Source organism: Drosophila willistoni (assembly GCF_018902025.1).
Source record: "Drosophila willistoni isolate 14030-0811.24 chromosome XR unlocalized genomic scaffold, UCI_dwil_1.1 Seg143, whole genome shotgun sequence".
Classification (NCBI taxonomy): Eukaryota; Metazoa; Arthropoda; class Insecta; order Diptera; family Drosophilidae; genus Drosophila; species Drosophila willistoni.
In genome coordinates this window covers 4,083,600-4,145,171 of record NW_025814056.1, presented here as the reverse complement: position 1 = coordinate 4,145,171, position 61,572 = coordinate 4,083,600, and the positions used below count along the sequence as shown (strand labels likewise).

At 39.3% G+C, this 61,572-nt stretch overlaps 11 protein-coding genes across 19 annotated transcripts; 6 read left to right on the top strand and 5 right to left on the bottom strand.

Annotated features, from left to right (window-relative positions):
- Positions 1-5,423: 5,423 nt before the first annotated feature.
- LOC6645347 lies at positions 5,424-9,881 on the top strand. The gene is made up of 2 exons (XM_002067959.2): positions 5,424-5,499; positions 7,841-9,881. The coding sequence occupies exons 1-2, from the start codon at positions 5,434-5,436 to the stop codon at positions 9,611-9,613; spliced, it is 1,839 nt and encodes a 612-aa protein (XP_002067995.1). The 5' UTR covers positions 5,424-5,433; the 3' UTR covers positions 9,614-9,881.
- A 740-nt stretch (positions 9,882-10,621) lies between these two features.
- Positions 10,622-11,732, bottom strand: LOC6645346 (adrenodoxin-like protein 2, mitochondrial). Its single transcript, XM_002067958.4, has 3 exons — positions 11,649-11,732; positions 11,334-11,579; positions 10,622-11,248 (listed from the first exon to the last, which is right to left on the bottom strand). Exons 2-3 carry the CDS (start codon positions 11,471-11,473, stop codon positions 10,909-10,911), a joined length of 480 nt encoding a protein of 159 aa, XP_002067994.1. The 5' UTR covers positions 11,474-11,579; positions 11,649-11,732; the 3' UTR covers positions 10,622-10,908.
- Positions 11,733-12,263: 531 nt separating this feature from the next.
- On the top strand, positions 12,264-12,818 carry LOC111518988. The gene is made up of 2 exons (XM_023177486.2): positions 12,264-12,494; positions 12,557-12,818. Exons 1-2 carry the CDS (start codon positions 12,323-12,325, stop codon positions 12,811-12,813), a joined length of 429 nt encoding a protein of 142 aa, XP_023033254.2. The 5' UTR covers positions 12,264-12,322; the 3' UTR covers positions 12,814-12,818.
- A 464-nt stretch (positions 12,819-13,282) lies between these two features.
- Positions 13,283-14,519, top strand: LOC111518980. Its single transcript, XM_023177470.2, has 3 exons — positions 13,283-13,504; positions 13,563-13,827; positions 13,888-14,519. Exons 1-3 carry the CDS (start codon positions 13,401-13,403, stop codon positions 14,419-14,421), a joined length of 903 nt encoding a protein of 300 aa, XP_023033238.1. The 5' UTR covers positions 13,283-13,400; the 3' UTR covers positions 14,422-14,519.
- A 620-nt stretch (positions 14,520-15,139) lies between these two features.
- Positions 15,140-16,337, top strand: LOC6645294. The gene is made up of 2 exons (XM_002067956.4): positions 15,140-15,268; positions 15,334-16,337. Exons 1-2 carry the CDS (start codon positions 15,175-15,177, stop codon positions 16,323-16,325), a joined length of 1,086 nt encoding a protein of 361 aa, XP_002067992.3. The 5' UTR covers positions 15,140-15,174; the 3' UTR covers positions 16,326-16,337.
- Positions 16,271-19,243, bottom strand: LOC6645293 (nibrin). Its single transcript, XM_002067955.4, has 4 exons — positions 19,160-19,243; positions 18,284-19,093; positions 16,658-18,207; positions 16,271-16,443 (listed from the first exon to the last, which is right to left on the bottom strand). Exons 1-4 carry the CDS (start codon positions 19,176-19,178, stop codon positions 16,363-16,365), a joined length of 2,460 nt encoding a protein of 819 aa, XP_002067991.2. The 5' UTR covers positions 19,179-19,243; the 3' UTR covers positions 16,271-16,362.
- A 59-nt stretch (positions 19,244-19,302) lies between these two features.
- On the top strand, positions 19,303-22,488 carry LOC6645292 (integrator complex subunit 7). Its single transcript, XM_002067954.3, has one exon. It carries the CDS (start codon positions 19,420-19,422, stop codon positions 22,417-22,419), a length of 3,000 nt encoding a protein of 999 aa, XP_002067990.1. The 5' UTR covers positions 19,303-19,419; the 3' UTR covers positions 22,420-22,488.
- Positions 22,489-23,510: 1,022 nt separating this feature from the next.
- LOC6645291 (N-alpha-acetyltransferase 60) lies at positions 23,511-26,391 on the bottom strand. 2 transcript variants are annotated; one of them, XM_002067953.4, is made up of 6 exons: positions 25,781-26,390; positions 24,773-24,896; positions 24,540-24,704; positions 24,256-24,476; positions 24,024-24,134; positions 23,511-23,925 (listed from the first exon to the last, which is right to left on the bottom strand). In XM_002067953.4, the coding sequence occupies exons 1-6, from the start codon at positions 25,795-25,797 to the stop codon at positions 23,793-23,795; spliced, it is 771 nt and encodes a 256-aa protein (XP_002067989.1). In that variant the 5' UTR covers positions 25,798-26,390; the 3' UTR covers positions 23,511-23,792. The 2 variants fall into 2 exon arrangements, with proteins under 2 accessions (XP_002067989.1, XP_015033275.1); XM_015177789.3 differs by having other exon boundaries at positions 24,256-24,704; positions 25,781-26,391.
- A 234-nt stretch (positions 26,392-26,625) lies between these two features.
- LOC6645290 (ATP synthase subunit b, mitochondrial) lies at positions 26,626-27,880 on the top strand. The gene is made up of 3 exons (XM_002067952.4): positions 26,626-26,731; positions 26,988-27,316; positions 27,386-27,880. Exons 1-3 carry the CDS (start codon positions 26,704-26,706, stop codon positions 27,758-27,760), a joined length of 732 nt encoding a protein of 243 aa, XP_002067988.1. The 5' UTR covers positions 26,626-26,703; the 3' UTR covers positions 27,761-27,880.
- A 215-nt stretch (positions 27,881-28,095) lies between these two features.
- LOC6645289 (insulin-like growth factor-binding protein complex acid labile subunit) lies at positions 28,096-31,236 on the bottom strand. The gene is made up of 3 exons (XM_023177452.2): positions 31,003-31,236; positions 30,529-30,938; positions 28,096-29,235 (listed from the first exon to the last, which is right to left on the bottom strand). Exons 1-3 carry the CDS (start codon positions 31,223-31,225, stop codon positions 28,201-28,203), a joined length of 1,668 nt encoding a protein of 555 aa, XP_023033220.1. The 5' UTR covers positions 31,226-31,236; the 3' UTR covers positions 28,096-28,200.
- Positions 31,237-32,323: 1,087 nt separating this feature from the next.
- Positions 32,324-61,074, bottom strand: LOC6645323 (pneumococcal serine-rich repeat protein). Of its 8 annotated transcripts, none has more exons than XM_047011969.1 (12): positions 60,994-61,073; positions 51,518-52,375; positions 48,606-48,855; positions 48,225-48,518; positions 47,811-48,033; positions 46,701-47,731; positions 45,658-46,639; positions 36,974-37,352; positions 36,551-36,718; positions 35,085-35,279; positions 34,893-34,930; positions 32,324-33,644 (listed from the first exon to the last, which is right to left on the bottom strand). In XM_047011969.1, exons 2-12 carry the CDS (start codon positions 52,160-52,162, stop codon positions 33,062-33,064), a joined length of 4,788 nt encoding a protein of 1,595 aa, XP_046867925.1. In that variant the 5' UTR covers positions 52,163-52,375; positions 60,994-61,073; the 3' UTR covers positions 32,324-33,061. The 8 variants fall into 8 exon arrangements, with proteins under 8 accessions (XP_046867925.1, XP_046867926.1, XP_046867927.1 ...); XM_047011970.1 differs by having other exon boundaries at positions 36,566-36,718; XM_047011971.1 differs by lacking the exons at positions 51,518-52,375; positions 60,994-61,073 and adding an exon at positions 49,198-50,156.
- Between the last annotated feature and the right edge of the window lie 498 nt (positions 61,075-61,572).

The following is a 61,572-nucleotide window of genomic DNA, read 5'->3' as shown; positions in this document are numbered from 1 at the left end:
AGTATCCGCTATGCATATGCAACAACAACAACAATAACATGGTGGTGACAAGTGCTTGAGACACTGCACAAGAAGCGGGTGCATTATATGGGGGCAAGTTTGTTGCCTAAGTCTTTTGTTTTGCTATACCAAAAAAAAAAAAAAAAAAACAAAAACAAGAAACACATGACACATTGTCACTTAAGCAAACATAAAAGAGTAATTAACTCAATCAGAAAAAGAATCTATCTATCATACACGCAGACACACACACACACACACACACAAACATGATGTTACCTAATAACCATAAAGCAAACAAAAGAAGTTACAACCAAAATGAAATGAAACGTAAATTGCCCCTTCACTTGTGGTCAACAGGCAAAACCTTGGTCGGCTTTTAACATTTCTTTCTTTTTTCTGATCTTATTTTTTACTTATTATTATTTGTGTTGTTGTTGTTTGCGTTTTCTTTTCGCTTGCTTCTCTCGTTTTTTTTTTTTAGAGTGCGAACAAATTTCACTTTCACAGCATCCGAACGATGATGATGATAATGATGATAGTGGAGTGGAATGGAGCTCGACTCGATCGAGTCGAGTCGATCGAGACATGTGTAGTTAATTACGCATGGTAAATGTTGGTTGGGGTGTGTATGGTGACGAGGAGAAGGCGACTAGGGGGAGGGACGGTGATGGGGAGTTTCTATGCCACAATGGCAAATAATATCGATCATTTGCAGGCAACAACCACAAAATGACATCAAATTGAGTGGAAACGGGCTGCTGCCTCTGAATTGTTGTTGGTGGTGTTGTCGTTGCTGTTGTATAGCACCGTTACATTTTCGAAACGATATTAAAAGCAGGCACCGCAACTTTATACACACAGATAGAAAGAGGGAGACAAAGAGAGACAGAGAGGGACAGCATCGTGCAATGTGCCAGTGAAACTTTTACTCACCAAGCAACAGCAGCAGCAGCAACAACAACAACACCAACAACGAATCGATCGACTGACAAACAAACAAACAAAAATTCCAACACCTTTAAAAAACAAAAAAAAAAAAAAACAAATGTCTAGTTCATTGTTTGCCTTTTTATGTGGCACGCCCCTCTTCATCTTAGACTTCATCTCCATTTGCATCTCTTTGCCCATTTACATTTCCATCTCTCAATCTTCCAATCTCTCAATCTATGTATGTCATACGCAAAAAAATTTTTGTCAGCTGCTCGATTAAATTTTTGTTTTTTTCTCTTTTTTTTTTTTGGGGTGGGGGCTGCAGCTGCTAAACAAATGTTTAGGCCATTGCCTGCTAGTTGGAAGGGGGAGGAGGAGGGGGAGGAGGAGGAGGGTGGGCAGACTGGTAAGGGGGGACTTCGGCATGGGTGGGGATTTGTGAAAGCGTTCAATTAAATTAATGGACTTAACCATGTTGATATTGATGTTGAAGTTGATGTTGATGCTGCTGTTTCTATTGGCCAAAACAAGCTAAACGCTTTAAAAACAATTAGTTAACTGCATTTCATTAACGGTCATTTGGCATTTCATTGACAGCTAAACCATGAATCAATCTACATATAAGTATGTATGTACATTTTACATAGTGATTAAAATTCTTTTAAAATAATCTCATCTTAAATCTAGAGAAATTTGTTTATGGATTTTAAATTATCATAAATATAGAGTATAAACATTTTGTTAATAATCTAAATTGATATAAAGTTGAACATTTTAAATTTATACATGATTTATAATTTCATATATAATATAGACAATGGGAAATAGTTAAAGTCTGGATTTTTTACACACATCATAAAACGAGCTTTGTTTCAACCTAATATACAGTTGATAACGGTGTAGAAACTATTTAGATCTAGAACAGATATTCAACCTGTTTTATACATATATGCTTTAGATTTTTTAATTGATGATATGAAAACATTTTTTCAGCTTACATTAAATGAAAATTGTACATTGAGAAGGCATAAAGTAAATGCATGTTTGTTGATTTGTTTGTTTGTTTTTTGATTGCCATGCAAATATCCTTTCGGTCTTGGTTATTAATTAAATCAAATAGAAACTCTACAATTGGTAACAATATCCGGCTCATCGGACTCCAAATTGCCATGCACTGTGTCCCAGATGAGGATGAAGATGATGAAGAAGTCAATAAAGTAGACACAAAAGTGAGGTCTGATCACAAATTATCAAGAATTAGAACAAATAAGAGAGCAAGTAGTTGGAGTTGAAGTTGGAGTGCAGTGGTTCACCTAGTTTCTGACCAGTTGGGGTCCCGTCCAATGTCACGTATCATTGTCATTTAATCATCAATTTGGTTGGCGGCTGTCAGCCAGCAAGCAAGCAAGCAAATAAACAAACAAACAAACAATCAACTTTTCATTACCTACATTTTCACTTACAACTTTTCCACATTATTCAACAAATCAAATGGCAAACCTTAGTAGGCCAAATTATTTATAAACTAATTATGCTGAAAACAAAAGTTGATGGCTAAACAAGTTTGCACCTTTTGTTTGCATTAAAAAAGAAATAATAAAAAAAAAACAAAACCAACACACACACACACACATGTATTTGCTTCTACTTCACACACACTTGTTGTGTCTTATAATTTGTGTTTTTTTTTCTCTCTCTTCTTTTTATCGTGTTAATTAAAAAAGAAAACAAAGCAAATATAATATACAAGACGACATCACAAATGCCCTTATATGCACAAGATCTCTAAGAGACGAGACGAACCTGTGAGTTTAACTCGCTGAGAAGAAGTTGAAAGAAAGAAAAATAACAACAACAAAAAAAAACCGAAAAACTTTCACTAGCCAAACAACAATAACAATTCCATTTGTCAGTTACACATAACAGCAGCAGCAGCAACAACAACAACAACTACTACTATATACATACATACTTACATACAACAACAGCAATAAACATTAAACAAGCTCCATCAGTTTCAGAAGATTTGTTCGTTGCCATCTTTGTTAGCGATTGAAGGCGCTTGATAAGAGAATTTTTCCACCTTTTTATTTCGGGGTGCCAACAATTAGAAATAAAATATAATTGCTTATATTCAATGAAATTGAATCGATCTTAGTAATACCCTATATTAGAGAGTAGAGTAAATACTTGCTCCAACTGAATCTATGTGAAAAGTAGTTTACTTCAAACTCCTCCTCCTTTTGGCGACTGGTTTATAGGTTTGCTTGGGCATATGTTTCCCCGAGTCAAGTGTTTCTTCTTTTGAAATAGAAAATTAAGTTAAATTCCTTTGAATATCTGAATATTATACGTATTGCTTGATGGTACACCCCTTTCACTTGTACTTGTTTATAGGGTATGTTTAAATTTCGCTGTCTTTTGTTAATTAGCAATTGCCGAAATGCGAGAAATTTGTTGGTCTATGCAAATTTTGATGATTCGGAAAAATATCTCTCAACAAAAGAGACCGTTAAATGGTCACCAACAACAGCAACCCACACAAAATGTGGAAAAAAAGTCCCAAATAAGAGAAAAAAAAACACACAAATATAATAAGTTTATCTCATTCATGGAAGTTCTTTAGGTTGCGTAATGCCGAGGTAGAGGCAACGGCTTTAGGGTCAAAACAGCATTGAAGCTTCTCGGTTGTGCTCCCCCCCTCTCACCCCTCTCTCTCTCACTCTCTCACACACACACACTCTCTCACTCTCTCTTTTTTTGTCTATCGTACATAGTGTTCTTCAGTATTCTCCCCCACCCATTTGACTCCCGATTTGGAAGCCAGTTTTGTGTCCGTTACTGTCTCAGTGGGTTAATGGTACACTTGCTCAACATTGGCTAAAGCCGGTTTTAGCTTCTCTTCACCGCAAAACGAATTTATGGCCAAGGCTTGTTAAAAACCCATTTACATGTGTCTCTTTTTACTGCTGCTATAGGAATAGGAGTCGCAGTCAAAGTCGCAGTGGCAGCAGTAGAGAAGGTCCCCACTGGCGTCTCTGCTCTCTGCTCTGTAAAAGTAAAACTACTAGCAACAACAACAACAACCAAAACCATTCACCAACAAAAAATTTAGCCGAAAAACCGCTCTTGAGCTGAGCTGAGCTGAGTTGAGTTGAGTTGAGTTGTGCTCTGCTGTGGCAAGTGAAATGCGTTCGTACGTTGTGTGGTACCACTTACTTTTCCAAAAGCCAGCACAGCAGCTTCAAATCCGAGACAGCGAGACCGAGCTCGAATCGGAATTGAAGTCAGAGTCGGAGACGGAGTCGGAGTCGGAGTCGAAGACAGAGTCATAGCCGGGGAGTCTTTGAGCTGTGTGAAAGCTGTCAGTCTCAGTCTCTATCGGCACGCAGACGCAGGCGCAACAAACGGGAAAACGCGAATATTAAACAAGCGCCTCGTCCATCCATCCATCTATTCATCCATCCATACATCCATTCATCCATACACTGTTAGGCGCTCTGTTAAGCAACTGTAAAAAAGTAAGATCCGACCGAACAAAAAAAAAGAAAAACAAAACTTAATGGTTTTGGTCATAAAGTGCAGCCACTGTATATGCATCTGTGTGTCTGTGTGTGTGGAAAAGCGTTGGCGTTAGATGCAATGTTGATCGGAATACTGTTATAGTGAAAATAGAAAGTGGTTCCTGTTTGCATTTCAAGATCGGGCGAGCTCTCAAGTTTTCCAAATGCTTGTGCCAGTGGGTGCCACAGTGTGTGTGTGTGTGTGTGTGTCTGTGTGGAGGGTCATTTTGATCATTCATTTATGATCATAAACAACTGGCAATTGGCAATTGCAGCTATTAATTATATTTTCTATTCGTTTTTTTCTGAATTTTTTTAGTGCAAAATCAAAGTGATGTTGAAATAAAAAATGCATTGGGTTTTTGTTTGTTTTTGGTGTTTATGACTTTTGCATAAGAGATGCTGAGCATCTTATATAATGAATAAAACGACATATACACATACATACGTAAATGATGAAATCCCGACAATTAAATATGATTTGAAAAGCGACTAAACAACAAAGTAAAATTGCATTGGAATTTTGCACAATGCGTCGTATGCGTAATATTTGGCTTGCTTTTATATGTTGCTTTTTTGCGGCCAACTAAATATGTTAAGCATTTAGCTATATTTAACCGCATTTAGCTACATTTAGCTGCATTGATTTTTTTGTTTGTTTTTTTTTTCTCGTTTTGTTTTTGTGAGCTGCTGCATCTTTAAGCATGCAAACATCTTGTTCTATTTTTTTTCTTAACGACCACAAATGTTTGCATTATTGTTTACCCTTGTTCCCTATTTTTTCTTTTCTTTCTTGCAGTTTCAGACGAACAAGAAAGAGAGAGAGAGAGAGAGAGAGAGGAAGGAAGAAGACGACTACGAACCATAAATATATATTTAATATTATATTTTTGGTTAAAAATTACCAAACACACAGATATCCAAATATATAACGAAAATGGGACACTTGAAGCCAAGCAGTTGCCTATTGGCCATAATTTTATGTTTGATATTCAATACAAAGGTAAGTTAAGCTAATGCTGATTCAATTAGATCAACGACAAAAATAACCAAAAAATAAAAGAAAAAAAAATAACGAAATTACAGTTAGTCTGTCTGAATTTGGCCCACTTTATAAGATTCCGGCAAAGATTCATTTGATTTCATATGCAAACCCCAAACTCCAAGCCCAAACCCAAGTCATAGCGGATCTGTTCACTTTCGACTCAATCGACTACCGTTTTATCAATATCAATTCGAATGCAAATCAGTGATCAGTTTTTTCACCCTCTCCGTCTCCGTCTCCCTGTCGCACCGTCTCTATTTCTCGCTCTGTATCTCTTTTATTTTGTTTTGAATAAATGTTCAATGGGTTGGTGGTGAATGCCAGATGAGATGACGAGATGAGGATGGATTGTATATAGCGGTATAGACTTACAAGATTCAATATACAAACAAACAAGATCTACACATAGACAGAAAAAGACAAAGATAGAAGCAGACAGAGACACAGAGAGAGAGAGAGCAAAAGAAGTGGCATTGAAACGGCACTTTGTTAATCATTGTAATTAGATATATACATAAAATAAGAAGCCCATGGATTGCCATGGATTGTCCGAAACGAAAGCTTAACATTTTTTCAAGTTATAAAACTTCAATAACTGTCAATCACAACCAAAAAAACCTACACAAATGGCCATAAATTTCGCTTGATTTTCCTAGCGCCTTTTGAGCACGCTTTCGATTGATAAGCATGGCTAAAAACACACACACACACACACACACACACAGAAAATGCATTTTGTGGGCTATTTAAAGCGCATCAATCAAACTGAGTCTACCTGATGGAAAAACTATCTACTATATCTATCTATATATGTGGTGTGTGTGCGTGTGTGTGTGTGTGTAAAAGATGCAATCAACTCAAAGAAAAACCTCAACTTAAACTGGCTAACTGGCATCATCATCATCTTGGCGTGTGTGTGTGTGTGTGTATGTTGTTTGCTGTCTGGCAAAGAAATTGCAGTTATGCTCTGATTTGTACCAGTTTTGACTTTCTTGTTTATATAGCACATTAATTCACAGAGATTGCTTTATTATTTATTTATTGCCAGTTTTTTTTCCCCCTCCCTCTCTTCTTTTCTTGTTTCTTCGTCTTTGAACGGCTTCAAGTGAAATGCCACATAGAGAAAGAGAAGATAAATTACCCCCAATGCTAAGCGATCGAAAATCAACTTAAATTGAGATCTCTATCAACAATATCGTATGGACAGAATCTGTCTCCAAAAAAAAAAAAGCACAAGCCGAGCCAAGTTGCGTTTGCTTTATTTGTTTTTGTTTTTGTTAATTTTGTTTTGGTCATTTCACTTTCAAAATCATCTCACGACAAAACAAAAAAAATTCCAGTGCGTAGACAAGAGTTTTCAAAAATAAACCACTAAAAGTCGTCATCATCTTTTAACTTTCGATTTTCGTTGGGTCTCTCCAACCCTGAGATACATCCGCTTCCCGTGTGCAGCCAAAAAACCATAAAATTATGAACCAAATGTGAAACGGGAATAAGCCAGAAAGAAAGATAGAGAGAGACAGCGAGAAATGAAATGAAAAGAAAGCTACCTACGCATGGCCCTCTCTATAGGTAGTCAGTTAATGGGATTTGCTTGGTGTGGGCGGGGGGGAGGAATCTGTTGGCTAAGTGGCGGGGGGTCTTATTGTTAGCTAGTCTTATGCAATCCGTAAGCTCTGTCATGCTTTCAATTTGTTTAAAACGTGCTTCTTCGCTCTGGCAACGATTTAATTTCAAAATCATTTTTATTTAGTTTTTATGCTGTCGTCTGCAAGCAATTTTCAACGCTTCGCGACGTTTCTTTCTCAAAAACAAAAACAGTCGACAACTAATTTTGATTACGATTATGCAATCCTATAATAAAACATATAACAAATTGAATGACAAAAAACAAAAAGGAGATATCAAAGAAGAAATCGGTAGTTAACCAACCAACCAATGCTTAAGCTTTCCGCAATCCAAAGAACTCAACCATAAACTGGGAATGTAATACAAAAAAAAAAGGGAAAAAATTTGGTAGACGACCAATTCGTAATTCGTTTTCAACTTTTTATACCTACATACATATGTGGTGAAATGGTACATTTAAGACGCCAAAATGTATGTAACAGGCAGAAAGAACCTTTTCCGAAAGAACTATATACATATGTATATTCTCGATCAGCGTCAACAGCCGAGTCGATTTAGTGAGACAACCTACTTCATTTTAAATTCCAAAAGACTTTAACACCAAAATCTTTGTTAATAGCAAATTGATTCATTGAATTTCAATTGATTTTGATTGATTTTGTTTTCGCAGCATCTTTCGGTACATGGCGATGCCTCACACATTGAGTCAGCTGCCTTGCCATTGGAACACAGAGCCGGCTATGGCCCACCGGCGCCCATTTATGGCGCTCCACAAGGACCTCTCAGCACTGGAGCCACCAACGATCTGTCCGAGGAGGCCTGGCCGCTGGCCACCACCAATGACAGTCCACAGATTAAGCATCTGCAGGTGCAATGCGAAAAGACACACATGAGAGTGAACATTGAGTTCGATCGTCCCTTCTATGGCATGATCTTCTCCAAGGGTTTCTATAGCGATCCCCATTGTGTGCACCTGAAACCGGGCACTGGTCATCTGAGTGCCACATTTGAGATATTCCTAAACAGTTGCGGCATGACCAGCTCGGCAAATCATAATGCAGCCGGCTATGGTGCACCAACTCCATCGGGTAGCTATGTTGAGAACACAATTATCATTCAGTATGATCCGTATGTGCAGGAGGTGTGGGATCAGGCACGCAAATTGCGTTGCACTTGGTACGATTTCTATGAGAAGGCTGTTACCTTTAGACCATTCCAAGTGGATATGTTGCATGCCGTGACGGCCAACTTCCTGGGTGATAATCTTCAGTGCTGGATGCAAATTCAAGTCGGCAAAGGACCATGGGCCTCTGAGGTGTCGGGCATTGTGAAAATTGGACAAACCATGACCATGGTGTTGGCCATCAAGGATGATGAGAATAAATTCGATATGCTGGTACGCAATTGTGTGGCCCATGATGGCAAACGTGCACCCATACAGCTGGTGGATCAGAACGGTTGTGTTGTACGTCCAAAGATTATGAGTAAATTCCAGAAGATCAAGAACTTCGGACCCTCCGCCTCGGTTGTCAGTTTTGCCTACTTCCAGGCCTTCAAGTTCCCCGATTCAATGAATGTGCACTTCCAATGCGTGATCCAGGTATGCCGCTACAATTGCCCCGAACCCAAGTGCGGTCCTGGTCTACCAGGCGGTGAATACGGTCTACCACAATTGGGCGGTAATGGCTTGTCCGAGGAATACGGCCCACCCGAAGCCTACGAACGCAACGATTTCGCCCTTGGTGGCGGCGGATTGCCCCCAGCAGCATATCCGGATCCACGTCATCCAGCATCCGATGCCACTGGAGCATATTCTGAAAATCAACCAGATGTTGTGCCCTCTCCCCAGGCTCAGACTTCGTCGGCAGTGCCCACAGCCGATTCAGCATCTGGAGCACCATCCGGACCGGCCAGCTCGCAGAGCCCCCAACAGGCACAGGGCAATAGCAATGAATTGGGCCTGCCACCACCACCACTACCAGGTCAACCTGGCCAATATAGCACCGTGAAGCGTAAGGATGATCTCAGTGCTGGCGGTAATCTTGTCTCTCTGGGTGGAAGACCACGTTCAGTTGAGGGTCTGGATGATTTGCGCGGCGTGCGCCGACGTCGTGACACCATCGACATTGTGGTGAAGCCGCAACGCATCTACAAACGCAATGCCCAGGAGATGACGGACGTGAACACCAGCCGCATCATTCAGGTGGTGGCGCCAGGCGATGTCAATTTTGCATTGAACAGCAATGCCAGCAATGAGACGGTGGTTATTCAATCGGCACGCTCCGCCGATGCCGAGACCATTTGTATGTCGGTGCCGAGCTTTGTTGGTGGCCTGGTGATGCTATTACTTGTCTTGGCTGTGGCCTCTCTAGTCGCCGCCTTCCTCTTTGTGCGTGTGCGTCACTTTGATCGCAAGGGAGCCGGCATGGCCTATGTCAACTAATTGATTGGTATCCACTATTGAATCATCATCATTATTTCAGCATCGACTGAGAAGGACAGCGACAACAAACACAACAAGAAAGGACGATAACGACTACACAAGGACGACAAGGACGACGTGGGACGATGACGACGAACGGCGTGAACAGAAAACCAAATCAGTTTTATGTGCACTTCATCCTCAACCATCCAGCACCTCACCAACCAAACACCAATTCTACCAGCACCTATCCCAATAAGCTTCTGCTTAACTATTTATTTATTTCTATTTGTCGGTTATTTATTGAACTTCTATTATCTAAATGTGTGTAGTATTTTTTTTGTTTTTTTTTTTTTTTTTTTTTGTTACTTCTGCTTATTGGAAAGTTGATTAGTATCAACTTTTTCTTTAGCGTCTAACGAAATCAACGGAATTGTGGCGTAATAATTTTTCCCCCATTGTCAGACTTGTTAAGTTTCAGTTATATACATACATATACATATATTCATAATCTAAAGCTTCTAAAAATATAAAAACAAAACTACAAAAATAAAAAAAAAAAACAAAACAAACCCAACAACAAAAAGGATAACATTTAATATAACAAGAATACACATTAAATGTTAAATGCAACAAAAATTGGAAAAGCAGAAAAATCGTTAACGATAAGTTAATATAGCAAATGTATATATTAAATTATTTATTTATTACTTTATTTGATAGCTGCGAAATAATAAAATCAAAAAAAAAAAAAAAAAAAACACAATCAGCAATTTACTTTTATCAATGATCAAGTGGTTCTTGATATGTATGTCGAAATTGTTTAAACAAAATGCGAAATTCATAATGGCCATGTGAAAGTATTAGAGATACCAGTGAACCTTTTGGCAGGATGATTCCTTTTGGGTGGATGCTTAAAGATTTTCATTATATAATAAAGCTAAGCGGTAGATCCGTCTGCCTGAAGCAACGCAATCATTTTATAGATGTAATAAAATGTAATTGTGGGAAAAATGCACAATACATAGCTACGAAAATATATGTAAATTTATTTAGGTACACATATTAACATATTTGAATGGATTTCTCTAGTTTTTTTTTGAGCTTAAAATGTTTAACAAATCGATCTATGTAAAAATCCACTTTGACCGTGTCGCCTGAGCTTGTTTTGCGTCCTCCAGTTGGACAAATACATTACAAACAGATTCCATTGAACAAAATAATCTATGCAATACGTTATCTACAATTTAAATTGAAATAGCACTCAAAAAAGCAACAAAATATAACAATTATGTGTGTGCGTACTGGGGCTCTCTCTACGCAGCGCGAGCATCATTGATGGTGGCCGGAACGTGCACTTCCAGTCCATCCATATCTTTGGATAGAGTTATTTGGCATCCCAGACGAGAGGTATCTGTTAATTCGTAGGCCAAATCCAACATATCCAGCTCCTCATCGCCTGGCTTATCGGGCAGTTTCTCGTAGTCGTTTGTCTTGAATATCAGATGGCAAGTCGAGCAGGTCAGTGTGCCTTCACAGGCACCGAATCCATCTAAATCCACATTGTTGTTCACAACCACATCCAGAAGAGAATCGCCCACCTTTCCGGATGCTTTGATTTTATCACCATTGGCGCGAACAAAGGTTACGCTAACTCTGTAAAATGTATGAAATACAATAAGTTTGGTTTTAGCCATCTAATTTCATCATAACAGGGGCGGGGCTAGCCATAGTTACTTACACATCTTGCTGTTGCCTTACCGCTATGCCTAGCGAGAAAGTGCGCGTAAGATTTGTTGGTGCTGATCGTTGCCACAGGTAGCCAGTTCCATTGCGAAGTGCTAGCCTTGCTGTATTCCTGATTGTGTTGGCGACTAGCATAATTTGTTTGACTGTTCCTTCTCTTCCTAACTTGGGTTGATTGCTATCTAATCAGTTGCCAGACTCACGCACACAAACACACGTTACTTGCCCCCCGGAAGAATTCCTGCAATAGTGTAGGTCAAATATATAATTGTTAGTAATAAACTTGTTGCGTCGGCACACGTCCGCTCACCTCGAAATCCAAAATAACACCGAAAAAAAAGTTAGGACAAAAAAATGTGCACTGAAAAAATAATGGTAATTATTTACTTTGACTACTCGTAATTTAAGTGTTGCGAAATCGTCAATTGTGAAATTGTTACGGTAACACTGTCAGTGTTGGCAAACGAAATATTTGCTTAATGTTGCTAGAGAAACGGTGCTGCCAGACTGTTTAAATTGAATTTTTTCTCAAAATCTGTTTGGCGGAATTTTTAAATTTTTATTTTTATAATTTGTGGTGAGTTGGGTTGATTACCATAGTTGTTTAAATTTAATTGTAAACGCCTAATATCCAGGTAATATTAACATGATAATTTCAAACTAAGGCATTATAATTCTGTATATTTAAGCTCTAAAACTTTAGCATATGCATAGTGCGTGCAAAAATAAACTTTATGGCTCAATTTGTTTTTATGCTATTAAAGTATCTTGACCGATTTTATAATACCCATTTACGCATAGAAACTTTCCTTCCTTTGTGGGCAGAGAAATTTCGTTCATTTGTGATAAGAGAGTGCTTATAAAAAGGCAACAGAATTGACGATTTCAATCAAAATCTATTTCGCCATGTTGCTGAAAACGTTGCTGCTACTTACCGCTTGTGTGGCTCTCACACAGGCTGCCGTAGTTCCTGAAGAGAAAGATATGGTTCCGGCCTATTCGTTGACATTCATTAGCCCTTCTGAGGCGGAGAAGTTCTTGAAGGAAAACCCAAATGCCATCCGATTGAATCGTGAAAATACAACCAAGACCGACGGTGTCAATCGTGCCCTAGATGCCTATCAGCTGAACTGGACTCTGGGAACTCGCATAACCAGTAATCATTATTGCAACGCATGCAACAAAATTTGAAAATTAATCAACTGATTTTGTTTATAGATGATGCTCTGCGTTATGAAACCGTTTCGGAACTGATGTACTTTGGAGCTCCTTCCGAGCCTAAGCTAGATGTCCAATATGCTAAAGAGGGAACGGCAGTGACCAATGTAGTCATTGCGGTTGTACAGTCGACTACGGATGCATCCTGCTACCTCACTTCGGGAGGTCTTGGAAAAAATAATATTGCTTTCACCATTATTGGCTATGATACCTGGTTCTGGAAATGGGATGTTAAAGTCTATGCTCTGACACTATAGGAAAACTTCTAAACAAAAAAAGAATTTTATAAATAAACTCATATTATTTGAGTGATGTTGTGTTTAATGAATTATTTAATTACTTATTTTAATTTACGCGTATTGTCACGATGTTTTTTTTGTATTTTTGGAAAAACTCATTACATATAGACTGTACCTAATCAAAGTAGATAACCGATAAAAGTTCAGTTAATGAATGACCATTACACACGATTGGACATAATTTTTATCGGTCATTTTGAAGTCAACAAACCTTTCGTCTAGACAAGACCCACCAAGAACAAAAAACTGGTAAATGTCATGCTCCGTAGACAAATTTTTATTCTTTAGTTACCGACACATTACTTACAATGCTAAGAAAAATAATTTATGCATATTTATTTAAATAACATTTGAAACTTAGAGCAGCAGTTCAAAGCTTGATCTGTCATTATTGATAAAAATATCGATATATTCGTTATCCACAATCGTTTCCTTCATTTCCGTCGGAACTTTTAGTATTGTAATATTAATTTTGTCAAATTTTCGCATCTCTATTCGAATTTATTTGTGCGTGAGACTAATATTAGAATTTATATGGCTTTAATATGAATTTGCAAAAGTGTCAAGAATCAAAAGAAGATGCAGACAACAAAGATAACATTGAAGAGATGCCCGAAGGTGGATACAAATTAGTTCTACACATACCGAGGTACATAAGTCAATTCCAGCAATAAAGTTACTAAAGATTACACCTCTTTCGTTTGTAGAACATTTACTAAACATTTGATTGGAAAAGGTCAAAAGACCATTAGACGAATCTGTGATGTAAGCAAAGCTTACATCCAAAAACCGCATGACAACGATACTAATAACAATTGGCTTATTAAAAGCAATTATCGTGATCATGTGAATGTCGCAGAAAGTGAGATACGTCAGGTTATTGGCCTTGTGCGTCGCATCTACAGGACCACACATATACTGGTGATTCCCCTAAACGAGGGTGAAGTGCGCCAAAGATACTTGGAGTTTAAAGTACACACAAAACAGTCATGCATCATGATTATCTGATCTAATCATTTATTCACTTTTTAGAAATGCGTTATGGGAGCCGAGCTAAATATTGCTGAATCATTATACCAATGGGATAACTTCTTACATATAACCTTATGTTCCTTTACCCTTACCGATGAGAACGACGAACAGCAAATGCTTGCGGAATTACAAAATTGCGAACAGTTTCTAAACGATTCGGCTTCACCCTTTGATATGCGAATCAAAGGCATAATCTTGCAACCAGGAGATCCGGAATGTACACGAAAAGTTTGGGCACATGTTGAGGCGCCTCGACTAGAGCAGTTTTCCAATAAATGCGTGTCGCATTTTAATGGCTTTAATCTGACCAATACGACGAATAGGAAATCCCTGCATTGCACTTTGATTAAAAATCGGTTCAACAAACAGCTTAAAACAAGAATGCCACGCAATTTCGATGCTAGTGAAATTTTAAATCGTTGGGGCGATTACGATTTTGGCAACGCCCAGTGCAACCAAGTTCATCTATGTCGCTTGGGTAACACAAATAAGAATGGAGACTTCTATGATATTATTGGTACTTTGAAAATTTAGACATTTTTTCTATACAAATTGATAATGTGCCTTATGATTAATGGCCGTCACTTGGAAACATTTAAGATTCTCAAATAAAAATCCAAAATTATAAAAAATTTCTTTATTTTTTTCATTTTGTCGTCTTTGCTTTGGTGAATATTTATTGCTGAAAGTCGGATATGTATAATAGCCATTAACTGCACCAAAGTTGTATAAAAAGCAATTTATTAATAAACTACTGATATTTCGTTGAAATTGGTTTAACTATCACGTATTATCTATAAAGGCTAATTAGAACCTAATTTGTAGCTGATAGGCGGTTATATTAAAGTCTATATCTATATATACAATGAAAGAAGTTTGCTTATCTTTTAATTAAATGCTCTGTTTTGCCGAGCAAAATCAAAGTGGCACCAGAAATACTATTTTCTTTCACAGGGGTTCGAAGTCTTCATTGAACAAATGGCTTTAATACTTAATTATGTTAGTTTTCAAAATTAACAGTTGTACTTCTGGCAACGCAGTAACAGGTGTGACCAACAATTCAGTGACAAGTCTGTAAACTTAAAAATAGTGCATTTTATAAAAAAAAATCGCTTATGGCAAATATAAACTGTAACTAAAATTAATTTTACTGAGTGTAACTTACAATAGACCTGAATTGGACCTGCTTTTCGATTTTACAGATTCACGACTGTCTATCGTAACACGGCCAAACAGCTGTGGCAGGTAAAGAAAATGCTTGCACATCACTAACATACGTTTTTAAGGATGGCATGTGAAAGCGGAAATTTAAGTTTTTGGAATGATTTTGAATTAAAGAAGCCACCGCTGGTAAACATACAGGTGACCGATACGAAATTTGGTAAGTCATGCAAAAAAAGGACTAGAAATAGTCTTTACAGTTCTCTCCTTTTTTCACCCTGGCAGCCAAGCACATCTTTGTGGCCATCAACAGGTACTTGCAACAGTTGACAGCGCCCGATGCAACAGAGTTTGCTGAGACGGCTGCCATGATTGGCCGGCTTATGGCGCGTCGAAAGAACTCGTTTCATAATATGCCCGGATTTCGGGATCTATGCAAACTGAATGCTTCCTTGTGCCGTCTACTGCGTTTGGACTTGCCCCGTGAGTTGGAACATTTTCGCAGTGCTCTACCTGACATATGTGATGACGAATTGGCAGGAGCTTTGCCCACACGCAGCAGTTTTGAGTATATTTTGGTACGGTTGTTAGCCTACTACCATCTGCAGGAGCGCATACGCGAATGCTGTTTGGGGGCTGCCAATTATTTTGCTCAAATGCTGCGAAACAATTTTTTTATGGAATTTCTTACACTGCTCATGGCAGCCGTGGCCAAGATCAACAAACTGAGCTCACTTCAGAGTAATAAATGTGTGACCCTTTATAACAAGTTGAGGCCACAAGTTTCGAACTTTCCCCTAGTGGAGAATCACAAGTTTCTGCCTAAGATGTATGAACTTCCAGCGCAATTAAGTGTGGTCAAGACAAAGCTGAAACAAGATGACCCAGCTAGTGCTATTCCTTCCTCGACTGTATTACTCAAACCTCCACCGTTGATCACGAAAGTGGAGAAGGCCAAGCAGGAAATTAAATCTGATGTGGGCACTGTGATTGAACGCAAGTCTGCGGTCCAGGCAAGAAAGCCCATTAACCAGGTAGAATTCGATGTCGATTCGTTAGTCACAATAGAGGATGTCAAGCAATTTATTGCTCGAGAATCAAAAGCGCGTAACAAGAGCCCAGTACCTGCCAGTTGTGTGACCAAGACCATACCCAAAAACGAATGGTTGACGGCTCGAACGCTTTTTCAAAACAAACTCCAAGCCAAAGAAAACAAAAAGGCTTTAACCATTTTTCGTAAGTTTATTAGCAGCAAAATAAAAAACATAAAACATTAAAGAAAAATGAAAAAAAAATTGTTGAAAATTATCCGTGTTAGACGGGAGCCACCATGCCGTCGGCCAATTGCAGTCGCTTCATTTCCAAAATACGCTTCTGTGGATGCAGATTGGTTTTCTACGGGGAAAAATAAATGATTCATGTGATTGCAATATTTAAAATTTGTTATAGGATTAACTGGTTATTGTACACGCTCCAAAAAAGGAAGGAAAATGAAGAACCTGGACCAAATGTAAGTTCATTTAATTTAAGTCCCCCTTAATTATTCAGCACCCGACGCCACCGTAGGATGCTGCTATCTCACTCGTTTTCAATAATTACTACTACTTACCCTAACAAATTTCTTAAAGTTTTTGCGGCCAGTGTACTTGTCGATTGTAGAAACTTCATTGGCAGTGGCATCCACCCCTTCAGGTAAACGTGAGCTGATATTTAAGCTACACATTTGCACCTGAATGCTATCCTTCATCGAGAGAACCCATGCCTCTGTAGTATCATCGATCATTTCTTCCTTTACACCCATTCCAATCTCGTGCTTTACTTTAAGTAAAGTATCTGGAAGTGATTTACCTTCAAGGCTTTGATTTGGTTCAAGCTTGAGCTTACCGTGTGGCCCGCCACACGATAACCAGCCACTGACATTGACTTCACGTGACTTTAGCTGTGGCTGGGGCACTACATACTTTGATTTCTTCACCTCGACTTTTGCATTGGGTAAAAATGGTTCGGTGCATATGGAATCCTGATCTCCTTGTTTATCATAGCTGCTCTGATCGGGTCTAGCTTTAGTTTGAAAATTAAAGAGCCCATCGTCATTGGAATCTTCTCCACTAACATTTAGCATTAAATTTCGCTTCTGTTTCTTGCTTTCACCAAAGTCAAATAAATTGTCTTCATTGCCACTGTCGCTTTCATTTAAGAGCTCTAAACGTAGGCGCTTGCGCGACTCTGATTGTGAAGCTGGTTGGGCCTGACGATGACGCTCAGAAGACTCGACGACCGAACGATTCTGAGACTTTTCCAAAAAGTTACGGACACTAATACGAGGTGGTGGTTGCTCGACGGGCTTTTCTTTTACAGCAGGAAAATTATTTGTTTTTGTGGTTTTAAATTGGAAAAGGTTCTCCTCATCACTATGACTTTCATTCGGCTCTTGTGCCGCTATTAAGTTAAGTTGTTTCTCCGGCTCCGTTGTTGTTGCCTTCACAGAACGAGGGGAACGTCTTGGCTGGGCAGGGGCAATCTTTCGTTTTTTCTCTGAATTCTCTGCTAGAGCTGGCTCATTTGCTTTAGTTTTTTGTGTCTTTTTAGGAGGTGGCACTGATTTCATCTTCCTTTCGTCATCAGTATCATCATTATCCGAAGAGGAATCAACAAACATAATATTATTTGATTTTTGCTTTTTAGGTTTGCTAACATTTTTATCCTCGTCAGGGGAATTCACCAAACTAGCACAGTTATCCGAGATCTTTCGTTTTCTCGTCATTTGTGACGTCTGTTTTTTGGGCTCATCTTCGTCGGATGAACTCACAAACTGTGATGGATTACGTTTGAGCACAGCCTTCTGTGTACTTGTGGCTGTGATTCTCTTAGGTCGTTTTGACTTTGATTCTGGATTGTTACCATCGTCATCCGAGTCCGAGATCACCACTTCGACTGTGGCTTTTTTTACGTTACATTTAGATCCCTGAGCCTGTTCGGTATTGGGTACAATAATCGATGAATTGGCTGCCAGAGATGAGGTCATGGATTCCGTTGTGGGCATGGAATCGAAAACAAGACTCTGAGCTGGATTGCAAAACTCCTTGGTTGAGCAATTTATCAGGGCCATGCCGATTTCGTATTCTTGGATTATACGTAAACCGGCCTGTTCCAAAATTTCTAGAAGTGTAAAAAAACCAATGACAATTACTTCTCAGATAAATAATAAAAAAAAAACAATATAAGCAGCATTTACCCTGGATACTGTTAATAGTCTCTGTGGCCTGTGATTGAGTCGATGGCACATATTGGATGACAATCACATCCTTTTTCGTTAAAAAAGTTTTGCGTACACCAGAGATGAGATCCTTGCAGGCACCGCCGGCCTTTTGCACCACTAAACCGTACATATCAAAGTGTTTGCGGTTCATAAAGACAAATGTTTTGCCTTCAAACAATTTGGTTCGTTCTGGACGCCACTTAACATCTAGATTGGTTGGCTGATAGTCCTGCGGTTGGGGCCATCCATCTGTGACATGAACGCGTCGAGCAGCTTCAAGCAGATCACGCCAAAACGAGCATGTGACAATTAGTGTATGATCTAGCAGAGCGTGCAGAAGCTTTAATGTGACTGAAGCGTCATTCATGGTCAAGTAATTGCATTGATCTGTCCAGTTTTGAACCACAGACCCGCCCAAAGGCATAAGCAATTGCTCAAGTTCTTGTATTTGGGAACGCGTTAGTGACGATGTGGCCGTTACCAGATTTAACTGGGTAACATTCCAGACACTGGACATGGCTCCGAACCGAACTGATGATCCCACTTTAACCGGCACTAGAACCTTGGCTTCCATTTTTTTGTTTTTGGCAATGTCAGCGTTTAGGAATGTCCCATATTTAGAGCCAAGATCCTCTATTCTTAGCTCCTGATCCGTCCCCGTTTGGGGTAGATGGAGCCGAACATGGGTGCGGCTTATACTAAGGTCGTCCTTGAGTACCAAATCAGTCGAAAGTCGTCCTACTGTGTAAAATTTCTTGACGGGTAACAACACAAATTTCTCTTCATCTGTAGGGAGTGCATTTAAATATTAAAAAAGGAGTATTTAACTAAATAAGACGGCCGTCAACCAACCTTTAACTAAAACAAACATAATACAATAATTCAAAATACAACAATTTCACAAGCATTCGACATTGAACTGCCCACTTGCCATTAACAACAATGAAAATGTCCAACTAATTCGATATTTTTTTTGCGCGCGCATACGGTCACACTGATTCTAAGCCGGTGTGATTTTTGTTTGTTTTTTTTTTGTTTACCGAATACTTTTGAAATATTGTAAAACCAGTAAAAAGAAAACCCAATAGTGAATAGTGAAGGATTCCAGAAAAATGTCACATTTAACTGGCACCCGCGTTAGCACCTTCAATGAGTCCTTCCTCAACGAAAATGAGCATGACTCTAATGCGGTGCTCATGGAGCTGGATAAAGGCCTACGGAGCGCCAAACAGGGTATTCAGTGTGAGGCAATTGTACGCTTCCCACGCCTCTTCGAGAAGTACCCATTTCCGATTCTAATCAACTCATCATTCATCAAGTTGGCCGAGTTTTTTGTCAGCGGTTCGAATCTGCTGCGCTTCTGGGTGCTCCGTGTGTGCCAGCAAAGCGAGAATCATTTGGACAAGATTCTCAACATTGATAACTTTGTGCGACGCATCTTTATGGTGATGCACTCGAATGATCCGGTGGCACGTGCACTGCTTCTACGCACCCTGGGCGCCGTGTCTCGCGTTATACCCGAAAAGCAACAGGTTCATCATGCCATTCGCCGAGCCCTGGATAGCCACGATACGGTCGAAGTGGAAGCGGCCATCTATGCCAGCAGTTGCTTTGCCGCCCAGTCGAGCTCCTTTGCCATTAGTATGTGTGCCAAGATCTCGGATATGATTGAGTCGCTTCAAGTACCGGTGCCCATGAAGCTACTGCTGATTCCTGTGTTGCGGCACATGCACCACAATGCCAATACGGCGGCACTGGTAAGCAAGCTGTGTCTGGATCTGCTGCCAAAATATCCGGCCCAGAGTTTTGTGGTTGCCATCATTGATACACTCACACAATTGTCAGCTCGCACTCTGGTGGGTGTACCTAGCCAACTGGATGTGCTTCTCAATTTTATGCAAGATCTGCGGACACCAGTGCGCATCCAGGTGCTTCGTTCGTTTAACGAGTTGGCCGGCAAACAGAGTGTCCACGCCTGGCCCAAGCCGGCTATTGGAGAGCTAATTGTCAAATTCGATGCCTGCACCAATGCCCAGGAACAGTTTCTGTTTCTCTCCATACTGCTGAAGCTTAGCGAGTGTCCACTCACATGCCAGCAATTACTCAGAGAGCATCGTGCTGCCTTGTTGCGAGTGTGTCTGGAGTGTATAAGCAAGTTGGATGATTATACGACCGCCACACAGGCCATGGCTGTGCTATCGGCCCTGGCGGCCTTCGGCTTGAAGCGTCGTGATAGTCAAATCAATGTGGACGATATTCTGCACATGGTAAATTTGCATATGGAAGGTCTGCTATTGTGCACGGCCCGACGAGCAGAATGCACCCGTGACCTGAGACGAGTGCTGGCGTATGGAATTAGAATAACACAAGCCAATGCGGAATTCGGATCAGATTTCATTGAGATGGTGACCAATACACTGGGTGATAATGTCCAATATCCGCCAGCCAATTCGGAACTTATTTGCGAGGCTCTCGTTGGACTCTGTGAGCATTTCCAGTTGCGTAAATATGCCTTCGCCACATCGGAGGGATTGAATGTACCAGAAGCTATGGACACAGATGAGCCTGCGCCGCCCAAAGTTAATCCTATGCTCTCGCGCCTGCCATTGATTCTCTGCAAGCTGAACAAACTGATCGATATGGAAACGGCCGGAGAGCAACAATTACGTACTGTGGAGATTCTCAGTGCCCTGGTCCTGCAGAGCACTATGGGTTGCTATCTGCCCCAAAAGGTGGTGAATTGCTTTGAAAAGTGCCTGGGACGTCTCAATTGCTGGACCTTGTACAGGATTGCACGAACTGCAAGTCGCTATGGCCACCACTATGTGGCTGCCCATATCTATACAAAGATCTCACAGATGGTGATCAGCGATCACATGCACTACTTCCTTGTGGCTCTGTCGCAAATATCTCAGGCCGAATGTGTACTCAATTATGGCCTGGAGTATAATCACATGAGGGATAACTATGCTCCTAAGGAGGCGCCACAGCCTTTGATTCCACTGATGCGGCGATTGGAGGCGGCAAGTAATCTTTACCAGCAGGCATTGGCCAGCATGCGGGCGTGCTCATCGCCCCAGCACCCTTGCACATTCCAGTTGGAATTTCTCAAGATTAGAGCGCAATATCTGCAGACGCTTCATTTGGCTGTGACCGTGAAAAATGCCCAAGTCATTGTGCCACCGCCGGCCATTGCTGGCAGTCTGGCTCAGAATTCTCGGGATTATTTACAAAAGTTCGGACATGTGACCAATCAGCTCCGAAAGCTGGTCAAGGCCGTGAAAGCCTGCGAAGAAACGTATGCTCGCCTGTATAGGTCATCCTTTGACGCTGATAACGTCACGTTGGAATTCCTTGAGGTTTCCGAGTTCCAGTGTGCTTTCTTTGCTCACATAATTGAGTCGATTTGCTATGCCACGCCCCCAGAACCGCCTGTCTTTCTTACCACTGGCAATCACCCGGAGACACGATATTTTGCTGCCAGTTGCCAGCGCATGGAGCAAATGCAAAAGAATCTACCCCAAGAGATGCCCAAAACAATTAGCAATCGCCATCTAGAAGTGATAATTGCCCAAATTGAGATAATCACCAAGACGCCATTATGTCTACCACGCTATTTCTTCCAAATCCTACAATCAACACAAATCAAACTATCGGTTAGTCCACAGCCACGCAGTTCCACTGAGCCGGTCAATGTGCAGTCGGGCAGCAATTTGGTTATTAAAGTGGAGGGCGTTCTTCAGCACTTTAGCAAGCAACAGAAGCATTTCCGTCGCGTTGACACTGTCCAACTAAGCCTCACGTCGCAGCTAATTACGCCTCCGCCGCGCTCAACTACAGCAGACATGAAGCCACCGACCAGCGATACCGTCACCCTTAATCAGATAGTTAAGCCACAGCGTGATTTTCTATCGGGCAGTTTTCTGCTGCCCATTTCTAGTGGCGGACACTTCCAAGTCACTTTGGAGACGTTCGTAATCGATGAGCATGGCATTACGTGGTGCACTGGTCCCAAATCTTCAATGATGGTGCGTGTCCTAGAGGATCCAACAAAACCAGCGACAACAGCGCCAAGTACTTCTCAGGCTGTTGGCCAAGCACGCCGCTTTTAAAAAAAAAGAAACTTTTGTTTTTTTATACTTAACAAAATAAAGTAAGAGCTTAAACGATAACAAGATAAATACTTATATAGTTTCTCTTTTTTCTTTTATTATCAACATTATGGAAAATGACTTTCCAATGCAAACCACCAAACCATATACTTTTTGGTGGTTGTCGTAAAATATTTACATTATTAAATTCTCAAATGCTTAAAATGTGAATCAATTTATCATCATCAATGAAAAATGGCCAAGTTTTGTCCTAGCTTTATTCACTGCAAGTGCAAAGTATCAGATACTTTCTCTCTTAGATATTTCATTCCAAATACAAGGAAAAGTTATTTATAACTTTACAAGTTGTTTTTTTTTTTATTTTAAAAAATATTACAATTTGCTAAATAAATTGTGTCTAAAATAGTATGAATTAGCTGCGAAACAATTATTGGTTTGTGTTTGTTTTCATTTATAAAATACTTTTACAAAATACTATAGAAATAGCAAACAGAGGTTTTCGTTCTTTTTTTTGTTTTAATCTTTATGCCTTTTGTTATACAAACACATATGTATATACATATATAGCAATACTATAGACATATGTGTTTGCTGTTTCTTGTTGATCTTTCAGTTGAGAGCTATTTGCGTGCATATAAATTAAGCATTAAAGCATGAGCATCTTATATATATTTCGTTTGTTTTTTGTATTTATTATTATTAATTTTTCTTTCTTGTGTTCTCTCTAAACTAACTAAATGACTTGTCTTGTGCGTAGAAATAATGAAATTTTAGGTAAACATACACACTATACATATAAATATATACATATATAGCTGGTATATAGGGAACATAAAAGAGAAGTCGTATCAAAATCACTGAAGAAGCCACAGCATTTAAAACAATACAACAAATAGCGAAGAAAAATATAACGTCGGACAATTATTTACAGCATTGAACGGAAAATATGTTTTTAAAACGTAATAATACAGGTATAAAATTGTTTTTTGTTTGTTATTTTCTTTTTACAACTTTCGACTTATGTTTGTTGTTGATTCGTTTCATTTTTTTCTTTTTAGCTTGTTGCTGTTTTTTTCTCTCTTTTTTATATATATATAAAAAAACGAAATGATTGTATGATTGGGTGGTCTAACATTTACAATGAGAGTGTGAGTTCTGTGTGTGTGGGTGTGTGTGTATGAGTGAGTGGGTGAGTCGAGCGGTGCGTGTATGGTCAACTGAATGATATAATGCACCTAACACTTATCATAAACATTTTGCATTATTCGGAAGGATGTTTCTTTTGCTGCATGTATGTGTGAGTGAGTGTGTGTGTGTGTGTTTGCTCTGTCGCCAATGCCATCTATTTTCCATCCTATATCCAGTTGGCTCAATCATTCAATAAAATTAAATCGCGTCAAGAGCTTGTGGTATAACCAACGAACCACCGACTGGACACGCGATGCCATCCATACGCAGAAGCTGCTGGTGTGTCCCACCTTGGAAGCATAGTGCTTGATGTGATCTGTGTGGCAGAGAGTTAAGAGGGCAACCAAAAGTACAAGGAAACCATAAAAAGAAAAATTAACAAAGCGAAACAGTAAAAGCATTTTGTAAAAGGATATAATAAGGTCCAAGGTGGATGGCCGCCATTTATATAGGTCACATAGGTGAAGCCGTCCTTGCCCTTGCCCCTTATGTTGTAGTAGTAGGGCAGGAACGAGTGTAGCGTAAATCTAAAACAAAAATGAAATTGATGTGATTGTTGGTTGGGTTTCGGTTTAAGGGAATTAATGGACTTTGGACACGCCAACCAAATGTTACAAAGGCCAATATTAAGGGGAATCTCACACTCACCTTTGTTTCTCGTAGAAAAATATGGCAGGTTGATTAGTGGTCAGTGTGTGTAGGAAGATGGCCTTCACCGAATGCCGTTCGACAGTCGTCAGGTGATTCATCAGGGCATCTAGCAAGAGCGAACCAATACCATTTCGTCGATGCGACCTATGCACGCCCAGTGACAGTATGTAGCCAACGTCCGCATGACGTCCCATCGAGTCGGGCAATATGCCTTTATCCTGCATGTGAAAACCGCTCAGCCTGGTGTACAATTCATCACTATCACTCATATTGGCTATTACCTCCTTATTAACATTTCGATACGGTTTGATTTCGGCAACAATTAAACCAATTATGGCCAGATTATATACAGCGGCTAAGGCAAAGAAGCGCGTACTTGAGGTAATATCCTCATACCATGATAGTGGATAATCGATGGGGAACCATTCCTGGCATAGCTGGCGGACCTGCGGACCATCAAATGAGCAAATATATATATTTTAAAAACTGAATTTATTGGTAAAAATATCCTTACCTCGGTCAAGTCATCGGGCACCAGAAATCTTAGCTGCACATCGTTAACGGAACACAGAGGCACATGTTCACAGTCCAATCGTTTGCTGTCGTTACTACTGGGCGGCGAACTGTGTTTATTGTAGCTAATTGGGCAAAACAAAGACGCGATGCGATGCGATGGAGAGGACAGTGCATGGACAATGCCATAGACACGACCAAGTCGCAGGCAGCAGGCACAGACAGAGGCAGGGCATCGGCGGAGGCGTTGGCAAGCAAACAAGCAAAGAGACCACAAAATAAATGTTAATTTTTGATTTTCATGATTTCTGCATTAGTGAGGAGTAGATACACGACAAATACCAAGAAATCCAATCCCAGTAGGAAAAGATCTCTTACATACGTCCGATAGTTTCTAACGATTTGTATTTATTTTTCATTGCAAATTGTGGGAACTATTGAAACCGATCAAGTTTCCCCTTGTTTCCATATATGGCTTGTCTTGTATTATGTACATACATACATACATAGGTATATATAGTTAATTTATGATATTGTTAGCTTTCGCTAACAAATTCAGGCATGCGTAACCCATGAATGGACTGACTAATAGGGGGATTTAATGAAACAAAAAATTCAATATATTTTATTCTAACAATTTCCTAATAACAATACATAAAATGCAATAATTACTAGAATGACAAATATTTTTTTCGAGGATCACTCTTCTTTTACGAGTTCAGGAGGGGGACGACAAGAAGTGAGTGATTAAGTTCCCCTCTGACTAAAAGAGTATTGAAGTCGGATACAAGAAGCGGACGTGCGACGATTTCACTTGCATAATATTACGCGCCGCCACCAACAATAGATAAACAAAAGCCTAAAGAGCTTAAGGGGGAATTTGATTCTTTGACCCTCTCCGCTGCCCCGCCCATTGGCCCACCTTCACGTAAATTGACCCAAATTTATGGACTACACCGCCCGTTTTCCCCTTAGGGTAGCTCTAATTTAGCTCTTTTTGCGTACTCACAGTGTAAATTGTGCCATCGTATTGTCATTGGGGGTGCTCCAGTGACCCCGCTGCTTGTGCTGCTGCCTGTCTTGCCAATCAGACCAATTATGCCTATGTCCATGGATTGGACCACAACAACCACCGCCAGCACCACCACAACCTCCAATCCCTCCACCACCACCGCCACCTTCGCTGGAACACGTTAGGCGCGGAATTTTGTCAAAAAAAAATTGTTTTCTTGGCGACTGCGTTAAGTTTTGCTTTTGTTTCTTAGTTGCTTTGGATCTGTGCGCTTAATTGAGTTTAATTGAACTTCACTAAACCACTTGTTTGCCTCTGGCTCTGACTCTGTCTCGCTTGGAACCACCTGAATCGGAATCTGAATGGGAACGGGAAGGCCTCCAAGTCATTTGGTTTCTTCTTTTGATTGGCATGCTATGGCTCCTGCTGTTTGCTACTGTTATTGGTTAGTGTCCAGTGCCCGCATCGCTAACTCTTCTCAAGCAGGTGTATCAGTTTTATTCGTTTAACAATTCATTTTTATATGATTTGTAGCAAAAATTTAGAAATTAAATTAACTTAATAAAATGATTGACTGGTGGAATCGTCGAAACCAAATTGAGGTGTGACCAAAGACAAAAAGGAAAAGACGTTGATCAAAATATACTAAAACTTATGCGATTTTAATTTTTTTTTATATTGTTCTTTTTTGCTTAAATATTATAATATCATACGATTTATTGTACTGTTTTAAACAATGTTTTAACTACAATTTTTAAAAATTTACTAATTTTAGTATTTTTTTACATTTTGGTATTCCCTGTTAGTAAGTGTAATTTTCTCTCAAAATCAGGGTCACACTGGCTTGAGCTGTCACTGTCGAATTCGGAGCGGAGCAATACTAATTGTAGCAAAACTTTGTCGCACCAGCAATAGAAAAGATGATATCCAGAGCTGCCCTACTCTCAGGTAAGTTTCCAAGATAGGAAAGACCACCCAAAGGTGTCCAACTGCATATATCTGTAATTCATCCTCATCAAGTGTATGCTGCAAAGTGTCCGTGAAAATTGTTACGGCACCGCCAATGTCAGCCATCGTGGTTTATGTAATCACCCACACTAACACAAATGCGAAACGTCAAAGTGTTTGCAAAGAAATTTTTGCACGAAGGATTTGGACTATTTGCTATTAAAATTTGGATACATATATATTTTTTTCATTGCAGTCCAGCGCCCTCTGAGCGTGGTCGCTTCACGCTCGGCTGCTGCCGCCGCTGCTCCCAGCGGTGCCGTTGAACGTCGCCAGCGTCCTGAACATCCCGGCAAGGTGCGCTTGGGTTTCATTCCAGAGGAATGGTTCCAGTTCTTCTACAACAAGACTGGTGTCACCGGTCCCTATACATTCGGTGTGGGTCTGATCACCTACTTGTGCTCCAAGGAAATCTATGTCATGGAACACGAATACTACAGCGGTCTGTCGCTCGGTATCATGGCCATCATTGCTGTTAAGAAGCTGGGACCTGTTGCCGCCCGCTGGGCTGATGGTGAAATCGATGTAAGTAACAAAAATGGCATAAAATTTAACCGTTGGGACTATAAAAAGTTGTATGTGATCCTGTGACAGAAAATCGAATCAGAATGGAAAGAGGGCCGTGAGGCTGAACTCAAAGTTCTCGCTGATGCCATCGAAGCTGAGAAAAAGGAGCAATGGCGTGCTGATGGTGCTTTGCTGCTGATGGATGCCAAGAAGGAGAACATCGCATTGCAATTGGAGGCTGCTTTCCGCGAGCGTGCCATGAATGTCTACACTGAAGTCAAGCGCCGCTTGGACTACCAGGTGGAATGCCGTCACGTTGAGCGTCGTCTTAGCCAGAAACACATGGTCAACTGGATTGTGTCCAATGTTCTGTCTAGCATCTCGCCCCAGCAGGAGAAGGAGACCCTTAACAAATGCATTGCCGATCTGAGCGCCTTGGCTCTGCGCGTTAAGTCCGCCTAAACGACTCGAGTTTTAGTTGTTAAATTGTAGATGAAAACCACTGTGAGACGCAAGATACGATAATTATGTCCTCAAGATGATAAAATCCAGCTAATATATTTCAACTCTGTGTCCGAGAAATATTTTTTTTTCAAATTTTATCAAGTTTACTTTAAAGAAATGCTATCAATTTGCCTACGATTTTGTGACTGTGTGTGTGTTTCGATCTTTAGCCTAACCTGAGGCTGACCAATGAGACGATAACTGTAGCATCTTTTAGGGGCACAACGTTTGGATTGACGGCCATCGAGTTGATTGGTTCTATTCACTATGAAAAACGATTTTGTTATGCAGTATAAATTAAAAAAAGAATATCTTTAATAATAATGAACCCAGAACTGCTTATCAGAAGAAGCCTCAAGGGCCATTAATGTATATAAACCACGAAATTGTTTCGTTTGTCAGTCTTCTTCGTCACTCAAATCTTCTCTGGGTAAGTGCGTCTGTTCCTGCTCTTCTTCAAAATCATGAATGATGCCCTGTTTTCGCACCGCCTGTAAATTCTGCACACAGTATTCCACAGCAGTAATGACGCACAGAGGCCTCTCGCCTTTGTAATAACCTGTATTCTCGCGTAAATATATTATCTGTCTTGCAGATAGCCAACGTTCCAGCTCAACGAAGCAGGCACATTGCCAGGGGTTACCCTCAATGGCTATCCGTTTAAGATTGGGAAATGTATCGTTGGCATTCGCCAAAAAGGTTAACTTATTATTGTCGATAAGCAGCTCCATTACATTGCTAAGACTTTCCAGAACATCAGGCCCAATTTCATCAAACAGATTGTGACCCAAATGCAGCTTTTGAAGATGTCGCATTGGCAAAAACATACGCACATCCAGCGAATGTAGCTCGTTGTGGCCCAGTGATAAGTATTCCAAAAAAGGCAGCGAGGAGAAAGCCAACGGATGCAAATACTTTATGCTGTTGGCATTCAGATTCAGTTTGCGTAATCGGGCCAAAGTATTGCCACCAAATTCATACTCATCAAAGTATTCCAGATCGTTGTGCGACAAGTCTAATGTATCCAGATTGGAGAGTCCCGCAAATGTTCCCGCTTTAATTTCCAGAATATCATTGGATTGCAGATACAACTTTCGTAGTGTTCCCAGACCAGTAAAATGTCCAGGACTTAGACTAGCTATGCTATTCTTGGATACGTCCAGCGTCTGCAAGCGAGGCAATACACGAAACTGATTCTCGAACAGCAGACGAATCCTGTTGCCTGATAAGTCTAAATGATGTAGATTTATTGCGAAATCCTGTGCAGCTCCAAAAACCTGAGGACGTAGTGCATCCAGGTAGTTGTGAGATAGATTCAACAGTCGCAGCTGTGTTAATGGTTTAAAAGTGTCTGAAGTAATGGTTGTCAATTGATTGTAGCTTAGATGCAGTTCCAAAAGCCCGTGTAGACCATGAAATGTGTTCACATCTAACTAGAAACATACAAAAATTACAAAATTGGAATCCGTTATCTTATAAATAATTATATTATAAATAATATAAAATTGTACCATTGACCGACTAGTGTTGAAAGCCCACAAACATATTGATAGTGTTGGTCAAAAGTTACCATAACAAGTGTTAATGTTACTGATAGTAAGAAAAAAATTTATGTTAACAATTTGTTAGTCAATTAATTCATTTCAGACAAAGTGATAAATGTTATGCAATCCAAAAGAATACAAATGGCAACACAGTTTTCGTTGTATTGGCGCCAACTCGTTATCGAGCCCTCAGCGCATGCGTAGATAAAAAAGCTGCAGGATCAGCTGTGACGTGGGTGTTCTAAAGTGAATTTCAATTACCGTCCTCTTTATAACTATTCTTGTTTGGAACGTTTACTAACCGATTTCGTAAATCAAGTCTAACGTAAACAAAATCTACTTACATATGTACAAATAATAAAGAGAAATCGACAAAATGCTTGGAATCAGTATAAACAAATTTCCACCTTAAAAGCAAACTTCCTGACCTCAAGCAAAACATATAAACAATAAGATTTACAGTATATTGACAAATTTACAGAATGATTGGAAGCAAAGTAAGGTAAACCTCAAAGTTCAGTCCATGTATTTTTCACTATTCTAATAATTTATTTACAGATCGGCTGGTTATAGTGGATCGGCACGTTCATACAGATTGAATAAGAAGCAGCGATTGAATGGATTCCATTTAGTGAGCAATATGGGTGAGCAAGCTTAAGTCAATATTGATATAATAGTGAGTTTCAATTTCAAACTATTACATATGTATATTGAGGTATTTTCAGTAAATTTTCAAAATATTAATCTTGTGACGATTCTAAAACTATTTGATATGTAGTAAAAGTGGTGAGTCGGTTATTATAAATAGTTTCAATACGTCAATTTTTACTAATGGTATTTTACTTTGAGACAAAAAAAAACCTATATCAACATTACTTAGTATATATTGGATCAAATGTCGATGGATTCTCTCTCTCTCTCTCTCTCCCGACTTAAAGCGTTATAGTTAAACAAATATAATTTGAATATATTCTATGGGTATGTACATAGGTAAAGATCGTTTCGGTTAACTGACAATTTGCTGCAGCATAACACTTTTACAAAGGGCTCGTTGCGGTTAACTAACCAAACACCGACAATTCAATGCCCCGACTAGAGACTGTTTACGATTAGATTGTTTAAGATTCTCGTTCTGTTTGTCTTAAGCTAAAGGTACTTTATATCTGCATCGGTAACACTCACCTGAGACATTCGATTATCGGTGAGCAAGAGCTGCTGCAAATGGGGGCACACACCGAAGCTCACATTAATCAGTTGATTGTGACTCAGGTCCAGACGGTAGAGCAACGGCATGTTTGACATTTCGAAAACTGTCAGGGAATTGTATGTGAAATTTGCATAAATCAATTTGTGCAAATTGCCAACGGCATCCTTTGTAAGAGTTGTCAGTCCATTGTGACTGGCATCGAGCATTTGTAGGGCCGAGTCCAGGCTAAAGTGGTTCCCCTGCAGGTTCTCTAATCCGCAATGGCTGATATTTAAATGTCGCAATTGGGGAAGACTTGAGAATCCTCCATCAAAGAGCTTCAATCGTGTCACTCGAGATAAATCCAAGTTGGTTAGACTAGCCAATCGCTGGTCAAACGAATAAGCTGCAGTTTGCAAAAGTGATAGCAACGAGTCATCCAAAAACAAGTCATCCTCTTTTGCACTCACCTGGACCAATAGCCAGTTCGGTTAGCTCATTTCGTATGCTCAGCGTATGCCAAGTTTCAGTGGACAAGCCTTCAGAATTTATTAAATCCTCTAGACTAGCCAATTCGCTGCATTCGTAGTTACGCCAGCCGCGGGGATTACAGACTTGAGCTGTGCACCGCGGGAAGCACCGACATACAAGCCATAAAGCCAACGGCCAAAACCACTGGAAATTCGACAACATTCCTGCTTAAACGTCCGATCACAACTGACGGGGGGATTCGCATGGTACCTGTGTGTTTGTGTGTGTGTGTGGGTATGGATATTTTCTGTTCTCCAGAGCCGGTTTAGAACGTCATTGATTGAATCTTCGCACAGCTGTGTGGGCCACAAAGTTATTCTCAGTCAGCTGTAAACAGAAGCTAGTCTGAGAGATTGAGAAAACTGCGGGCGCAACATGAAGGATCATCATTCCAAAATTGTTATCGTAGAATTATGTTGCTAAAATCTCTTTCCTCTCTCTCTCTCTCTCTCTCCCTCTTTGAACTACATATTTCATTGCATTCTTTCTAAACGTCTTTCTCTGTCATTTTAGCGAATTTTTATACCATGCACGCATAGAATGAAATGGTATATTAAAGTCGCCAAAATGTATGTAACAGACAGAAGGAAGCTTTTTCATCAAGTATATATATTATTGATCAGCATTAACAGCCGAGACGATCCATGTCCATCCGTTCGTATGAGCACCTACATCTCGAAAACTATAGGAGCTAAATTTGGTATGTAGATTCGCGTAGAATGTACGGTTATCGAGTTTATTTTTTTTTGCCACGCCCCCTCCGCATACGTAAATTTAATAAAATTGATTTTCTCGAAAACTAACAAAGCTAAAGTCACCAAATTTGGTACTTAGATTTGTTTAATATTCGCGTAGATTATGATTATTTAAAGTTTTTAGCCACGCCCACTTTCGCCTCCATAATTTAGAAAAAACTAACAAAATCGAATTCGGCACACTAGTTAGTCGTATTTCATATCTACTGATCTACCGATTTGATTAAAATCGGACTAAAAACACGCGATATATACATACGTATACAAGTGTTTTACTAGGCGGTTCAAAAGGACGGAGTTGGCCGTTGGCTACTGGCGGCGCTATAGTGCACGGGTGTCTGTAAGGGTGAGCGAGATAGCATATGCATTGTTTCACCTGGTGCATGGTATAACAAAGTCGGCGAGACGACTTACTTTATTTGTTTTAACTTTTATAACAATTTCTGCACTTCAACTTTAATATTTTGTTTGTTTATTTCCCATTTCCTAGAACAAACACATTTAGTTTACTGTTTATAACTTTTCTTTTTAATAGGCTTAGCGAATTTGTTTACGTACAATACAATAAGTATATATATATTAAATATTATATCGAATAATTATAATTAATTTATGTTTATTGTGCTATTGCATAATGGAATTTGCAATCAAATTAGATCCCAAAAAAAATCTACTTATACCGACGACAAAAAGACGAAGAAAAAAAAGCAAACAAAAAAAAAGTGTTAACTTAATCAAACATAATTAACAATGATAATTGCATATGTTGTTGGGGTTCTTTTTCGTTTTGTTTATTGTTCCCCCAAAGGAGTTAGTTTAATATTCCACTAATTTGTATATATATATATATTAATATAATTATAGATATTTATTAATTAATTTTGCCGCATATTGTACATAGAGAATATACTATAGTTATGTGTGTATATATTTTGGGAGGCTCTTGATGTTACACAGTTTCCTTTTCATTTTCAGTTTTGTGTTTCAGAATTGTCTTAAGAAATAGATATTGAGTATACGTAGACACGTTTATCCAAAGTGAAAGAGGGGGGGGGAAAAAAGAGCAATTATATCTAATAGAAATATGTGTATACTCGGTATCTACTATTTTCTATTTCTCCTACTTTAATTATTCATTTCGTTTTGAAGACTTGCGACGACAAACAAAAAAAAAAAAATTAATCCAAAAAATTGGATTTTTTTTTTGAGTGTGAGTGTGTGTTTGAAGAAACTGGTATCCAAATCAGACTATAGTTACGGTTGGGTTTGTCATCTTGTTGCTGTTATATAACGGCTGATAATGTGGAGATGGGCCATGCCCATTACTATTGCTCTTCACCTTAACACTCTGACAGCCATTTGTTGTGTAGCGCATTTTAACGCCATTTGGTTGTGGTAGCTGTGGATCACCGATCAATGTTATACGCACTGGCTTATATGCATTTGGATGATGCGGTATTGTAGGATTCTCTGTTGAAATAGAGTTGCTCGAGTTGCTAGAGTTGCTGGTGCTATTGCTGGTATCCCAGCCAATGGAAGCGCGTCGCGGTGTTCCGGGTAATGTGGCTGCCGCAGCCAATTGCTGATTGTAATTGGTCAACGTTGTAGAGATTATTGTGTGGCGACGTGTTTGACTTAAAGCCGGACACGTGTTGTTGCTGCCGTTGCTGCTGCCGTTGTTGCCGTTGCCGTTGCCGTTGCTGTGGCATCCCGTATGCTGTTGCTGATGGTGACGAATTATTGTTGTTGCTGCCACTGTGGAATCATTGCAGTGCAAATGGAGCATCGGAAAGTGTGTGGTATAACTGGTATATTCGGGCTTACTTCTGTGGATAAGAGAATGTTATATTAGTTGGATTTGTACCTACATTAGAATATAATGGGAAAGTAGAAGCTTTCTTTCAAATAGTTTGCATTAGATTTCTATTTAGTTAGTTCATGCCATGTTAATTAATAAATGTCTACATACACTGAGAAAAATATGTTAGCCAAATACCACTTGAACAACACTCAGTGGAAAGTTCAACTATTTTTACCATACCATAAAAAAAGAATTTCATGTTTTAGCTTAAATCATATTTTTCTCAATGAATTTGATAAGGTTTTAGTTTTGGTTTACCTTGGGAGTCTATTTAATTGCCGCATGCAATTAAAACAGTTGACAAACAGTGTTTAGTTTTTCAGTAACAATACTTAAAAGTTTCTTATTAATAATACTTATATACTAGATGTTAGTAGATAACTCTAATTGTGTATCGTATACAATTTAAAGCCGCATAGTTCGTATACACCACCATTATCTATTTGATCAATTTTAAATGTCATTTACGTGCAAGAATTACAATTCTCAATACAGTTGTAACTTAAGTGTAGTATACATAATAAATTAATGGCACAGAGCACAATGATGGCTAAAATGAAATCACAAAATAGTACCTGTTGCTCCCCAAATTGTAGTCTATATTGAATAGATTACAATAGATTAGTTTTTTAGTTAATATGGTTCACATGATGAGATGGTTAAAATGGCAGCATGTTTTTTTGGTAAGTGCAGGAAGAAGGAAAAAGATACATAGACAGATATTTAGAATTTGTTAATCATAGTGAGAGATACATATGTATGCTAAGTGGGCTAAACTCAGTCTATTGTTTTGCCCTACCCCATAACCCATTCCACCGCCCCTTCAAAGCAATTGCAAAATGAAAAGATTCGCCACAGATGCCGCCGCTGCTTTGTTGCTACTGCAGAACCCCGAAATGGGGGTCTAATTAGGCTGCTCCGATTGCAATTTGCGGCCATTAGCGTCAAGAAAAAGAAGTAAAAAGAAGCAAAATAACAAAAAGTGGCCAACTGATTTGCATGCCAACAACTCTCGAGAGCCAACAGAGCATGAAGCAGCAGCAGCTGTTGCTGTTTTGTATTAGTTTTGTTAATGCGGCTGCGGTTCAATGGAAAATATAACCTCCCTCAATCCCCCAATCCCCACCAATCTCCATTCATCACCTCAATACGAAAAAAAAGAAACATCCAAATTATATACAAAATTGAATCATGAAAGCTTTTGCTTGCCTACCTGGACAAACCCTCCGCACCAATGGCAAGTGGTCGTGTCTGTGAAAGTGGAATTGAAATTGTCGATAGATTTTGGTTAGTCAATGTTGTGCAACACACACACTCACACAAATATATGTATATAGATACAATATTCAACCAAATATCATATATTTTGGCACTATATATTTAAAGAGTGATAGACACAACATACCCGCTCCGTTTGGGTGGCCATACTGATGAGTTTAAGCTCCTTGTTGGCACTCAATGTATCGACATTGTCGCCATTTGACCCTTCTCCTGCGCCTCCTTGTTGTTGTTGTTGTTGATGTTGCCGCTTCTCGGCCTCCAGTTGCTCAATGAGATCTCGCTGCAAGCGAATGGTCCGATCACGATCATCGACTTGACCCTGCGATAGATACACATACACACACACAAAGACACACAGAAAAGTAAATGTCAATTAGCTGTTGTGCACCGTTCCATAAAGGTCACTAATACAATACAACATAAAAATAATAGCTAAGCCAGAGAGTGGTAAAAGCTAAAGATATTAAACATAACTATAAACTGTATAGATGTCTGAACATACATATAAACATTTGTATGTAAGATACCTGACTCTTGACTCAACACAAACTTAAGCCATGCCATGAGTTTGCCAAAAAAAAAACCTTTGGCATCACATTTCATTCATTTTGCATTGAAAATTAAACTCTAGACCAAGTCAGACCAAGTCTTCAATTCATAATGGCCATGAATTAAATGTCTTCCACCTGCTAAAACATCGCCAAAAAAAGGCAACTCAAAATTTGCTTAGTTTAAGCTTCTTTTAACAGTTTAGTCATTAAACTACAATTAGTTATCATTTATAATTAATAGTTGGCTTCATTTAATTAGACTGTAGACAATATCCTAGGGCATTGGTCTACTAGAAGATCCAAAAATGATTCATGATAATTAGCTTAAGATAAGAATCTTTTCTTCAACTAGAACGCGATCTATCATCACTTATAGTTCTTAGAAGGTTCTCTTCTTTCAAATCAATGTGGTTTTCAATCGCATTCATGATCAGATATTTAAGCTTGGTTTGACTTGTTTACTGGCTAATTTCAACGGAGTTTGGAATACTCAGAACATGGCTTATAAACAACATCTATTGACTGACATACCTAATTAGAACTCTATATGAAAAGTATATTTTGTATATATTTTTGTTTTCTTGTTTAATTTTGTTTGTGTTTTAAGTTTGTTTAGCAAGTCAAAGTGCATGTTTGTAGAATGGTTTGTGTATCGATATATCAAGTTTCACAAACTAAATACATTTATATATATATATATATATTTTACATGCTACATAAATGTTTGTTGATATAGTGAGCAGAGCAAGAGAAAGATAGAAAGATAGATCTATGTAATAAACATTAAAATTACAAAAATGTAGCAAAAAAAACAACAGCAATAGTTTTTGTTTTTTTTTGGGGATCAAATTGTTGTAGCAGGTACACGAGATTATGTTTATATATGTATAAATGTAGATATAGAGTATTCTTCTTGTCCTGCCTGGATTATTGATTGTATTGATCATTCGTATGTAGATTTATAGATTTTGTATGGTTTATCAATTAAATTTTCCATCGAGCTAATCGAGCAAACGAAATGCAAAAAACGTGCAAATACCTGAAGGTAAACCACCTGTCTACGTAGATCCGATAATTCCTGTAACGGATCCTCCGTGGTGGATGAGGTCAGGCTGGCCAAATCGATATCATTCAATTGTTTGCTATCCAGTCCACAAGCAGCAAATAGCTGAACGTTATCGTTTTCAAATGGATTCAAAGTTTCCGTCTGCAAAATAATAAAAGAGACATTTTTTTGGCAATTAGATTTGGCTGGAACCGAATCTAAGGAATAAATTGTGTAGAATCTAATGGCAAAAATGGAAACCTACCCGCTTCAAATCATAATCAGGCTCCTATGCAGTGTGTGGTGCAAGTGAAGTTTGGTGAAGTGAGGTGAAGTGGGGTGAAGTATGGTGTAAAACAGAAAATGCATGAAAATGAAATCATAAATTGTGTGCTAGAGATCCAAACCTACGCGTACCTCTTGTAGAATGCGTCGCAGTCGGAGCAGCTGCTTCTTAAACTGGAGTACATCCTGTATCATGGCATTCCTGAATGACTTGTCATACAACATGAGATCGTCCGATGAGCTATGCAGCTCTGCCCCGCTACCTTCTCGCCTTTTCTGCCCACTTATGGGCTGTCGTTGACGCTGACGCTGCAAACTGGATGTGGATGAGGCTGTCGAGGCCCGAGAATTGGCTGAGCTTCGTTTATGTGCAGCTGTTGCAGTTGCCGTTGCCGTTCCACTGCTATGCGTGGAACGTATACTATTGTCCGAATCGTTGCCGTGTTGCAGTTGCTGATCCTGAAGACGAGATCGATTCAGTAAGCGGGTGGCTCGTGCCGGCAATTGAGCGCTGCAAAGAGGAGGATAATATAAAAACATATCCATTAGATTCGGTTGTCATTTTAGGATTCAAGCACCACCTTAGATATGTATCATTCGCTTGTGGTGCACTACTACTGGCCACAAAGGGCAGATAGTGATGCAAATGCATATGATGATGGTGATGATGATGATGGTGCTGGTGGTTACAACTCAGTTGAAGCTGCTGGCCCTGGTTCTGCTGTTTAATGCCCATGGGTGAGGTAGTACGAGTACGTTGTGGTCTTGGTCTAGCCAGCTGGCCAAGTAGGAATCTATTCTCAGAGGTCTTTAGATCGGTGCGTACACGTCGTACACTAATTGGCGATGATTTGGACAACTCATTTGCACTCCCATTCCCCTCCGCCGTGGCCATCTTACTGATGATGACGATGACTGTTTTGACTAAAATCGAAGTACAAAAAAAATACCTCTATGACACAATCGGGACATGCGCAGACCAGCAACAGCTGAGTTGTCAGTGGAGACTTCTTCTGTAGACATTTCGTTTATCGTTTCCTAGTGGTGTGTGTGTGTGTGTGTGTGTGTATGGACTTCCCTCTTAACTTAATTATTTAGTTGGTATTTTACTATATATATATTAAACTCTTGTAGGTTTTTTTTGGAATGAAAGTGAAACGCGAAAAGCGCAATTGATTGGGACACCACCTCGACCTGGGTTGACTTGGCTTGGTTAGGTTTGTGGTGTGGCGAGGGAGGGGCTGGTTGTTTGTCAATGAGCGCAATTAAGAGATTCCTCCCAGCATGTCGGACCTGCTGGGAAGCTGCCTGCACGAACCACCAAAAAGCAGTTGGATAAATAAATCTATGCCGACTATGGAAATACATTTTCGACGGGATTGGTGAAAGTCAACTGTTGCGTGTTGCATTGCCACCAAATTCCCCCCTAACTCCCTCCACAGTGGTTGTTAGGGAGAGTGATGGAGTGAAATATAGGAGGTACTCTGGGCTCTAACATATGTGTGTGTGTGTGTGTGTGTGCTTGCTAATGTTTCAAATATTTCACGGCATAATTTATACAAACTGTTGAAAATCATTAATAGACAAAGCGAGCATCGAACTAACAACAAAACAAACTCTCAATTCGATTATATACGGATGATTAAAATCATCAACATAAAAATGAAAAAAAAAACCTAATGGATTTTTTTATTGTTTTGGTCTTAATTCACATTATTATAATAATACTACATATATATGTATATATATATGATAGTTGATCTACAATTTCATTCATTCCCTCACACACATTTGGTATTTGGCACATAAACAAAAAGAAACAAAAATTACTGCAACATTTTTTACACATTTTGCGACTTTCACAGCAATCCAATTAGTAAAGAGCAAAAGTGCTACGAAATTACCAAGCAATTTGAATATCTGGCGAAATTTAATGATATCTTGAGACTGTAATAAAAAGAATTTAATTATTCTGAAAGCGTTGAAAGTGCAAATCATACCAAGTTCTGCTCTTTCATAGTTTTGATTCAAAAAAGAGACCATAAAAATAAATAAACAACAAACAAAAATGATGTAGATAGATGATTAAGAGAAATTTTTCAAATGGGATTCTTATGTTTTTCAAATTACTCCACTAGATACATATATAACAGACTTTCATGGTTAACTACTGTGAATTGCTTTAAAGCCCTTTGAATTTCAAAAATTGTTGCTAAATTCAGGTTTATAATTAGAATAACTATTTATGGTAGCTTGAACATTTAAATTACTTCATAATTCGTTCAACTAAACTCAGTTGGTTGCACATTTCAATCAGCCCTTTAAAGTATTACTAAGTTTTTCATGCATTCAATTTGAAAAGTAACAACATTTTTGTAGGCCATAGTCCAAATCAATTCGTTAAGTTAATTTTACAGTAAAAATATATACATGTATCTGAAAGATCTGCAGATATACTGAGAAACCATAAAGAAGAAAAAATGAAGGTGACAGGAAAAGGTTCATTACAATTTGTTACACGATTTTCATTGAAATTTTCCCATTTCCTTTCTATTTAGTGTGTTTGCAAATTGAACGTTGATGACGACAAAAAATATTGCAAATGAAATGCAAAATATTCAAATGTATGCAACTGTTGCAAGTTGCAAGTTGTTGTTGCCAGTTTCATATAATTAAACAAAACGATTTCCATAGACAAGACACAATACACAATACAAATTTCCCGTCACAATTCACCTGTTGTTAAGGTTTTCTCTGTTCTTTGTTGGTTTAGTTTACATTTGCTTCGATTTTGGTTCGCACGCCATGTTTTAGAAATTCACAAATGTCGTCTAAGAAAGACTCGCCGAATATCAAGACAATACAACGTGGTACTTTGGACAATTTCAAATTTATATAATGTCCCCGCCCCGGATATTTTAGAGCAGTGCAAAACAAAATGCTTGTCATTGCAGAGCAGAGCAGAGAGTGCATCAAATGGAATTATGTATTACGGGGGCCTCGGAGCGTGATCTCTTCAGGCGACACATATAGTTAAGTTACAATTGAGTCTCATTTGTAATACAACACACACGAGCCAATGCCAGCGGCAACAACAACGTCAACATCAGCAGCAACTGTTGCTGGTTGTTAGTGTGTGTGTGTGTGTGTGTGTGTGTGGTTGCAACTGTTAAATTTAACTTAAACCGCCAACTGCCAACAATGACAAGCAATCACAATCACATTGCAATCATTTGGTTTAGAGGTAGAAGTAGAGACAAGAGACAAGAGACAGAGACCAGAGACATAGACAGAGGCGTTGACATGCTACTACTTGGAGTAGTCGAACTTCACCGCTAACGGTACTTATCAATTTGTATGGCAAAACGTCATTTGTCATAGGAAAACGTCATAGGAAATGGAAAATAAAAATGGAAAGGCATTATCATCATCATCATCATCATCATTATGAAGAGGCTTCATTAGAGAGACACCATGGAGTCGGAAAAGGCAAACAACTGGCGCGTAATGGTAATGGCCATAAAGAAAACTTAACATTTCTCACAAGCACACACACGCACACACACACACACACACACACACACACATGTACATAAACTGGCAAACGATTCTTCCCATCAAGACAAATCTGGTGAAAATCCGAATCCGGTGTATGTATCTTGCATGCCAGAACCAGAGTTTTGTATGCGAATGATGATCAACGATGGTTGCTGTGCGGTAAGAACAGTGTATAAACGTATGTCAGGTGCGGAATACCTTCACATGGGGGAATCTCTAACAAGTCCCGACATACAATTGGATGTACCTATCCTAGAATTTCAATTGACCCACAACGAGTCTATGCCTAGTGCGATAAACGTCTTTAATCGTTTAGATCTGGCAATTGTTTTGTTCTGGATTAAAGTCTACTATTAGAATCAACTAACTCTCTGTGTTCAAAAATAGATTGTTAATAAGTATTTTTCACTACATTGACAGATATGTACTTTCTGTCCATCATATTTGCGGCAATATAATCTGGATAATCCGGCCCTGAGCCCCCTGTTTAGGGAGTAGTTGGAGCCAGACAGGTAGATAGGTAGGTAGGTAGCAGCAGCAGCAGCAGCAGCCGCAGAGGCAGTTATCTGTATCTGTATTTGCACTCGATGGTATTTTTATAGTCCCCTGTAGTCTCACACACGACGGACAAACATTCTGTTGAATTATGCATGCCAGAGATACATAGATCGAGTCTCTTGAGTTTGAGAATGTGGTACGAACCCACGGTCAAAGCGTCTAAAATGCAACTGAACTTGCTTCTCAAACACCATAAAAGGAGTGAGAAAAGGTTAGTGTAGACGATCATACAAACATATATGTATATAGTATATGTATCATATTATGCTATCTGGCATAATAATTGTTACGTTTATGGCATCAAATTCCAAACGCTTTTCCATACGCTGACTGCATTTGCATGTGACACACTTTCAGCCATTGTTTCTGCCCCACTGTCCCCCTCTTTCCCCTATTTTCCTTCTCCAGTTAGCAGTCTCTTCTCCCTACTGGTGGCTATATATCAAATTACGCAAGGGCTAAATGACAAGAGCGGAAATCATCACCCACTTCAGTTGGCATGCCATGACTTGGTGGTGTTGTGGCTGATGTTGGCTCTTGGTATTGTCTGTTGTATTTTTTGGTCTCTTCAGTCTGACCACCAAGATTACACATTGTCCATCATTTGCCATCAAACTTTTACTACTACTACTACTACAACAACTACTCACTTTGAATGTCTCGAATGGTTGGAATCAACAAAAAGCATTGACACTTGTGCCTGCGGCGTGTCTTTATTATAAACGTTGGCAGTTTGTTGTTGTTGGCATCGGCGTTGGAGCGCGTATCTGTGGCATGACAAAAGGCAACAGTGCGTATCAATAGAGGCGTCGCGAGGAGGAGCAGCAGTGCCAGCAGCAGGAGGTGAAGTAGTAGTATGAATAGAGCAGGTCGGTTGAGCTCTTGCGGTCACTGGCTCTTAACAACGCAATTAACTTGGCTTGGGTTAGGCAACTCCCACGCGCATTTTACAAGGCTCTTGCAAAACACTCCAGAAACACACACACATAGACAGAGATACAAAGACTCTCAGGCAATCGCGTTGATTAACTCAATCGAATCAGTTAATATTCTTTTTTTCGGTATTGCCTTCTTTAATATATATATATTATACATCAATTTGTAGGATTTCGTTAACCACCGACACAAAGCACTTCAACAAAAAAAGAAACCGCATCAACCGAACCGAAGCGAACGCTTTGAGATCTTGTTTAATACTGAAGCCGAAATCGAAGTTGAAGTTTGAAGCGAGCGCCAACTTTTTATGGTACATTTTGGCATTGGAACAATGCCAAGTAGAACAACAGTGTCCATGAAAATGATTATGCAATCAATTTACACTTAAATGAAGGGCCAACATTTTATTGACAATAAGTTCTCAAAACAAAAAAGACTTGAGTTCTACAGTCGGGAAGCTTAACTTTTGAGAGTTATGTATATGTATTTATAAATTTCAAGTTTAATCTTTACTCAATCGTCATTTAAATGTTTTGTTTATAAATACAAGGTTTTTTGTATATTTATTTTTGGTCTACGAAAATAAGGATAATTTGAGAGCAACATCCTTAATAAAAATTGTTGTAGACCTACAATACTAATCTTTGGTTATAAAGAAAGTTCAGTATAACTCAAGTGTGTACCTAAATAATGATCCAGTATTGGCACTTATATCCTATTTAATCTAGTTCTGAAGTAATCTAGTTCTTGTTTAATAAAATTCTAGTATAATCATCTTTCTTAAAAGTATTATTTGTTCTCAGTAGTAAATAAATTTTTAAAGAAAGTTCTCTAGTTTAGATGGAATTAAAATTAAATTAAATTCTGATAATAGAATTTTTCGAAAATATACAAAATTTGTCAATGGGTTACTATTGAATATTAAATATTCCTTCTTTACATTTGCAATCTATTCTTACAATCATTACACAATCAAAATTTTCCAAAAAATTAATAGTGATATATAGTACTTGGCTGCATATTTATCAGAGCAAACATTTAACTACCATTAAGTGGAAATTTATTTCTGTTTTGCCTGCATCTCAGGCCACTGTGCCAGGTGTGTGCCGCATTTGTTACCAAAGTTTCAATACCAAAACGTTTCCCTACCACCGACCAAGCAAAAAAAGCAAAACAAAGAAATGGATAAGCAGTGCTAGAATGCTTCCCACTTGAAAGTTGATAGTCGGGAATAGGGAGTTGAGAATCGGAAATTTAGATTCTTTGTGTGTGGCAAAGGCCGTTAGAAAAGAAAGCTCACATTGTTGAGTGGTCAATGAGGGTGCCTGCCCCCCTAAAGCCATAATATTTTCTTGCTCCCGTAATGGAGACGGTGATCACAATGCACCTTTAATTTGGTTATTGTTGCTGTTGCATTTGCTGTTGCCGTTGCCGGTGCCGGTGTGAATTGCTGACCGAGGCAATAATTGAGATTGTGAAGCCAACGGCTTACTCAGCAATATTTTTGTTGAGATGCCATGGCTTGTTTCGGGTTTTGGGCTCTTTTGGCTACAGTATCGGATTTGTGTATGACTCATGCATATGAATATGAATGGATGAATGAGTAGTTGAGCCGGCTTGCTCAAGGTTAACTAAATCACAAACACACAAGTGTGTGGGACTCTTAAGATTTTTTTTCTTTTTCTTTGATTATTTGCATTTGAATTATGCCTGATCGAAATGATTAAACGATTGTGTGTGTGTGAGTGTGCAGCTGCTTGCTTAGACCGTAGGCCGTTTTGAACCGTTAGAGTGCATTTTACCATTTTAGATTTATGTGGACATTCACCGAAAGCCAATGCCCAGGCACATGCGCGCATCCAATAACAACAGCAACAACAGAAAAAAAAAGCTAAATCTGAAAAGGCCAGCGGCATTTTGCAGTTATTTTGGCCATCATCATCATCATCGTCATCGTCGTCGGCTTCGTTGCTTTTCCAGTACAAACAGAGAAACAGGTTCACATAGGCAGACAATTGATTTTTCCTTGCAATCCATAAAAAATCCAAAAACCTTAGATTAAAGCAACGACTTTGTGGTACCCTTCAAGTGCAGTTGCTGGACTAATAGATGATAGAACAATTTCCCATAGATCACAATTACTTTTGTATGAATTTCAAACTGGATGGGTCTTATGGGCTTAGTCTTTGTCTTTTTTCCTTTTGTTGCTTTGTTAATTTATGATTCGCAACTGGTTTAAGCGTTGCTTAAGGACGTAAATAGAAAATTGGCGCCCGGAGGGAGTTAAATTTACAAAGCCGTAGCTTTTTTTTTGTATCAAATCATAGTGTGGGAAATTTTGTTGCCGTTTTTTAACATTTAATAATTTAAATGCATAAGTGAGATCTATAAACCTTATTTAATGGCTTTAGTTAAGTTTTTTAGCATTTCAAAATTATGCAAGTGTTCATTAAGAAGCATTAGAAGCAACATAGGCTATTAAATATATTATGAAAAAACAAAAACTACAACTAATGGGTACTAAAATGGCAAAACAAAACATTAAACAAATATAAAAAAAAAGGAATGGAAAGGAAAAATTTGCCGCAGCCACAACAAACTTTTCAACTTTGGTTACGGCAAGAAACGACTTTGGCTGGCTGGTTGATGTCGTGGTCGTGCCGTTGCCGGTTGTTGTTGTTGTTATTTAGTTGGTTGCCATGACAAAAGAATGCGGCACTCGCCATCAAGTCTCAGGCCAAAGTCAAAATGTTATCTTAACAACAACCACGATTTGGCCAGGCCAAGTCAGGCCAGGCCAGGCCAGGCCAGGCTAGTCTCGGGACTCTCAGACAATTGCCGCAAAATGCCAAGTGCCGTTGTCGTTGCCGTTGCCAATGTCTGCCCAGAATGCAGGCCCCCCCCCCACACACACACACACACAAACACACTTAGTCACTGATTCAAACGCTTTGGCATCGGGATTGAAAGTGGAACTGAAATTGGAAATGGAATTGATGGCAGGGACGGAGGGTGTCGATCTCTCTCATGGTAGCTGCCTGGTTAAACATTACTATTGAGATCAAGTCTCGGCAATGGGAATGGCAATAGCAATTGGAATTGGCAATTGGATTGAATGGACAGACGGTTAGATGAATGGAGACGCCAATGGGCAACCTTTTAAAATTTCAACCTGCCTGTGCCCCCCAAAATGATGTCTGTCTAATTTTGGGCTAATTTCAATTTCCACTCCCCAAAGTGAATGTGGCACAGAATGTCAGGCCATGTAATGCCAATCCACTGAGCTGGCCAAAATGCATTTGAAAGAGTTAACCCTAGAGAATTCAAATGGTTCAGAAAATCATTTCCCTCGTCACTTGTGGCAACTGTTGCTATTCGGCAAGTTTTAATGTTGTTTGGATGTGGCTTTCTGGTGTTAAATTCAAGTGGCAACCAGCTGATGGATTAGGCAGAAAAACAGAATGCATCGCATTCAAGTGGCAGCAAATTGAGATTGGGGCATGGATTTCTGTGGACCATTGAGGAGTGTGCACTTAATATATATTTTCTTCATTTGTTGGCAACTTTCCAAGTGTCGAGCTACTTACTTAATAAAAATCAAATCAAAGGCAATCCCTCCAAAACGAAAGGAAAAACAGGCCATTGCATTTTGGCAGAGCGCCCAAATGACCTGGCGCAACCAATTCAATTAGTATTTCCTAATGACATGGGTTGACCATGTGTGGCATGTGATTAGTCACGGTTATGGATGAGGCACAACTCACCTGATACGCTCTCTGGCTCCACTGCGTTGCATCCTGCCACGGAGTAAAGTATTCAGCTCCTTCATCACATCGCTGCCTTTGCGCTCTAGTTCGGATAGAAGTTCTGCCTCGGTCTCGGCTTGGATGGTTGGATCGATTTCATCGCCTTGCCGTGGGCCTCGCCCAATTCTATGTAGATCCGAACCACTGCGACTGCGGACCGACACAGTACGATCAATAGAATCCAGACTGCTATTCATATCAAAGTCCATCATTAGATCATCCGAACAAATGGATTCACACGGCGACAGGGTATCTAAGGATTCGGCACGATCAAGCACAGCCTTGCGTACCGCAGCCGGAGTCCTCAAGCTTAGCTCGATGGCCTGCTGAAGGGCAGTGCGGGCCTTTGATTGGCTTTTAAGCGAACGCAACGAACCCGTCTGAGTGTGACTGTGTGTCTCCATTAGTGTGGGCGTATCGGTGTTTCCTGCCTCCTGGGCCTCACTATTGCACAGCAGAGCCGGCTGATCGGCAATCTCGTCGTCAATCAAATTGCCACAGTCCGAGCCCAGGGATAACGAATGGGAGGCATGAGTGGGTGTGCCTGGTGAGATGGGACTGTGACTACCGGGATCCAGTTCGAGTTCCAGCACTGGCGAGATTTCATCGATATCGATATCAATGTCCTTCTGCTGCAACTCCTCGTTGAGTCGATGCTTCTTGAGCTTGCCAGTGGCCTCCTCGGACTCTTCGGTGCTGCTTACCAGACTGTCTGTGGGCGATGTTTCATCGTCCAGCAGGAGGCAAGTGCTACTGGCCAATGCCAGTTCGGCGAATTTCGATTCATTCAGAGCATTGTTGAAAGACCGCGGACGTTCGCTGGATGTCCGTGTGACAGTCACTTCCCGATTATCCACAATGTGCATGTTGAGCAAGGGTTCCGGAGCCTGATTCGTTGAATTGCTTGTACTGGGCTTAGGGGCAAGATCGGTTATAGAAGCTGCCACAATATAGAGGAAATTAAAATTGATAAAAGGCAATCGAACAAGTTGATGACTTACAAATTGTGCTAAACTGCATATCCGTATTGATTAGACTAATATCATCGAGTCCAAGAGACATATCTTCCTCTTTGTCATTATCCCTAACGGGTGCCCGAGTTGCACTGCTGGTGTTGGTGCTGCCACTGGTAATGCTCATGCTGCTACAATCCCTGGCCGCCAGAGATTCGCCCGCTAGGCAGCGCCACGAGGATCCCGAAGATGTTTGACTATAATGTTTGGCACTCTTCTCCGATGTCGATGAATCCAAATATAATTTCTCTTCATCAATGCTTTCGCTTTCATCCGAACCGCCACCAGCAGCACCAGCACCAGCACCATTACCCTGATTCGGAGCCTGGGAATGTGATTTCAACTGTTGCTGATCTGTAGAAGCAGCACCAGTCTGATCCTGTCCAGTTGTTGCCTGTCTTCGTTCATAGCTCTCACGGCTCAGCACCGTATTGGACCGCACTAGTCCAACTAATGGCAAGGGAATGGTCTGACTGCTATCAGTTGGCAATTTAGGCAAGGCCAAGGGCTCTACAAATGAATTCGATTCACTGGAAGGTGGATCATCCACATCTTTCACCTCGAATGTATGCCGTCCGCTCATCACCATTTGCAGATTACGTGGCCGACTGCGACTTCGTTTTGAGCTGATGGAACTGCTGCCCGAACTGCTGTCCATGGCCATGTCCATGCTGGCTATGCCAGAGTCGGCGCTAATCTCTCGACTGCCAGAGAAACCGCGTCTTGTCGAATTGTTAGTCAACTGTTTGACACTCTTCTGGTCGAGATGGCGCTGGCCTTGTGGTTGGGCATGAACAGAAGTTAATGGATGCTGACGCGAGCTGCTGGTACAAGATGTTTCCTTGGCTCGGGCACCTGTCGAATGTGCGGGAACCGGTGATTGGACACTGCTACTGGGTGTCGTCGGTGTTGTGGCTGTCAAACTGATGGCCACCGGATACTCGGGACGCGGCAAACTAACCGTTTGCAATGTGAATTTGGCATAACTAGCTGGCGGAGCACGCGGCGTTGGACGTACGCTATATGAAATGGAATAAGAATTACATATATTATTTTTGTACATCATTCCATTCGCATCATTCAATTCAATTTACTCACATCACATTTGCATGCATGCTGGCCAAATTGTTGTAATTGTAACGCTGCTGAGGACGCTTAGTGGACAATTCTTCGTCCGCTATCTCGCCAAAGAACTGCCGCCTCTGATACTCGATGGTTGTGTTCTGGTTGAGATTAAACGTCAGAGTTTTGGGCTGAGCTATTTTAGGCTCCCCATCACTACCAGTTCGACCGGCATGTGCGCTCTTGGAGCGACGTTTCACTGCATTACGAAAGAAAATCAAAAATAAAGAAAAAACCATTAAAATACATTTCTAGCCTCGACTATGAGGTACTCTGTATTAGGTAAGGTAGGGAGTTTGGCATTTCACGTAGTACGCCTATTGCCATATTTTATTTGTAATCAATAGTAATTTGGCTTGGGCTTAATTGCTGATGGTTTGTTTCACTTACAATTGCTTACTAGCACGGAACCAGTGCCGCCTCCCGGTGTTGTTGCTCCACTGCTGCTGCTGCAATTGTTATTCTGGGCATTGGCGGCCGACTCATCGGACTCTTCGCCCGAGGGCCCCGATAGGCCAGTCGATGCGGGACGCGGTAGGGCTCCAACTCCAGCGCCGCGATAGCCAAAACGTTTGCTGGACACACCTGTACCTCCATGAGGAGCAGTAGCACTTGGCATTGGATTTGTTTTTGCAGCGACAGCGCCCACTTTCTCAAAATGTATGGGAGTGATGGTTGTGGTAGCTGTGATAAGTTGGCATGTCAATATTAAATTTTGGTCAAATTGAAACTAATTAGAAAGACGACATAGGTAAAACGATGTACACTCACCTGCATTGCCATTGTCGTCCTTTGTCTCTGTGATGAGTTCAGAATCTATTGTCTTGTCGAGCAGTTTTTTGAACTTTTTGGGAGTACCATTGAGTTTTTTACGAAAACCAAAGGACATTGCCGTCCCTTTGGTATGCAAGTGCTGCTGCTGTTGCTGTAGTTGCTGATCGGCCAAGTCCAATGTATTGCCATTTGCATTGAGATTACGACGATTCGACTTGCCGCCATGCTTCTTGCTCTCTGCCTGACCCTAAAAACAAGAATGCAGGGGGATAAAAAAGGATGAAAGCGAAAATGAGATTCAGGTCAGAGCACAGGCACTGAAAAGCCACTTGACAAAAGCACTAAGCCTAGCAGACAATAGACAAATCACAGAGAGATAATATATACATGGTTGGTGTGATAGAGAGAGAGAGAGAGAGAGAGAGAGATAGAGAGCGAGTGTGGGAGAGGTGGGCGGAAAAAAAACACTAACTACGTAGCTATGAGTCATGCCTTTACACAATAATAGCACAATGTTTCTATCTACAGGATATATTTATGATTTTTTCTTTTGTAGTTTCAGGACTAGTTGTTTTCTTTTGATTTTTACCATAATGACAGCCTCGACTTCCGCGTCAACTTCTGCGTCTTCTTGCTCCTCTGCTGTAAATAGTTCGTTTCTTGTAACTGATTCCGTTTCGTTTGTATTTCTGGTTCTAGTCCTGGATCTACTGTCGCTCTTTGTGGTCTGCTGCTGCTGCTGCTGCTGCTGCACTTGTGATTCCTGTATGTCTTTGTCTAAGAGCTCGTCGTTATCATCGATTATGTCGTGAAGCTGAAGCTGATGCTGAAGCTGAAGCTGTTGAAATTGCTGCTGTGCTGTTGTGGTGCTATCGTCTGCGGTGATGGTTGCCCCCTCGTGTTGTGCGTTTAATGTGACGACGACGAGGTTGTCGCATTCATCCATTTTGCAGGTCGTCGTCGTCGTCGTGGGCAGAGGTGCTCGCTAGTCTCCCGGCGAGTCTCCTTCTGCAAATGTATGCTTGAAAATCTTCCTTGCGCCGTTTTGATTGTTGCCACAAAGTCAAATGATAGCCAGGACTTGTTTCGGTTAACAGCAATGTTCATGACACGGCTGCCTTTTGCACAAAACAAAAATTACGCCATTTATAATTGCACTTGAGGCAGGAACGAACAACACACACTTGTACACACACACACACTCGATAAAAAATATCTACACGTATACACACACGCACACTCTGACACAGGAGCGCACACGAAGTGTCTTAAAGGTCCTTGAAAATTTCCTATATATGTTTGTGTGTATGTATGTTTGTTGGAGGAAAAGCACTTCCAACTGCCAACAATATCGTTTAAATTTTCTTGCTATTTACTTTAGCAATTATCCAGCGCCTTTAACTATGCAATAGTTTATCTGCTTTGAGTTTGTCTTTCCTTTTTCCTTTAATTTTTTGTGTATTTTCAAGATTAGTCAAATCAATTTCCGTTGTGTAAAATTTTCTTTACATCAGGATTTCTCTCACTCGCTCACTACATTACACGGAAAATTCAGAATGGCTAGTTGAAAATTCTGGCAGACCGAATGAGTATGCCTCGGCCTTAGCCAGTGGACCGGAGCGCGGTTGCTCGATCATGCGCAGAACCACAAAAACAAGTGACCACCAACCAACCAAATAGCCGAGGAAGCAAGCAAAATAGTGGTCTAAAAACTGGGGGTAGTTTTATCAGTGGCGACATCTGGTTTTCGTTTTACGCAGTGCCAGGACGGTGGTGCTTGTTGTTTTGGTGGTGGTTTTAGAACAGGACAAAAGTTGACAATTTTGCTTATTTGCTTAACACAATTCAGTTTGCCTCCACATCAAGTGAGGTGCAAACCGAAGCGAAGATAAAAATAAGTGTAAAAGCCCGATTCAAATTCGCATCTCCAACTGCTAGATGTGGCTTTAAAACGAGTCTCATATGACTTTAAGCTAAAGCTTTACGTAAATTTTCATTGTTTTTCCCGTGGATGTGAAAATATTTTTAAATTTTATGTCCATTTAAAATGCTTTTCCTTTCTTGGGCTAATCAATATGAATGTACCAAAAATTAGTTCTTAACTTATAGAGCTTAGCATGGTCAAATTTGCTATGGGACATGCTATGGTCGATGGGATATAGCCAAAGTTATAACATAACTGAACTTCGCAATCTGGCATGAAATGTGTTATTAGTTTTTGGAATATTTGTATATCCTGGGGTATTAAAAAACTTATCAGATGTTTTATTTATTTGCATTTTCGCAGTTTTCCTAATAAAAATTTGCATTATTCGAGGCCAAATACGAAACTTTGAATTAAGATTATATTAAGATATAAATACACATATATTTTACCCATTAAAATATATAAACAAGATAAGTCGACCAAAGATAGAAGCCGCAAAAAGGTGAACTAGGATGTTTAAACCTTTGAGCTAACTTTTTTCGCATAATTTCGTACAATTCGCAACTAGTTTAAGCATTAAAGATATGACCGTTGCCTTTAGTGAAGTAAACGAGGTGGTTGTTCTTCAAATATGTAGCTGCATAAACAACTGAATATAAAAAATCTTTTTTGTACAAGTTAGTTTGAATCGGCTAATAATTAAGGTTTAATTAAAATTCAACTTGAAAACAAAATGACTGAGTTAATGCTAGAAAAGCAAAGGTTTAGGTCTTTATCATTGAGTTGAATCAAATGGAATAAGCTATGTAGGTTTATTTAACAGATTCTCTATTACCCGAGAAAGGGTGATAGAAATTCTTGTCGATTGATGGAAAGCCACAAGTCACTTGTTGTCACAAGTGTCAGACATTGCCTATTATTGGCCAATCATTTGAAATAAGTTCAATACATTTATCATCATTTGCGAATTGTTTACACTTACCTCTTCCCATTCGCTATCGCTGGCACTTGCTAGCCAAGCATTATTCTTTTGGTTCAATTGGATCTGCCGCCTGATTCCTTTACTCGGGATGACTTCATGACTCACAGTTGCAATTGTAGCCACTGGCTCCGGCAGAGTTTCTGCTTCTGTTTCTATTTCTGTTTCAGTTTCAATTTCAACTTTAGCGCTTTTGATGGCCTGCACAAGCTCCTCTAGCAAAAACTCTTGGCAAGTGGAATAGTAGTCATTGTCATTGTCAGTGTCTGTGTAGTTGTTGCTGTTGCAATTGTAGATTGTCAACGGATTGTCAATGGTATCCACAACCAAATGGGTATGGGTATGAGTATGGGCAGCAGCATCACCATTGTAAAGGGAGTTAATGTGCTGCAGAGCCTCCGTCTCCTTGCTGCTGTTGTTGTTGTTATTGTTGTTGTAGTAGTAAAATGTCTCTGATTTCTCAATGGGATCTGGGACTGATGATGATGTTGTTGTTGTGGTTGCTATATATTCATTACTCGATGTCAACTGTTGCCAGATTTTGTGCGCCCGCACCAAATCTTGTTGGGACAGTGCAATTGTCAACACAGATTGATGATGTGCGGCTCCAGTGGCGGATAGGGATTGCCGAGAGACACACTTGCCCATCTCCGTTGCCGTGATTGCGGTGGCGGCGGCGGCTTTTGCTGCTGCTGCATTGGCTGCTCGATTGATGCCCACAACGTTCACGTATTGTTCTTGGCAGCTAATGCCTTGCGGTGTTAACGCCAACACTTCTACGTCTCCGCCTCTGCCACTGCCTCTGCCTCTGCCTTCGCCTGCAGCTGCTTCTCTTCTTATCCACACGGCCCGTCCGTATTACTGAAAAACGAACGAATGAATGAGTGAGTGGGTTAGTTATCATATTTAGCTGTTGGCATATTGATATGCTGAGAGCTTTGCTACCTTGCGGTTAGTGTGCAGGTAATGATACTAACCATAATCTGCCCCATCACCCGCACATATAGTCTCCAACCTCCCCCGGTACCACAACCCCTAATTCCATTCCATTGCCATTGCATTATACCATGCTGCACGTTTTTTATTAAATTTTATTAGAGGGGCGCTCATGCACACGGACAGAACTGAACTCAACTCCAGGCCAAAGCTAAACTTCATTTATATTTGTTCCCCCCATTTTTGTTTTTTTTTTTTTTTTTTGCTCAAATCCTTACTCACTCATGCACATAGACCAAAAGAGAAAAATATGTATGTATATTCAAGCAAATGTAAGCAGCCTTTGGGAACAGCAGCTATAGCAACATATATGCCATCCTAGCTGATGCCTCTGATGGTGACTCTGCCTGTGCCTGGTGCCTGGTGCTTGGGACTGGGACTTGGACTGGGAATGGTATGGTCCTGGGCCTGTCCTGTTGCCATTTGTTAGTTGCTGGTTGTTGGTTCTGATACTGGTACTGGTCCTGGTCCTGGTACTGGTGCTACTCCCTTGCTTTATGGCGCATTTGCCGCATAACAAAATTTACACCCACCAGGAGTCGGAGATGCACTCAATGGTTTACCCCTTATGTGGTCATACTCTAATAATAGAGTTTATTGAATTTGTAATGTAACTGGTCAAGAAAAGAAACCAACAATTTCAGTTTTCAGAGAGTGAAATTAATCTTCTTCACATAAAATGACAATTTAAGCTAAAGAACAAAATGTTTAGTATGTTAGACTGTTCTAAACTTAATTGACTTTTCAATATCTTGTCTAACTGAAATCAAAATATGCTAGGGCATACAAAATTTCATTTGAAATTGAAATGGTAAATTTTATTTATATGTACATCTGTATATCTGGGTTCTCTGCTCTGTTTATGCCTGCTTATGTCGTTTTGGCTTACTCACATTTACCGCGGCTTTTGTGCTGCATAAATTTCAGTGCCACGCCCACAATGCAATGCAACAAACCTCCTTGGGAACCCTCTACGACGTCGACGATGACGTCGACTCCAACGTCGAGGACTAGGACCGAAGAACGAGCAACGTCATCATTGCTACGTGGCCCTTTTGTGTTAACTGCCAACTTTTATTTGCTGCCTTTATTTTTCTCACATAATGAGGCAATTTTGCAGTTTGTTTTCTCTGAGTTTTTCACTTGTTACTCTTGTATTTAATAAGCTCAGAGTCAAAAGGTAAAGGCAAAAGACAAAAAGGTAAAGGAATGAATAGATGGCAAGAACCGAGAGGTGGGAAAAGATGGATAGGTGGAAATTGGAGTTGTTGCTTAAGGTGGTTTTTGAGCTGAATTGGCATTGCCTTAATGCCGCACTTTGTATGCGAACAGGAGCAAATCCTTCAGATCCTATTGGTCGCATATGTAAATTGAACAACGAGTAATTATGCGCATAAATAACTTGCGACAGCGACTGCAACTGCCTTAATCGCTGTAGATGCAGGCACCAGATAACGATGGCCAAAAGGACGTGCGAGGATGTGGCACGCTGTTGTTGCTGTTGCTGTTACTGTTACTGTTGCTGCTCATGCATAAGCATAACCATTTCCATTTTCATTGCCCATTGCCCATTGCTCCCAATGCTCCCAATGCAAGCAATTCCCGCACCATTCAAACCCAATGCCAGAGCCATTTCAATGTGGCATGCAACAGCTGCTCGCTTACAACATTTTTTGGGGGCTAGTATAGCATCGTCTCATGCATTTCAATTGTGGCCTAAAATAATACGCCAAATGGAATTTCTATGATGGCAAAAGAAAAATAAAAACCCTATATATACATACTACACTCATACTATATACAATGTATCTATATACATTACATATACCTATATATATACATTCATATATCCCAAAAAACTACAGCTAAAGGGCGTTGGAAGGGGGGGGGTGGGGTAAAAAAGGCAATGAATGTGGAAGCCGCATGCATATATAGTATAAGTAACAACAGTTGTCAGTTTTGTGGATGTCAGGACAAAGTTTTCTCGGGCCATGATTAAAATACGCGGCCAAAGTTGCTGACAGTTTTAATACAAGGCGGCCCAGAACTGCAACAGCAACACCAACACCAACCACAACAACAACAACAACCATAACAATAACAAAAACAAATGCAAAACTTTTTGCCACCTTCAAGAAGAAGACAAAAGGATGTAGGTATAAGAAGACCAAGTTAATTTTGCATGCCACACTTTTGTTAATGCAAATTGACAACAGCAGCAACACCAACACTAACAGCAACACCAACACCAACACCAACACTAACAACAACAGCAACACCATAACTGCACTTGGAAAAAAAACTTGTTGCAATTACACAAAGTCCACAAAGTGTATGATTCGTAATGAATGTGTTCAGAAATTCAAATTAATCGTATTATAATGCTACAGAAACACAAATGAGATTCCCAAAATGGTTTTGTTTGCCCCCTAAAGTATGCCAAGGAATTTTAAAATAACTAATCGTTTTATTATAAATAACTTTTGGAATGTTGTCCAATGGAAAAATTTTCGATAAACCATGTCTGCAACAATTTTTGTTTGGTTGAACATTTTTTTTCCAGCACATTCCACAAATTTTTCTGTACTTGATTTGAAAAGTGAATTCTTCGACTGAGTATTGCATATCCTAGGGGAGCAAATAGCTGCATACCTAGAGTTGCCGCTGCTCTTATTAATGGCGAATCTAGTTCATTATTTTGGTGGGGTATATCGCCCATTTAGGAGAGGTAAAGACCCTTCTGGGGGCTTTTTAGTTGTTCCAACAGAGGCATTTGGTTTTTTTTTTAAATGATTCCATTAAAAGAATCGTCTATTTCTTTTACTTACTGCCAACAGTTTTCTTATTTTGCATTTATTCGAATCAAAGTCGTTTTTCACTAATCAGATGTTAATTTAAGGCAATTTTTTTTTTGTATTTTCGGCATTAAAGAATCGATATTTAAGCTCGATTATTTACAAAGTTACCGATTTTATTAAAAAACTGTCCAAAAACATAGCATATCTTGATGCTTTAATAAACAAAAAAAGCTTACTTAAACGGATAATGTCGTAACTTAGTCATAGCCTGTAACGCTTTTTCTAACTTTGAAGTTGTGCAGAGGAAAGATCGTCCTCATTGGGAATATTTATATCTAATCTTCTTAAGACTGAAAACTTGAAAGCTAAAAGAAATTAATATTAAGTATTTATTGTTCAAGTTTGTTCCATTTTAAAGTCGTTTTACAGTATAACACTTGAAAATGATTGAAATCTAGATGTCGTATATCATAAATGAACTTTATTATGTTCATGACATCTGAAATTGATATTTCTTCGAGTGTGCTCTTAAGGTGGTGTCGTAGATGGTCATGTCAGGCCAGCGGGCCAACAGAACAAACCCCAGAACCAGGACCAAGACCACGCAAGGCCAAGGCATGCCAGGGCAATGGAGAAACCGAGCAAATGCAGACAGCTACGGGGAAAAGCCAACTTTGCTTCGTCCGGACATTTGCGTGGTTGAAAGCAATTGCATTTTGGTAATTGAACAAGTCAACGCTTAATTATTGTGCACTGTAGTAAAAACCATAACTGTCTGGTTTTGACTCAAATGGCCGGCTGAATCGACAACGAACGAAATGTGCAAAAATGAGCAATTGCTTTTTGTAAACGATTGTTGTTGGTACATTTCCTCCACGGTTGTTCGTCGCCTCATCCGCCTCTTCATCCTCCTCATCTTGCTCCACCTCAATCTCTCTCAATGGTTTTGGTTGTTGGTATTGCGTATATATGCGTTTGATATGTTTTAATTGACGGCTCATTTTGGCTTGCACAGACATTTTTCGTGTACAATTTATTTTTGCAATTTATTGCTTGACGTTAAACGGCTTTAACTTGTATTGTCTTTATTTTCATTTTAATTTCGGCGTTTTTCACAATTTTTGTATGGACCTGAGTGCAGAAGTGGGTGGTGGGTGAGTACAGGAGGGCAACGGGGGTATCTTTTGTTGTTGTTGTTTTAATTTTGTTATTTTTTTGATGATAGTTAAAAACTGATCTATATGCTGCAACAACTTTGACTATAGCCATGGATGGCCCAAAGCCTCAACGAAAATGTATGACCAAATACAAACACAAAGACAGTGATGAAGAGAAAAAGGGAGAAGGTGGGAGGCAGAGTGCGACAGAGGATAGGAGTGGGACGCGAAGAAAAAGCGAATAACGGGTAAGCGGAGAGGCAGACAAACAGGCAGAGACACTTGATAGGTTTTTGTGCCGCTTTTGGGACCATTCTCGGACGCAGCCAAACAGTGCCACACCCACACACATGCAGAGGAGGGGAACACACACACACACATAATACATACACACACTATTGGCCATAAATCAATTTTTCAAAAATGACACTGGGAAATGGAAAAAGTAAGCTCAAAGCTGTGCGAATATTGAAAGCCGCCTCAATTCCTATCTCCCCCATTGCATCTCATGCCCAATTCATGCATATGTGTGTGTGAGTATGTGCAGAAATATACAAAAAATATATATATATAAAAAATGTATATTTTTGCCCAGCATTTTTTAGTGAGTTTCCGATATCTTCGCTAGAATTATTATTATAGATTTTTTACCCCTTCTTTTTTTCCTTTTTTTTTTTTTTTTTTTTGAATTTCTACAAATCTTTGCAGCTGGCGTTGAAAGTTTCGATGACGACGAGTTTGTCGTCATAAATTTTGGATATTTTTTACAATCATGCAATAGCAATCCTTACCAACTATACATATGCATACGAGCGAGCAAACAAACATATATATGTACATACATACATATGCATTAGACTGGATTTATGCTGCATTAAAAGCCAAAAATATTGTAGCCTTGGATTGAAATATTCAGTTGAATTTTGAACTTTGTGGCAATACAACATGAAACTGAACAATTACACATAACTTGTTAATTAATTCAGATTGAATTTCATCTGCTAAAATGTCCTAGAGAATGCTTTATTGACAAATCTTACAAAATGCATACAAATGTTAAGTGTACGATATGCGATAAATAAGCAGAATGTTTTAATTTTAATAATACAAATCGATGTTATATGCACTTATCAACATAAAACGTTGCTTCAACTGCACATTTTGATTAATGTTATGAAAAATTTAATTAATTTCGAATTCAACATGTCGTATGAGTAATTTGTATTTTATGTCTTACAAAGGGCAATAATATTTCTTGCTTTTTTTCAATTTAAATATTCCAATCCATTTGACTTAAACTATAATAGAAGTTAACCTACATAAAACCAGTCTAATGCACACACACACCTGACTCACACACACACACACACATACTCGCATTGCAAAGATGATGGCAAGAAGTTGGCAAGAAGCCTTAGTTTGGCAAATGGGGAAATGAGCATGTTAATAGCAGTCAAACTAGAAGCTGAATACCTACATATGTCAAGTTTTCTGTAGTTGTGGCAACAACAGATTGCAGCATACTCGGCGTATGCGCAATTTCGAAATGCAAGCCATCGACCAAATGTATTTATATTAAAGAAATAAACGATGAGATGCAATGCCTTGAGATGTGGGAGAAATAGAAGGCAAAAAAAAAAACCAGAAAAAGGAAAAGGAAAAACTGTAAAACTGTTGATGAGGGAATTTTTTTGTGAATATATATGCATACAAATGGCTTATACTCGAGCAGATACAATTCAAGGGGAAACTGCAAATATTTACATACATACATATATACTGAGTATATATACACGTATATAGTCAGTATATTTGCATGTACGCACACTCATATGCATCTCTGTGTATACATCTGGGGAGATAAGGCGTTTATGCATTTGAATTGATGCAAGAACTGATTTATAAAAGGTCCTTGCAAATGAAAACTGCATAGTAAAATTAGATCACACATCAATTTTCCTATACATATATGCATAAAAACATCGATTATGCCAAATTGAGAGTAAATACTTTGTATAGATTGATTTACTTTATATTGATATGCGTACATTTTTATTTCCAATTTAACTAATCTGAAAGCTAATTCATGGCTCAACAAACTAACAAATACGTTTAGTCAATGAAAATTACAAGTTTAACGCAAATATTTTTAATTGCATAGCTAAGAAAACAATTTAAATTTAATTTATTCAAAGGACATTCATTAAATATGAATGACTTTAAATGTTATTGGAATGAATTTCACTTAATTTCTGCATCAAAAGGACAAATGTTTACATTCCTAGAGTAAAATTCTAATAATTTTTTTTTTTTCGTGTTTCTCCTTATAAATGCCAACGAGTCACTCAAAGTCAGTGAATTTCCCTCCTTTGCCTTTTAATTGAAAGCATTTTTATTGAGTTTAGTATAAATTCAAACAAAATCTAATCAAAAAAGCTGCACAAATGAAACCACTGAAGAAAATTGGTCTTTTGAAAAGGTTAACTTAAGTTGGCCAGACTTTTTTGCTTTGCATTTAAATTTAATATTCTTATATATAGTCAATCTAGGATGACTATATAATGATGGAATAATCTGGCCATATATGTACATTTGGCTAAGAACCATGTAGAATCGTGGCAATTTCGTAATTAAAATACATACATAAATACTTATAATTTGATTGTGAAGCGTGTTGTGTGTATTTTTTTCTTTATATTTGTTAATTGCGTGAATGGAATATACCATAAAACAATAATAAGGCATATAAATACATGTATGTATGTATGTAAACATATTTGCACACACACACACACAAGCACTTAATAATTAGCCATCTCAAAATTGATTTCCAACAGTTTATAGGTATATATTTGTATAGGCTTATGAAATAGACAACTATTTGCAGAATACTTATCTTTAACAATGGCAACTTAATTTCACTTCCTGCTACATGTAGCTGAAATTATGAATTAGGTACACTTGAGCCATGCTCATTTGCATGTTCATGAATAAATTAATAGGCAAATTGGCAGTTATGAGTGAATTTATGTATGCTAAACTTGCACACGAGAAATACGGACCAGAAGGCAAGGGCAGGAAAGGGGTCATCAAGGGCCCTTCACAATAACTAGCAATGTGCAATATGCAGTCTGCAATCTGCCATCAAAATAACCTTGACCAGTTTAATTATTTCGACGTCTTTATTAAGTACACACACTAACTTATCTTATAATGGCTTAGACGACCAACCGACGGATGGCTTGGCGACATTTGAGAATTGGCTTAAAGGCATCAGCCAAGCGTGGCAACTTCGAGACTCTCTCATTTGCGTTGTAATCAAGCCACATAATTTGGAAATTGTTGCCAGTTCGTTTACTCGTTGTGGCTGTGTTTTTCATTTATGCGTTTTGTTTGCCCGTTTGGGCTGTTTGTCAATTTGCGTACTTCAAAAAATTCTTTATATAAACAAAAGACAACTCATCGCCATACACGCACACACACACACACACACACACACACACACACACACACATAATAATAATTACGCAATTGGCAAAGACAAAATTCATTTCCTCCCTTGCCAGTCTGCCTCAAAAAACTCCATACATTACTCGACTTACTGACTGACTGACTGGCTGGCTGTTCCTTCTCTCGTTATGGCCTCGAGTATATGTCATGGTGGATTTCCATTAAATTAGTTTTAATTATATGACGACTTTTGCACACATTTTTGGCCATTAAAGTGACTTTGGTTCGAGTGTACACTAAATACACTGTACTACAAATACATACATACATACATACAGCATTAAGTGAAGTTATTTGCCATGGCAATCGATTTGTTTTATGCCCAAAGGCATTTCGCAGTATGTAGTTCTTGTTTAAACAATTACCACGCTCATTGGCTTTTGCCAAACGCAACTGTAAACATACCAACATACCCTACAAAAGTATAACATTCATATGTTACATATGTACATATATATTTTGTGTACGTATGTATGTACATCTGTTTGTGGCCCACGATTGTAAGCGGCTTGGTTGGCATTTGGTATAGTATTTGGTACAGCAAAACAAGAGCTTGGGCAAGCATACACCATATCCACATGGAACTCTTATTGTTTTGATTACATTGTTGGGTGGTTAGGGAAATCTATACGTCGTATACCTACAATATTGGAGGGTATACCTAGATATTTAATATGCATAACACTGAATGAAAATGAATGTAACTGCAAGTCAACTGAAGCGCAAATCAGAGTACCCTACAAATACATACATATATGTATATATGTACGTTCAGTGATAGGTTTTTTTTTAACTTTCCGTTTAGCTGAAACCGAATTCCAACAACTATACACGTTCGTATTGAAACCATTTTACTCGTTTCAAGTTCTTTTCCCCCTAATATGGTCAAGAGTATCACTACGCTCATGGCTAAGCTAACTGTAGATATATATATATATATCTATATATACATCTCGACCATATCAGTTTCATTTTAGCCCCGTCTGGGCATGCAAATTCTGTGCCAGCTATTACCTACCTTTTGGTTTCTTATCTTATCAGGCACGTTTGCCACTTCTTCAACACCCAAATAGTATACACGGAAAGTGTATAATTGAATTTTAATTTTGTCAAGAGCTCATTGAATCACTTGTTCCATATGTTGCTTGTAGTTTTTTTTTTCTTTCTTTCTTAAGCACCATTCACAAAAACAAAAACTTCACTTAAAAAACTTGCCACTTGTTGCTTTTTGATATTAAATCTTTTGTATTTCTATAGAGTGACCTTGATATTTAGCGAAAATATTGTATTTATTTTTTGCTTTTATCTTTATAACAACATTTTCCAGTCACAAGAGTCGCGTCATATTTGCTATTATTATTAGCTCAAAAAGCGACGACTGACTGTCAGTTACGCATGGAGCACGAGCAAAGCACCTTATGGCATACCTTTTAGCTAGTAAAATGTAGAATCGCCCACAAGCACGATCGCAGACGATATCAGTGAAAAGCTTGCCATTAGCTTTGAGAGCTAAGTACTATTTGGGGGGACAACAAAAACAAGAACAGCAAAAATAGTAAAAAAAAGCTTCATTGAAGAGAGACTTATTGTAGGTTTC

Bases quoted from the DNA above. Each gene is read 5' to 3' on its own strand.
- LOC6645347 (XM_002067959.2), top strand. From the start codon at position 5,434: ATGGGACACTTGAAGCCAAGCAGTTGCCTATTGGCCATAATTTTATGT. The intron at 5,500-7,840 runs GTAAGTTAAGCT...TTGTTTTCGCAG, and splicing joins GTTTGATATTCAATACAAAG to CATCTTTCGGTACATGGCGA.
- LOC6645346 (XM_002067958.4), bottom strand. From the start codon at position 11,473: ATGCTAGTCGCCAACACAATCAGGAATACAGCAAGGCTAGCACTTCGC. The intron at 11,249-11,333 runs GTAAGTAACTAT...TACATTTTACAG, and splicing joins GTAAGGCAACAGCAAGATGT to AGTTAGCGTAACCTTTGTTC.
- LOC111518988 (XM_023177486.2), top strand. From the start codon at position 12,323: ATGGTTCCGGCCTATTCGTTGACATTCATTAGCCCTTCTGAGGCGGAG. The intron at 12,495-12,556 runs GTAATCATTATT...TTTTGTTTATAG, and splicing joins TCTGGGAACTCGCATAACCA to ATGATGCTCTGCGTTATGAA.
- LOC111518980 (XM_023177470.2), top strand. From the start codon at position 13,401: ATGAATTTGCAAAAGTGTCAAGAATCAAAAGAAGATGCAGACAACAAA. The intron at 13,505-13,562 runs GTACATAAGTCA...TTTCGTTTGTAG, and splicing joins TTAGTTCTACACATACCGAG to AACATTTACTAAACATTTGA. The intron at 13,828-13,887 runs GTACACACAAAA...TTCACTTTTTAG, and splicing joins AAAGATACTTGGAGTTTAAA to AAATGCGTTATGGGAGCCGA.
- LOC6645294 (XM_002067956.4), top strand. From the start codon at position 15,175: ATGGCATGTGAAAGCGGAAATTTAAGTTTTTGGAATGATTTTGAATTA. The intron at 15,269-15,333 runs GTAAGTCATGCA...TCACCCTGGCAG, and splicing joins GGTGACCGATACGAAATTTG to CCAAGCACATCTTTGTGGCC.
- LOC6645293 (XM_002067955.4), bottom strand. The intron at 18,208-18,283 runs GTAAATGCTGCT...TTACACTTCTAG, and splicing joins GACTATTAACAGTATCCAGG to AAATTTTGGAACAGGCCGGT. The intron at 16,444-16,657 runs GTAAGTAGTAGT...TTTTCCCCGTAG, and splicing joins ACTTTAAGAAATTTGTTAGG to AAAACCAATCTGCATCCACA.
- LOC6645292 (XM_002067954.3), top strand. From the start codon at position 19,420: ATGTCACATTTAACTGGCACCCGCGTTAGCACCTTCAATGAGTCCTTC.
- LOC6645291 (XM_015177789.3), bottom strand. The intron at 24,705-24,772 runs GTAAGGATATTT...GATGGTCCGCAG, and splicing joins TGCCCGATGACTTGACCGAG to GTCCGCCAGCTATGCCAGGA. The intron at 24,135-24,255 runs GTGAGTGTGAGA...TTTTTGTTTTAG, and splicing joins TTTTTCTACGAGAAACAAAG to ATTTACGCTACACTCGTTCC.
- LOC6645290 (XM_002067952.4), top strand. From the start codon at position 26,704: ATGATATCCAGAGCTGCCCTACTCTCAG. The intron at 26,732-26,987 runs GTAAGTTTCCAA...TTTTCATTGCAG, and splicing joins CAGAGCTGCCCTACTCTCAG to TCCAGCGCCCTCTGAGCGTG. The intron at 27,317-27,385 runs GTAAGTAACAAA...ATCCTGTGACAG, and splicing joins GGGCTGATGGTGAAATCGAT to AAAATCGAATCAGAATGGAA.
- LOC6645289 (XM_023177452.2), bottom strand. From the start codon at position 31,225: ATGTTGTCGAATTTCCAGTGGTTTTGGCCGTTGGCTTTATGGCTTGTA. The intron at 30,939-31,002 runs GTGAGTGCAAAA...TGCAAACTGCAG, and splicing joins CGAACTGGCTATTGGTCCAG to CTTATTCGTTTGACCAGCGA. The intron at 29,236-30,528 runs GTGAGTGTTACC...GTATGTTTCTAG, and splicing joins CCGATAATCGAATGTCTCAG to TTAGATGTGAACACATTTCA.
- LOC6645323 (XM_047011969.1), bottom strand. From the start codon at position 52,162: ATGGGCAAGTGTGTCTCTCGGCAATCCCTATCCGCCACTGGAGCCGCA. The intron at 46,640-46,700 runs GTAAGTCATCAA...ATATTGTGGCAG, and splicing joins TATGCAGTTTAGCACAATTT to CTTCTATAACCGATCTTGCC. The intron at 36,719-36,973 runs GTACGCGTAGGT...ATTATTTTGCAG, and splicing joins TGCGACGCATTCTACAAGAG to ACGGAAACTTTGAATCCATT.